The sequence below is a fragment of the Chamaea fasciata genome, unplaced genomic scaffold (genome assembly GCF_029207755.1).
Source record: "Chamaea fasciata isolate MVZ Bird 193981 ecotype frontalis unplaced genomic scaffold, bChaFas1.0.hap1 SCAF_90, whole genome shotgun sequence".
NCBI lineage: Eukaryota > Metazoa > Chordata > Aves > Passeriformes > Sylviidae > Chamaea > Chamaea fasciata.
This window is the reverse complement of record NW_027094175.1, coordinates 11187-79869: the sequence shown is the minus strand read 5'-3', so window position 1 is coordinate 79869 and position 68683 is coordinate 11187. Positions and strand designations below refer to the sequence as shown.

Below are 68683 nucleotides of genomic sequence, written 5' to 3'. Positions count from 1 at the left end.
TGGGGGTGCCCTGGGTGTCCCTGGGGTGCCCTGGCTGTCCCCTAGGTGTCCCCGGGGATGCCCTGGCTATCCCTGGGGGGGCCCTGGCTGTCCCTGGGGTGCCCTAGCTGTCCCCTAGGTGTCCCTGGGGGTGCCCTGGCTGTCCCCTTGGTGTCCCTGGGGTACCCTGGCTGTCCCTTAGATGTCCCTGGGGGTGCCCTGGCTCTCCTTGAGGTGCCCTGGCTGTCCCTTATGTGTCCCTTGGGGTGCCCTGCCTGTCCCCTAGGTGTCCCTGGGGTTGCCTTGGCTGTCCCCTAGGTGTCCCTGGGTGTGCCCTGGTGTCCCTGCGGTGCCCTGGCTGTCCCCTAGGTGTCCCTGGGGGTGCCCTGCCTGTCCCCGAGGTGTCCCTTGGGGTGCCCTGGCTGTCCTTGGGGTGCTCTGGCTGTCCCCTAGGTGTCCCTGGGGTTGCCTTGGCTGTCCCCTAGTTGTCCCTGGGGGAGCCCTGGCTGTCCCTAGGGTGCCCTGCCTGTCCCCTAGGTGTCCCTGGGAGTGCCCTGGCTGTCCCCTAGGTGTCCCTGGGGGTCCCTGGCTGTCCCCTAGTTGTCCCTGGGGGAGCCCTGGCTGTCCCAAGGGTGCCCTGCCTGTCCCCTAGGTGTCCCTGGGAGTGCCCTGGCTGTCCCCTAGGTGTCCCTGGGGGTGCCCTGGCTGTCCCCTAGGTGTCCCTGGGGTCCCCTGGGTGTCCCCGGGGGTGCCCTGGCTGTTCCTGGAGTGCCCTGGCTGTCCCCTAGGTGTCCCTTGGGGTCCACGGGCTGTCCACTAGGTGTCCCTTGGGGGGACCTGACTGTCCCTGGGATGCCCTGGCTGTCCCCTAGGTGTCCCTTGGGGTCCACGGGCTGTCCACTAGGTGTCCCTTGGGGGGACCTGACTGTCCCTGGGGTGCCCTGGCTGTCTTTTAGGTGTCCCTGGGGGTGCCCTGCCTGTCCCCTAGGTGTCCCTGGGAGTGCCCTGGCTGTCCCCTAGGTGTCCCTGGGGGTGCCCTGGCTGTCCCCTAGGTGTCCCTGGGGTCCCCTGGGTGTCCCCGGGGGTGCCCTGGTGTCCCTGGGGTGCCCTGGCTGTCCCCTAGGTGTCCCTGGGGGTGCCCTGCCTGTCCCCGAGGTGTCCCTTGGGGTGCCCTGGCTGTCCTTGGGGTGCTCTGGCTGTCCCCTAGGTGTCCCTGGAGTGCCCTGACTGTCCCCTAGGTGTCCCTGGGGGTTCCCTGGCTGTCCCCTAGTTGTCCCTGGGGGAGCCCTGGCTGTCCCTAGGGTGCCCTGCCTGTCCCCTAGGTGTCCCTGGGAGTGCCCTGGCTGTCCCCTAGGTGTCCCTGGGGGTCCCTGGCTGTCCCCTAGTTGTCCCTGGGGGAGCCCTGGCTGTCCCAAGGGTGCCCTGCCTGTCCCCTAGGTGTCCCTGGGAGTGCCCTGGCTGTCCCCTAGGTGTCCCTGGGGGTGCCCTGGCTGTCCCCTAGGTGTCCCTGGGGTCCCCTGGGTGTCCCCGGGGGTGCCCTGGCTGTTCCTGGGGTGCCCTGGCTGTCCTTTAGGTGTCGCTTGGGGTACCCTGGCTGTCCCCTAGGTGTCCCAGGGCTGCCCTGGCTGTCTCTTAGGTGTCCCTGGGGGTGCCCTGGCTGTCCCCTAGGTGTCCCTGGGAATGCGCTGGCTGTCCTTGGGGGCGCCGTGGCTGTCCCCTTGGTGTCCCTGGGGATTCCCTGGGTGTCCCTGCGGAGGCCCTGACTGTCCCCTAGGTGTCCCTGGTGGTGCCCTGGCTGTCCCTGGGGATCCCTGGCTGTCCCCTAGGCGTGCCTGCGGGTGCCCTGGCTGTCCCCTTGGTGTCCCTGGGGTGCCCTGGCTTTCCCTGGGGTGCCCTGGCTGTCCCCTAGGTGTCCTTGGGGATGCCCTGGTGTCCCTGTGGGTGCCCTGCCTGTCCCCTAGGTGTCCCTGAGGGTGCCCTGGGTGTCCCTGTCAGGGCCCTGGCTGTCCCTTATGTGTCCCTAGGGGTACCTTGTCTATCCCCGGGGGGGGCCCTGGCTGTTCTTGTGGGGGCCCTGGCTGTCCCCTAGGTGTCCCTGGGGTGCCCTGGCTGTCCCTGGGGTACCCAGGCTTTCGTTTAGGTGTCCCTAGGGGTGCCCTGGCTGTCCCGTAGTTGTCCCTGGGGTGCCCTGGCTGTCCCTTAGGTGTCCCTGGAGGTGCCCTTGCTGTCCATTGGGGGGCCCTGGCTATCCCTGTGGGGCCCTGGCTGTCCCCTAGGTGTCCCTGGGGTGCCCTGGCTGTCCCTGGGGTGCCCAGGCTTTCCTTTAGGTGTCCCTGGGGGTGCCCTGGCTGTTCCCTAGGTGTCCCAGGGCTGCCCTGGCTGTCTCATAGGTGTCCCTGGGGGTGCCCTGGCTGTCCGTTAGGTGTCCCTGGGGGTGCCCTGGCTATCTGTGGGGTGCCGTGGCTGCCTCTGGGGTGCCCTTGATGTCCCCTAGGTGTCCCTGGGGTGCCCTGGGTGTCCCTGTGGGTGCCCTGGCTGTCCCCTAGGTGTCCCTGGGGTGCCCTGGCTGTCCCTGGGGTGCCCTGGCTTTCCTTTAGGTGTCCCTGGGGGTGCCCTGGCTGTCCCCTAGGTGTCCCAGGGCCGCCCTGGCTGTCTCATAGGTGTCCCTGGGGTGCCCTGGCTGTTCCTTAGATGTCCCTGGGGGTGCCCTGGCTGTCCCTTAGGTGTCCCTGGGGGTGCCCTGGCTATCTGTGGGGTGCCGTGGCTGCCTCTGGGGTGCCCTTGATGTCCCCTAGGTGTCCCTGGGGTGCCCTGGCTGTCCCTGGGGTGCCCTGGCTGTCCATTAGGTGTCCCCGGGGGTACCCTGGCTGTCCCCTAGGTGTCCCTGCCTCGCTCGTATCCTCGACTCCGCCTCCGGCGCCATGGTGACACCCCTCCCAGTCTGGACCAGTGTGGCCACACCCCCTCCCCTGGGGCCATTAGACCCATCCCAGTACAGAGCAGTAAGGCACCGTGTGCCCACCATGGACCCCCACACGCCTGCCAGTTCGTCCCAGTCCACTCCCCGTCCATCCCAGTTCCCTCTGATCACCCTCCCAGTGCTCCCAGTCCATCCCAGTCCCGCAGGTGCTGGTGCTTGTGGCTTGATCAGCTGGTGCCTGTCCGCAACGTGGAGCGGGTCAAATGAGGCCTCAGGGGGAGGGGGTGGGCGGATTTTGGGGGGTCCTGGGGGTCCCGAGTGTTCCTGGAGGGGTTTGGGGGGTCTGCGGGGAGTCTCAAGGGGCTGCTGTGGGTGTTTTTCGGGGATCTTCGGGAGGTTTGGGCGGCCCATTTGAGGCATCAAAGGAACCTGAGGAGGGTTTTGCGGGCTCCTGGAGGTCGGGGGGGCCCTGGGGGTGGTTTGGGGGGCACTGGGGGGTTCCAGCCCGTGACCCCCCCCCGTTTTTGACCCCCCCCCCCCCCGAGCTGTTTCGGTCTCATCGACGCCCTCCTGAAGCCCAAGGGGGGGTGGGCGCTGGGCCCCCCCCGCTGCCCCCTCCCCCTGCCACCCCTGCGACGCCCTGCAGGTGAGGGACCCCCAAAAACCCCTCCCCGGACCCCAAATTCACCCCTGGGACCCCAAAAAACCCCCAAAACCTCTCCCCGGACCCCAAATTCACCCCTGAGGCCCCAAAAAACCCCCAAACCTTTCCCCATGAACCCCAAATCCACCCCTGGGACCCCCCAAAACCTCCCCAGGACCCCAGATCCACCCCGGGACCCCCAAATCCATCCCTTGGACTCCCAAAAACCCCCAAATCCATCCCTGGGACCCCCCAAAACCTCCCTCCAAACCCCAAATTCACCCCTCGGACCTCCAGAATCCTTCCACAGGACCCCTCAGGGGTCGTTCCCCACGAAAAAGTGCGGGAAACGTGAGGGGAGAAAAAGGGCGGGAAACGTGAGGGGAGAAAAAGGGCGGGATCAAGTGGAGGGGATCAATGGAATTTTGGGGGGGGTCAGCGACGCTGAGGAAGGATCAATGGAATATTGGGGGGGCATCAATGACATTGGGGGGGTCAGTGACACTCGGGTGGGGATCAATGATGCTGTGGGGGGGTCGATATCAGCTCGGGGGGCGGCCATGGGTTTTTGGGGGGCCGCAACGCAGGCAGCCGTCCTGGGTTTGGAGCGGGGGGCCCCTTCAACCTCTGGGGGGGCCCTGGCTGTCCCCTGGCTGTACCTGGGGGTGCCCTGCCTGTCCCCTAGGTGTCCCTGGGGATGCCCTGGAGTCCCTGGGGGTGCCCTGGCTGTCCCTGGGGGTCCCTGGCTGTCCCCTAGGTGTCCCTGGGGTGCCCTGGCTTTCCCTGGGGTGCCCTGGCTGTCCCCTAGGTGTCCTTGGGGTGCCTTGCTGTCCCCAAGGCGTCCATGGGGTGCCCTGGCTGTCCCCTAGGTGTCCCTGGGGGTCCCTGGCTGTCCCATAGGTGTCCCTAGGGGTGCCTTGTCTGTCCCTGGGGGGGCCCTGGGGGGGCCCTGCGTGTACCCTGGTGTCCCTGGGAGGGCCCTGGCTGTCCCCTAAGTGTCCCTGGGGGTGCTCTGGTGTCCCTGGAGATGCCCTGGCTGTCCCCTAGCTGTCCCTGGGGGTGCCCTGGGTGTCCCTGGGGTGCCCTGGCTGTCCCCTAGGTGTCCCTGGGGTGCCGTGGCTGTCCCATAGGTGTCCCTGGGGGTGCCCTGGCTGTCCCATAGGTGTCCCTGGAGGTGCCCTGGCTGTCCTCTTGGTGTCCCTGGGGGTGCCCTGGGTGTCCCTGGGGTGCCCTGGCTGTCCCCTAGGTGTCCCCGGGGATGCCCTGGCTATCCCTGGGGGGGCCCTGGCTGTCCCTGGGGTGCCCTAGCTGTCCCCTAGGTGTCCCTGGGGGTGCCCTGGCTGTCCCCTTGGTGTCCCTGGGGTACCCTGGCTGTCCCTTAGATGTCCCTGGGGGTGCCCTGGCTCTCCTTGAGGTGCCCTGGCTGTCCCTTATGTGTCCCTGGGGGTGCCCAGGGTGTCCCTGGGGTGCCCTAGCTGTCCCCAAGGTGTCCCTGGGGGTGCCCTGCCTGTCCCCTAGGTGTCCCTGGGGTTGCCTTGGCTGTCCCCTAGGTGTCCCTGGGTGTGCCCTGGTGTCCCTGGGGTGCCCTGGCTGTCCCCTAGGTGTCCCTGGGGGTGCCCTGGCTGTCCCCGAGGTGTCCCTGGGGGTGCCCTGGCTGTCCTTGGGGTGCTCTGGCTGTCCCCTAGGTGGCCCTGGAGTGCCCTGACTGTCCCCTAGGTGTCCCTGGGGGTTCCCTGGCTGTCCCCTAGTTGTCCCTGGGGGAGCCCTGGCTGTCCCTAGGGTGCCCTGGCTGTCCCCTAGGTGTCCCTGGGAGTGCCCTGGCTGTCCCCTAGGTGTCCCTGGGGGTCCCTGGCTGTCCCCTAGTTGTCCCTGGGGGAGCCCTGGCTGTCCCAAGGGTGCCCTGCCTGTCCCCTAGGTGTCCCTGGGAGTGCCCTGGCTGTCCCCTAGGTGTCCCTGGGGGTGCCCTGGGTGTCCCTGGGGTGCCCTGTCTGTCCCCTAGGCGTGCCTGCGGGTGACCTGGCTGTCCCCTAGGTGTCCCTGGGGGTGCCCTGGCTGTACCCTTGGTGTCCCTGGGGTGCCCTGGCTTTCCCTGGGGTGCCCTGGCTGTCCCCTAGGTGTCCTTGGGGAAGCCCTGGTGTCCCTGGGGGTGCCCTGCCTGTCCCCTAGGTGTCCCTGGGGGTGCCCTGGGTGTCCCTGTCAGGGCCCTGGCGTTCCCTTATGTGTCCCTAGGGGTACCTTGTCTGTCCCTGGGGGGGCCCTGGCTGTCCCTGTGGGGGCCCTGGCTGTCCCCTAGGTGTCCCTTGGGTGCCCTGGCTGTCCCTGGGGTACCCAGGCTTTCGTTTAGGTGTCCCTAGGGGTGCCCTGGCTGTCCCTTAGTTGTCCCTGGGGTGCCCTGGCTGTCCTTTAGGTGTCCCTGGAGGTGCCCTTGCTGTCCATTGGGGGGCCCTGGCTGTCCCTGTGGGGGCCCTGGCTGTCTTCTAGGTGTCCCTGGGGGGCCCTGGCTGTCCCCTAGGTGTCCCTGGGGTGCCCTGGCTGTCCCTGGGGTGCCCTGGCTGTCCATTAGGTGTCCCTGGGGGTGCCCTGGCTGTCCCCTAGGTGTCCCTGCCTCGCTCGTATCCTCGACTCCGCCACCGGCGCCATGGTGACACCCCTCCCAGTCTGGACCAGTGTGGCCACACCCCCTCCCCTGGGGCCATTAGACCCATCCCAGTACAGACCAGTAAGGCACCGTGTGCCCACCATGGACCCCCACACGCCTGCCAGTTCGTCCCAGTCCACTCCCCGTCCATCCCAGTTCCCTCTGATCACCCTCCCAGTGCTCCCAGTCCATCCCAGTCCCGCAGGTGCTGGTGCTTGTGGCTTGATCAGCTGGTGCCTGTCCGCAACGTGGAGCGGGTCAAATGAGGCCTCAGGGGGAGGGGGGGGCGGATTTTGGGGGGTCCTGGGGGTCCCGAGTTGTCCTGGAGGGGTTTGGGGGGTTTTGGGGGGCCTGGGGGGAGTCCTGGGGGCTGCTTTGGGTGTTTTTGGGGGATCTTCGGGAGGTTTGGGCGGCCCATTTGAGGCATCAAAGGAACCTGAGGAGGGTTTTGCGGGCTCCTGGAGGTCGGGGGGGGCCCTGGGGGTGGTTTGGGGGGCACTGTGGGGTTCCAGCCCGTGCCCCCCCCCCCCGTTTTTGACCCCCCCCCCCGAGCTGTTTCGGTCTCATCGACGCCCTCCTGAAGCCCAAGGGGGGGTGGGCGCTGGGCCCCCCCCTCTGCCCCCTCCCCCTGCCACCCCCGCGACGCCCTGCAGGTGAGGGACCCCCAAAAACCCCTCCCCAGACCCCAAATTCACCCCTGGGCCCCCAAAAAAAACCCCAAAACCTCTCCCCGGACCCCAAATTCACCCCTGAGGCCCCAAAAAACCCCCAAACCCCTCCCCATGAACCACAAATCCACCCCTGGGACCCCCCAAAACCTCCCCAGGACCCCAGATCCACCCCGGGACCCCCAAATCCATCCCTTGGACCCCCAAAAACCCCCAAATCCATCCCTGGGACCCCCCAAAACCTCCCTTCAAACCCCAAATTCACCCCTCGGACCTCCAGAATCCTTCCACAGGACCCCTCAGGGGTGGTTCCCCACGAAAAAGGGCGGGAAACGTGAGGGGAGAAAAAGGGCGGGAAACGTGAGGGGAGAAAAAGGGCGGGATCAAGTGGAGGGGATCAATGGAATTTTGGGGGGGGTCAGCGACGCTGAGGGAAGATCAATGGAATATTGGGGGGGCATCAATGACATGGGGGGGTCAGTGACACTCGGGTGGGGATCAATGATGCTGTGGGGGGGTCGATATCAGAGGTTATCAGAGGAAATCGCCGCCGCCGTCCTCCCGTGCCCAGAGCCCCGGCAGGACTCCAGCGCAGCTCCGGCTGCAGGCGGAGCAGGAGCGGCTCCTGCCGCCCGCAGCGATCCCGGTCCCGATCCCGACGGCAACGCCAGCCCGGTCCTCAGGCCCCGAGACCCACAGCCCGCCCGCCGAGGGGGGCCGCACCGCTCGGGAGCCGCAGCCGACACTGACAGGACCCGAACCAGAACGCCCGCTCTCATTCCCGGCCCCGCCTGGCTCCTCGCAGGGCCGCGAGCAACCTCGGCTCGGCTCGGCTCGGCTCAGCTTCGAGGGGCGGGGCGGGGCCGCGGGCGATGGTCCCGCCCCCATCCCGGGCAGCGCGGGGCGCCGGGGCGGGCTCGGGGCGGAGGCGGGGTGGGCTCGAGGCGGAGCCGGGGCGGAGCCGGGGCGGGCTCGGGGCGGAGCCGGGGCGGGCTCGGGACAGAGCCGGGGCGGGCTTTGGGCGGAGCCGGGGCGGAGCCGGGGCGGGCTTTGGGCGGAGCCGGGGCGGGCTCGGGGCGGAGCCGGGGCGGGCTCGGGGCGGAGCCGGGGCGGGCTCGGGGCGGAGCCGGGGCGGGCTCGGGGCGGAGCAGGGGCGGAGCCGGGGCGGGCTCTGGGCGGAGCCGGGGCGGGCTCGGGGCGGAGCCGGGGCGGGCTCGGTGTGGAGCAGGGGCGGAGCCGGGGCGGGGTCGGGGCGGAGCCGGGGCGGAGCCGGGGCTCTGTGAGGCGGGGCCCGGAGGCAGCCGGGGCCGGGCAGTACCGGGGGCGCGGCTTCAGGGGCGCGGGGCGGGTCCCAAGTGCACGGCGCCGGGACCCCACCGGGGCGTTCCTCACCGAGCCCATAGAGCAGCAGCTACTTCCGCCACCCTTTTGAATCCCCGCGATTGGCGGGCTCGCTGAGGCATCGGCAGTGCTGATTGGACAGCGGGCCCCGGGAATCGCGCCCGCCCCCCGGCCCGCGCTGAGGGCCCGGGGCCTCCGCCCTCAGACCGGCTCCGGCTCCAACCCGGCCCGGGCTCTGCTCCGGTCCCCCCGGCCCGCCCTGAGGGCCCGGGGGCTCTGCGCCGAGACCGGCCTCGCCCCTCCCCGCCTCGCCTCGTAGTAGATTTCTGTTTGGTTTGTGGGAAGAAACAGTTGTGAGAAGTGAGATTTGTGCTGGAGAGGTGCTGCTGGGAAGAAAGGATGGAGTAAATCTGCTCCGAGGATGTGTGATGAAGAATTCAGGGTAAGGGTTGGGCAATATTTATAAACTGTCTCCATATTTCCCTGTATCTCTGGGTGTTTGGATTTAGCCTGGGATTGTCAGCTAAGTTATAAAAAAGCCAACCCGGCTACTGAACTCCCAATAAACGTTTGGAACCCTTGCACAGAAAGACAAGTTAGCAACGATTCCAAAGGAAAAATTGTAAATGGAGGGTAACGATTGCGGGGGGATTTCCTTGGGGATTATGACCCTCACACATACGGAATTTAGGAGGTGGAATCCCAGTTTCAGCCTTGGGCACGTGCAGGAGAAGAGGGGTCGTTATCCCTATCAAGGAAAGCCCGGTGCCCCAGCGCGCCAGGTGCGGACAACGAATTCTCCGGGGATGAGCACGAGTCCCCTCTTCCCCTGCCCCGACACTCGGACTGGCAGCAGCTGCAGGTGAGAGCTGTCACAGGATGGTGAGGAGACAGAGCAGCCCCAGGTGTGACCGTCAGGATGAGGAGGGCAGCAGAGCCGCCACAAGTGTGAGCTGTAAAGGATAATGAGGGGCCGGTTCTAGCCGGGGGCGGTTTAATAGAGGAGCCCGAGTTCACTTTGGCATCGGGCCGTGAGGAGCTCAGCGTGGTTTCTGCGGTGGTGGGAAAGCTTCTTACAGCGCCTGCAGGAGCACGTGGATGTGGGGGGTTTCTTTGTGCCGGACAGCAGTAGCAGGTAAGCCAGCATGGGTTTGTAGGGGAGATTTTTTTTTCTTTGCAGCTTTGTCTTACTAATTTCTCTGTGGTGCTCCCAGGAAATAAAAGGAGTTATGGAGAGAAAAGGAGTTCAAATTCAGTGAAGAAACTCTTCTTCTGTGGTTGTCAGTATTCAAACTGAAGAAAACTTTCCACCTGGATTTTTAATGAGTTGTGGTATTTCTATGTGGTTTTTATTAAGTATTATGCTCTTGGGTGGCGTGTAGTGTTTTGTCTGATTTTTGATGTTATGTGTAATTTGGTTTTTGAGTGAGGATAACTTTGTTGGAGGGGTTGTTTGTATTTGAGGTAGAATTAATTTAAGTAGCTTTTTTTGCTAGACTTCTGATACGTGGTATTGGGGTTTTGTGTGTGATATGTAGGGATTCAAGTTGGGTAGGGTTATTTTTTCTGTTTAGTGGCTTTGAATGATTTATTGTGTAGCTTTATCTTGTTTGTAGATGGTGTATGGTGAGAGATATGGTTTCTTTTTCGTGTTAGGTTTTGTAGTTTACATGTCGGTCAGAGTATTTTTGAACTGAGTTCTGTTGAATTGTTTTTGGTGAGATACAGTGTTTTTTGAGGGTGTGTTTTCTAAGGTTTACAATGGTGTAATTGGCTGTAGTGTGAGATGTAAAGGAGGTTTTTATTTTTTTGGTGGTGGTTTTTATTATGGTGAGTGTGTAGTATTTGTTTTGATGGGTTTGGGGTAGTGTGATGTAGCTAATTTATTAGGGTTTTCTAATATTTATAATTCAATTATTGTTTATTGTATTACAGGGATTTATTTATTTAGCTTGTTTGGTTTTAGTGTGTGTTCTATAATTATGGAAAATTTGGGAGATGCTGTTTATAGTTGAATGGATCTTTTAGTTTTAGGATTGAGGGGGTTGCGGGTATATATTTTGAAGTTTTTTTGAGGGGATTGGACATGGGGGTTATTTTTATTATATTTGGTAGTTGGACTTATAGTAATAAGAGCTGGCTTTTTTTGCTGCATTATTTTTTGTTTTTTCTTTTCTAGTATTCTTGTATTTGTGTGGTCAGGGTAGTGGTGTTTCTGGTGCAGCTGTAAGCCTCCATTATTGTTTGTGTGTTTTAGGTGGTCCACTGGTATTACAGGGAGACCCCCTCACTGACCGGCCAACAGATCTGCTGAGATTGTACATCAGCATTTGGTTTTCTCTATGGTACCTGACTAAGAGACAGCAGTCTGGTGACAGCAAGGAATTCCCAGAGGTGGAGCTGGATCTCAGCAGTCAAGCTGACGTGGGCAAGGTGAGCAGTGACTGGTGGACAGAAGCAGTTGCTATTGTTCAAGTCTCACTTGCTGGTGCAACTCTAAGCATTCACTGTTCTTTTTTTTTTTTTACTTTAGGTTGTCCCCTTGCCAGATGTGCTGGCCCCAGAGGCCAGATGGGTGCAGCATTAAGGTATACTTGTGGCATGCTTCAGTCAGACTGGGGAGGTTGCTGTTTCACAGTAACTCAGCATGATTTTTTGCTTCTTTTGTTTCTTTGCAGGTGCCACTGCTGTCCCAGGCGTGCTAAGGAATAGAGAGAGCCGGTGAGTTGCCCTTTAGGCAGGGTGACCCATAGGTGAGCGATGCGCTCAGCATTTACTTTTTCCTTTTGCTGGGTCCACTCCTGTCAGCCTCTGGAGCGGAGTGAAGATCTGAGGGGGAGCTGGGGCAGCAGTGCAGAGGAGCCCTGGGGATTACTCTTCTGGAGGGGGATAGTCACATTTCCTGTTTTGTGATCCTAGGTAGCGCGAGGAGGTGCGGAGACAAAGTCTGGATACGGCAGCCCCAAAGCGGATGCTGAGAACATGTCTGAGATGCTGAGAACGTTCTGTCGAGGACGGACGTTCCACTCGTGTTCCAAAAGCTAAGTGTTGGGGCTGGTGGTCAGGAGAAGGGAAAAAACCTTTTCAGTCCCGGGAGGTGATTTAAAGTTACCTTAGAAGAGAAGGCCCTAGTGGGGTGGTCCCTTCAAAAGTAAAGGGTGAGGGTTTCTCCTTAGCTTCACCAGAGCCTTTGCTGGGCGGGGCAGTTCTGACCCATCTCCATGTTCTAGGGAGCTTCACATTATTGGCCTTCTTTTAGAGTCCACAGGGTTAGGCTGCAGCAGGGGATTCCTGGCCCAGGAGCGTCCTGATTAGGAGCAATGCTAGTTGCAAGGCGTAGGGTTAGTAGGGTTCAGCAGGGGGAGTTTACAGTGGCACACAGAGGCTGAAGGAGGGCTTGAGAAGTAAAGGACTCGAGGTCTAGAGAACACACAGTGAAAATCGGGGGTATAGCCTAGGATACAAGTCAGAGTACAGGTATCCCGGCCCTCACAGCGCTGCTGCCAACACTGTTTCCCTGAGAGCAGGTGCAGGCAGCAATCTTAATGCTAGACAATGCCAGAAGTCCTGAGAGGTGCAGGCAGTAACCCTAAGCTAGGGCCAGGCAGGAAGTGACAGTGGTGGGGCAGAGTCCACAGGGTTGAGGTTCACCGGGGATGTCCACCCTGCGTTCCTGTCCTGCTCTAACCGGGGATGCTCACAGCCCTAATGGAGGCCACGGTGGGTGGGCTCAGTGCCAGTAATGCCTCTAAGGCTTTGGCGCTGCGAGCGTCGGCCTCCGAGCTCAGCTGAAGCACACACGGGGCCCGAGGACCCGGTCCTGCTTAAGAGACGGTGAGTAGCAGAGCTGCTGGTTTTTGGCTGATGTGCAGCTAAGATTATGCTTTGATGTTTGGTTTTCTTTATTGTAGCTGACTAGGAGACAGCAGCCCAGCGACAGCAGGAATTTCCCTGAGGGAGAGGCGGCCTTCTTTAGCACCCAGCGTGGATTCACCTTCCCAGACGTCTGAGAGATAAGTGGAGGGCTCGGAACTAGGGAGGGGATGAAAGCAGGGTGCCAGGGCAGGGGTCACCGGGAGGGATTTTTTCAGTCGGGTTTGGAGATGGGGATGTCCCAGATGTGACCCCTTAGGCTACATGAAGGGAAAGTCTCATTCTGGATCACAGGGCTGAGGTGTGCAGGGCAGAGCAGTCCCAGGGTGTGTTGTGTCTCTTGTGCACTCTGTGTCTTTTGGGTGTCTTGTCTTTTCCTTTAGTCCTTTCAGGGGCCTGTCAAAACCCCTGGCATCAGTCTTAGCATTTCTGATCTCTGTGCTCCTCAGCCAGGTGCCTTTGTCTCAGCTGCTTGGACACTCATCAGAATCCATCTCTTCACAAGCATCCAGTCCGATGCCTTTTCAGGTCTTGTTCTGAGCTGTACTGACAGCCGTGCACCGCCCTGATCCATTCCGGCGGGTTAGGTCTTGTGAGAATGCAAAGGCAGGTAGAGGATTCTGACCGTAGGATTCTCGGGCATCCATCTCTGCGTTTCTTGGGATAAGTCATCCCGATGGCATCTTGTTCCTGCAGGGTTCTCTGAGCCTGGCCAGCTCACCATCCATCTTACCTAGGTCATCTCATTCTGAGTTCTCTGGACCCTCAGGGTCATTCTTCTTGCCCAGAGTTTTCTGTCCCTGTTGCGTCCCCTCGTTTTTCCTGTGCTGTGTCATGGGTGTTGGTGTGTGTTTGGCTGGGAGCTGCTCTGCCTTGCTGCTCAGTCTGGGTGTAGAAGTAATAGGATGAGTCCCGGGGACTTGCATTTTGTGATGTGGGGATGTGGGGTGTAGTTAGACTGTCGAGGGTATTCCTAGATTGGCACAAGATGTGTGGAGCTGTCAAGGTATCCTGCAGCACTCTGACTTTTGTCCCAACTTTCTTTCAGATGCAGAGAGATGAAATCCGTGGCAGAGCCCCCCATCCTGGGTGAGGGGCTCCCCTGAGAAGGTCAGTCCCTGTTTGTGTTTGCAGGGGAGGTGTAAATGATGGCTGTGTTACAGCTCTGTTCTTTGTCTTTATTTTTAGGTGGTAAAGCCGGATCTCAGCAGTCAAGCTGACGTGGGCGAGGTGAGCAGTGATGGGTGGACAGAAGCAGTTGCTATTGTTCAAGCCTCACTCGCTGGTGCAACTCTAAGCCTCCGTTATTGTGTGTTTTAGGGAGTCCACTCGCAGGAGGCCGAGCTCCCCTCTCACCAACCGGACGACAGACCCGGGTCACCTCACCCGTGAGCCCTCCGGGAGCATTCCAGGAGTCTGTGATGGAGCCTTGATCTTCTCCTTGTGAAGGCCCCATCCAGGTAGGCTTGGATAATGGGCGAGGAGTTGAGGTGAGTCAGGGAGGAGAAGGAGGGATGGTCCCCTCAAGTTCCAGCGCTGCCACGTCACCTTGTCTGCTCTTTACCCAGGCAGACCCTGCGACGCCGGCGTTGGCCTCTGAGCGCAGCTGAAGCACGGGGCCGAGGACACAGGCAAGCTTAGGAGACAGTGAGTAGCAGAATTGCTGGTTTCTGGCTGATGTGCTGCTAAGATTATGCTTTGATGTTTGGTTTTCTTTATTGTAGCTGTGTAGGAGACAACAGCCCAGCAGCAGCAGGAATTTCCCTGAGGGAGAGGCGGCCTTCTTTGCCACCCAGCGTGGATTCACCTCCCTAGACGTCCGAGAGATAAGTGGAGGGCTCGGAGCCAGGGAGGGCTTGAAAGCGGGGTGTGGGATCAGGGGCCACCGGGAGGGATTTTTTGAGTCATTTTTGGTGACAGGGATGTCCAAGATGTGACCCCTTAGGCTACATCAAGGGAAGGTCTCATTCTGGATCACAGTGCCGAGGTGTGCAGGGCAGAGCAGTCCTGGTGTGTGTTGTGTCACTTGTCTGTTGTGCTCTCTGTCCTTTGGGTGTCTTGTGTGTGCTGTCTTTTCACTTAGCCCTTTGAGGGGCCTATCAAAACCCCTGGCATCAGTCTTAGCATTTCTGATCTCTGTGCTCCTCAGCCAGGTGCCTTTGTCTCAGCTGCTCGGACACTCATCAGAATCCATCTCTCTTCACAAGCATCCAGTCCGATGCCTTTTCAGGTCTTGTTCTGAGCTGTATTGACAGCCGTGCACCGCCCTGATCCATTCCGGCGGGTTAGGTCTTGTGAGAATGCAAAGGCAGGTAGAGGATTCTGACTGTAGGATTCTCGGGCATCCATCTCTGCATTTCTTGGGATAAGTCATCCCGATGGCATCTTGTTCCTGCAGGGTTCTCTGAGCCTGGCCAGCTCACCTTCCATCTTACCTAGGTCATCTCATTCCGAGTTCTCTGGACCCTCAGGGTCATTCTTCTTGCCCAGAGTTTTCTGTCCCTGTTGTGTCCCCTCGTTTGTCCTGTGCTGTGTCACGGGTGTTGGTGTGTGTTTGGCCGGGAGCTGCTCTGCCTTGATGCTCAGTCTGGGTGTAGGGGTACGAGGGTAATAGTGCCGGGGGCTTGAAATTTGTGATGTGGGGTGTAGTTAGACTATAGAGGGTATTCCTAGATTGCCACAAGATGTGTGGAGCTGTCAAGGTATCCTGCAGCACTCTGACTTTTGTCCCAACTTTCTTTCAGATGCAGAGGGATGAAATCCGTGGCAGAGCCCCCCATCCTGGGTGAGGGGCTCCCCTGAGAAGATCGATCGCTATTCAAGGTGAGAGTCACATATTTCACATTTTTTGGCACTCCAGTGCAGGCCACCTGCATTTACAGCTTGAAACAAGTGAGTCCCTTGGTAACCCCCCTGGGCAGCAGCTGGAGCCTGCTCCGGGCTGGGCTGAGGGAGCAAACACTTGTGGCTGACACAGCTCCACACTGGGGGTACTTGGGAAAACACCTGCCTTGTCCTGGATTTTTTTTTTTTTGAGCTTTTTACACGGTTTTAATCATCACCTTGGTAAAAATAAATGGTAAGGACTGAAAACATGAGAGGCTGGCAGGTTATGCTCATGAATGAGAACTTTTTTTTTAAATAACTGTGCGGCCTATATCTTAATTTTGAGACTCTCTTTTTTGGCTGACTTTACTGTAAAAAATCTAATTTTAATTTAGCTGCCTCAATAATGTTTTTATTGTACAAATATGTTCTAGCGGCAGGAGCTTAAAGTAGTAACACCAACATGCCACCTCTGGAATAAATCCCTGCGTCTCCTCAGACCTACTGGTTTGCAGTAGAGTTTGTACACCTTTCGCTGCAGCTGTGGTTCTTAATAACTGGAAGTCCATGGATTGCTGGGCGATTCCCATAAGTTCTCCTATTTTGTAGGAGCTGCACGGTGAGGTCAGCATTCTGAGGGAGGCCCTGGCACAGCTGCCAAGGGCAAGGAACGTGGAGCATCCCAGGGCTTCTCCCACCCGAGTTTCTCCCGGAGCGTGCTGCGTGTCGTGCCGGATGTTTAACCCGGGTTTGGGGTGTTCTCCTGCAGTCCCAGCTCTGACTGCTGCCCCCGAGCCCCGGCCTTGCTCGGTCCCAGCACTGAACCTGGCAGGTGGGTGTGCTTTTCCAGCCCTTTAATCCCACGGGCAATCCCAGATTCCCGGAGCTCCCCGAGGCACAGCCTGGCCTCCCTCCCTGGGAGCTGCATTTCAGTCTGCCTGGACCAAGGCCATCCTGTTTGAGACTTTATTCCTGTTGCTTTTCCTCTTGCAGGTAGTTGGCGAAAAGGAGAGAGCCAGTAGGAAGTGAAGCCACTGGAAGGCCTTATCCCAGTCCAAGGTTCCCACTTTTCTTTCTGACTCCTGGATAATTGCCTGGCCATAACTGGACAGAGACTGTCAGTTTGATTTCCTGCCTTTTCCAATAAATCCTTGCTTTCAGCTGGAGTGTATTCCTGGTGTCATCCCCCTCCTTGTCCGTGGATGTGTAAATAAAATTCCTGACTTGCCGAGTCCAATTTTGTTATTGCAGGAAGTGTGGTGCTTTTGTTCCACTGAAACTTCCCAACTCTGCTGAGAGTTTCCGATGTCAAATACAAGTAAGATTCGAGTTTCTTTGCATTGTTACTCCCACAAAACACAGATCATTCTTGGATAGGAGTAGCTGGACCTGTTGAATTTCCACTTCCCTTTAAAATTAGAGCAGAGGAAGCAGATTTAAATTTGTTCCATGAACTTCCACCAACTTGATGACTGTTCCAAAAGTTTGCAGTGTTAGAAATGCCTAAGCTTGTTTTCCAGGCAAGCTGGGATTTAGATGTTATTTCTTCCTTTTATTTGATGTTTTTTCTCTCTCTGATTCTAGTAAGAGAATATATTTTTTTTTTCCAGTTTTCCATCCTAATTGGAGTTTTTGTACATTGTAGGGCACATTTCCAAGGAAATTTACCAAATTCATGTTGGTAAAGCAGGAGCTATTCAGCACCATGCTGCCACTTTTTTCCTTTCAACCCCCTAACAGGTCTCATTCTACCCATACACAGTATTACCAGCAATAACTTGGTGTCGAGTTGTATTTCAGAGGTAGCAATAAAACAAAGTTGACATTTTATTTTGTGCCTCTCTGAACCTCTTTGTTTATTAACAAAGAACTCCAAAACAAAGCAAACAGAAAAACAAAAACCAAAACAAAAGCCCCTACAAACACTGCCCCCCAAGAAAAAACAATGACAGAGAAAACATACCAACATTATTAAATAAAAATTAAATCTTTACCCCTTAGAAAACGAGGCTAATTTAATTTTAATTCATTGTGGTTCTGATGTGTTAGGTAAATGAATTCATATAGTTTAAAAAATAAACAAGTCAACACAAATTAAATAAATACAAAAATAGAAAAATATAAGTAACAAAAATAGAAATATAAAATACAGTTTTAAGGGGTGAGAAAATCTCTAGAAAAGCTAAAGCTTTTACAGTATCCCCTAAATAGGTGGTACTCTCTTAGCTGCTGCAGAGCGTTGAAACAAGCCTAGAGAAGCTTCAGTGTGCACCAAAAGCAGCTGCTGCTATAGGAAACCGGTGTTGTTTTAAGACCTCCCCCTCCCAAGTTCCTTGCACTTTGTGTTCACAGAGAAGTCACACGAGTCCTGATATATTTTTCCTTTCTTCAAGGATGATGACAACAAGAAAAGTCAACTCTTTAATTTTTGCTTATCCCTAGCAAGCAAAGCCCGGTGCCCCAGTGTGTCGGTGCAAACAGTGAAATGTCTGCAGCAAGTTCCCTCTGCCCCGCCCTCACCCTCGGGCTGGCAGCAGCTGCAGGCGTGAGCTGTTAGGATAACGAGGGGACAGAGCAGCCGCAGGCGTGAGCTGTAAAGGATAATGAGGGGCAGGTGGCTCCTGCCCGAGCTGCTTACGCGGGGAGCCTCAGCTCACTCTAGCGTGGAGCTGCCGGAGGGAGCAGCTTCTGCGAGGCTCTCTGGAGTGTCTTACGGGATGATGGCGAGCTCGTCTTACAGAGTTTGGGGGAACCCTCGGATATGGAGTATTGCTTCAGGAGATGCCGAGGGACAAACCTTTGTGCCGGGCAGCAGGAGCAGGTGAGCCGGTGTGGATTTGTAGGGGGGACTTTTCTCCTTTTCCCTTTCAATTTTGTCTTCCCAATCCTTCCCTGGCGTCCCTAGAAAAAAAAAAAAGGGGGTTTTGAGGACAAAAGAGTTTAAATTGAGGAAAGAAACTCCTTTTATTGTCTGTGTTCAAACTGGGGGAATCCCCCTTCACCTGGGATTTTAATAAATAGTGGTACTTCTATGCGGTGCTTTTATTACTTTATTACTTATATGGTGCTTTTATTCAATATTGCATTCTTTGGTGGTACATAGTGTTTTGTTTTATTTTTTGGTATTATTTATTGCCTGTAATTTGGTTTTTGAGCGAAGGTAACTGTATGGATGGGTTTGTTTGTATTTGAGGTAGAATTAATTTAAGTAACTTTTTTTTTTTTTTTAAATAGGCTTCTGATACGTGCGATTGGGGTTTTGTTTTTGTTTATTGTATGTAGGGATTCAGATTACCTAGGGCCAGCCTGGCCGGTGGAGGTTTTGTTAGATGCAATTTTAATATTTTTAAAAGTTTTTTTCTGTTTAGTTGTTTTAAGGTGGTTTTCAATAATTTTTTGTGTAGTTTTATTTTGTTTGTAGATGGTGTATGCTAAGGGATACGGTCTATTTATTTGGTGGTAGGTTTCTTAGTTTACATGTCGATCAGATTGTTTTTGAACTGAGTTTTATTGTTGAAATATTTTTTTTTGGTGAGATATTGTATTTTTAAAGGAAATGTTTTCTAAGGTTTACAATGGTGGAAGTGGCTGTAGGGTGAGGTATAGGGGAGGTTATTTATTTAGCGGTGGCTTTTATCATGGTGAGTATGTAGTGTTTGTTTTGGTGGGTTGAGGTAGTGGAATGTAGGTAATTTTTTGTGTTTCCTAATATTTGTAATTGGATTATTGTTTATTATAGTATAGGGGTTAATTTATTTGGCTTGTTTGATTGCAGTATATGTTTTATACTTATGGATCATTTGAAAGGTATTGTTTATAGTTACATTAATTTTTTTGGTTTTGTGTGTATTTATAAGTGGTATTTTTGTTTTGATGGTTTGAGGTTTATGGGTTTCTTGAGTTAGGAATGATTTGTTTTGGTGTTTTTAATTGAAATTTATTTGTGACTTCTTTGTTGTGTAGTTTGATTTGTTTGTTGCTGTCGGGGTTTAGAGTAAATTTGAGAGGAAACCTTTGAATGGGGTTCTTCTGGAAAGTAAACCTAAACAGTCTCTTTCTTTTAAACTGCTTTTGCAAAGAATTTCTTTGGAGAAAAGTGGGAAAACCTATTTGTTTAACAAACAAAGTGGTCGCAAGCATAAAGAATGAATAATATGAAATAATAAAACTTTTTGTTATTTTGAAGCGAGATGGTAACTTCAGAAAGTCTTTGCTGTGGGCTGTAGCTGAGCTCTTTTGGTCTCTTATCAGCTGTTCTGGTGTTGATAAAATGCTCAGGTGCAGGCCCCGTGGGCTGCAGGTGCCAGCTCTCGGCGCTGCTCTGGGTTTTTCAGTCTGCAGCAGGTTTAAACAGTCCTAAGAAAAAGGAAAACAAATAGCGAGGGAACTTCTCTGCCCTAACTAGCTGAAACCAAGAGCAAAGCACATCTTTGTGCTGCAGTCTGTCTGTGCTTGAGCTGAATATACGAGAGAGGGTATTCAGAGGAGTGAAAGTCGTTTTCTTAAAACAAACTGCAACCATTTTCTTTCCTTGCTTAGCTCTCAAAATCAGTCTTAAAGGTCCAGAACAAGCGACTGGGGATACAAGCGGCATAAACTCACCCTAGGGCATTCTATGTCTTATCCCCATATCATAAACTTATCAAAACAAATTGAATTCTAACTCTAGGAAGACATATATTCCACACACTTATGTCTTTATAGAAGCAACATACAGCTGTATACAGACAATGGTAGCGATAGTTAATAAACAGTGATGCTTACAGATGGTTCTTACTTAACAGTTAGATTTTCTGGACGTTCACATCCGTGTTGTTTCTTTTTTCTGTGCTGTTCACTATGTGCAACTCGGTTGCAGTCATTTGGCAGTCTAAGGGGAGCCAAGGTTGCAGCTACTGACAGCTTGGACCTGGGAGTAAAGTGCAGCAGTGTTCAGAATTCTAAGTGGCAGAAGCCCACTCCCGGGCACAGAGCTCTGTGCAGGAACGGTGGGTCTCTTCTGTGGGAAGCTATACACACCGACTAAGTTCCTGATGTCAGTTTGCAGAAGGTGTTTGGCAGTCTAAGGGCAGCTAGGGTTTCAGCTTCTGACAGCTTGGTTCTGGGAGTAATGTGCACTGTTCAGAATTCTAAGTGGCAGAAGCCCACTCCCGAACACAGAGCTCTGTGCAGGAACTGTGGGTCTTTTCTGTGGGAACCTAAACTAACCCCAGCAGGCTCCTGATGTCAGTTTATGGGATGGATTTGGCACTCCAAGGACAGTTAGGGTTCCAGGATCTGGGAGCTTGGATCTGGCAGATGTCCTGTGCTGAACTTAATTTTATCAGGTAGCAGCCCACTCCAGGGCAGAGAGCTCTGTGTAGGAACAATGGGTCTCTTCTGTGGGAAGCTAAACTCACCCCCTAAGTTCCTAATGTCAGGTCGTAGGAGACATTTGGCACTCCAAGGACAGTTAGGGTTCCAGCCTCTGGGAGCTTGGATATGGGAGAAGTGCAGCAGTGTTCCGAATTGAAAGTGGCAGAAGCCCACTCCGGGGCACAGAGCTCTGTGCAGGAACGGTGGCCGCTTTTCTGGGGAAAGTAAATATACCTCTCTGGTTCAGATTGTCAGTTTTAAGGAGCCATTTGGCAGTCCAAGGGGAGCCAGGCTTCCAGCTTCTGGGAGCTTGGTTCTGGGAGTAATGTGCACTGTTCAGAATTCTAAGTGGCAGAAGCCCACTCCCGAACACAGAGCTCTGTGCAGGAACAGTGGGTCTTTTCTGTGGGAAACGTAACTCCCCCCATAAGTCTCCTGATGTCAGTTTATGGGATGGATTTGGCACTCCAAGGACAGTTAGGGTTCCAGCTTCTGACAGCTTGGATCTGGCAGATGTCCTGTGCTGAACCTAATTTTATCAGTTAGCAGCCCACTCTGGGGCAGAGAGCTCTGTGCACGAACAGTGGCTCTCTTCTGTGGGAAGCTAAACTCACCCCCCGAAGTTCCTAATGTCAGGTTGTAGGAGACATTGGGCACTCCAAGGACAGTTAGGGTTCCAGCTTCTGACAGCTTGGTTCTGGGAGTAATGTGCACTGTTCAGAATTCTAAGTGGCAGAAACCCACTCCCGGGCACAGAGCTCTGTGCAGGAGCTGTGGGTCTCTTCTGTGGGAAGCTAAACTCACCCCCCGAAGTTCCTAATGTCAGGTTGTAGGAGACATTTGGCACTCGCAGGACAGTTAGGGTTCCAGCTTCTGACAGCTTGGATATGGGAGAAGTGCAGCAGTGTTCAGAATTCTAAGTGGCAGAAGCCCACTCCGGGGCACAGTGCTCTGTGCAGGAACGGTGGGTCTTTTCTGTGGAAAGCTAAACTCACCCCTCCAAGTTCCTGATGTCAGCTTGCAGGGGGTGTTTGGCAGTCTAAGGGCAGCTAGGGTTTCAGCTTCATGGCAGCTTGGTTGTGGGAGTACGTACACTGTTCAGAATTCTAAGTGGCAGAAGCCCACTCCCAGGCACAGAGCTCTGTGCAGGAACATTGGCTCTCTTCTGTGGGAAGCTAAACTCACCGACTAAGTTCCTAATGTCAGGTTGTAGGAGACATTTGGCACTCCAAGGACAGTTAGGGTTCCAGCTTCTGGGAGCTTGGATATGGGAGAAGTGCAGCAGTGTTCAGAATTCTAAGTGGCAGAAGCCCACTCCCGGGCACAGAGCTCTGTGTAGGAACGGTGGGTCTTTTCTGTGGGAAACTAAACTCACCCCAGCAGGTTCCTGATGTCAGGCTGTAGGAGACATTTGCCACTCCAAGGACAGTAAGGGTTCCAGCTTCTGGATGCTTGGATCTGGCAGAAGTCCTGTGCTGAACTTATTTTTATCAGTTAGCAGCGCACTCCGTGGCCGATAGTTCTGTGCAGGAACGGGGGGTCTTTTCTGTGGAAAGCTAAACTCACCCCTCCAAGTTCCTGATGTCAGTTTACAGGGGGTGTTTGGCAGTCTAAGGGCAGCTAGGGTTTCAGCTTCATGGCAGCTTGGTTGTGGGAGTGAGTACACTGTTCAGAATTCTCAGTGGCAGAAGCCCACTCCCGGGCACAGAGCTCTGTGCAGGAACAGTGGCTCTCTTCTGTGGGAAGCTATACTCACCGACTAAGTTCCTAATGTCAGGTTTTAGGAGACATTGGGCACTCCAAGGAAAGTTAGGGTTCCAGCTTCTGACAGCTTGGTTCTGGGAGTAATGTGCACTGTTCAGAATTCTAAGTGGCAGAAGCCCACTCTGGGGCACAGGGCTCTGTGCAGGAACTGTGGGTCTTTTCTGTGGGAAACTAAACTCACCCCTCCAAGTTCCTGATGTCAGTTTGCATGGGGTGTTTGGCAGTCTAAGGGCAGCTAGGGTTTCAGCTTCATGGCAGCTTGGTTGTGGGTGTAAGTACACTGTTCAGAATTCTAAGTGGCAGAAGCCCACTCCTGGGAACAGAGGTCTGTGCAGGAACATTGGCTCTCTTCTGTGGGAAGCTATACTCACCGACTAAGTTCCTAAAGTCAGGCTGTAGGAGACATTGGGCACTCCAAGGACAGTAAGGGTTCCAGCTTCTGGATGCTTGGATCTGGCAGAAGTCCTGTGCTGAACTTATTTTTATCAGTTAGCAGCCCACTCCGTGGCCGAGAGTTCTGTGCAGGAACAGTGGGTCTTTTCTGTGGGAAGCTATACTCACCGACTAAGTTCCTAATGTCAGGTTGTAGGAGACATTGGGCACTCCAAGGACAGTTAGGGTTCCAGCTTCTGACAGCTTGGTTCTGGGAGTAAGGTGCACTGTTCAGAATTCTAAGTGGCAGAAGCCCACTCCGGGACACAGAGCTCTGTGCAGGAACTGTGGGTCTTTTCTGTGGGAAACTAAACTCACCCCAGCAGGTTCCTGATGTCAGGCTGTAGGAGACATTTAGCACTCCAAGGACAGTAAGGGTTCCAGCTTTTGGATGCTTGGATCTGGCAGAAGTCCTGTGCTGAACTTATTTTTAGCAGTTCGCAGCCCACTCCGTGGCCGAGAGTTCTATGCAGGAACGGTGGGTCTTTTCTGTGGAAAGCTAAACTCACCCCTCCAAGTTCCTGATGTCAGTTTGCAGGGGGCGTTTGGCAGTCTAAGGGCAGCTAGGGTTTCAGCTTCATGGCAGCTTGGTTGTGGGAGTAAGTACACTGTTCAGAATTCTAAGTGGCAGAAGCCCACTCCCGGGCACAGAGCTCTGTGCAGGAACTGTGGGTCTCTTCTGTGGGAAGCTATGCTCACCCCCCGAAGTTCCTAATGTCAGGTCGTAGGAGACATTGGGCACTCGCAGGACAGTTAGGGTTCCAGCTTCTGGGAGCTTGGCTATGGGAGAAGTGCAGCAGTGTTCAGAATTCTAAGTGGCAGAAGCCCACTTCCGGGCACAGAGCTCTGTGCAGGAACAGCGGCTCTCTTCTGTGGGAAGCTATACTCACCGACTAAGTTCCTGATGTCAGGTTGTAGGAGACATTGGGCACTCCAAGGACAGTTAGGGTTCCAGCTTCTGACAGCTTGGTTCTGGGAGTAATGTGCACTGTTCAGAATTCTAAGTGGCAGAAGCCCACTCTGGGACACAGAGCTCTGTGCAGGAACTGTGGGTCTTTTCTGTGGGAAACTAAACTCACCCCAGCAGGTTCCTGATGTCAGGCTGTAGGAGACATTTGGCACTCCAAGGACAGTAAGGGTTCCAGCTTTTGGATGCTTGGATCTGGCAGAAGTCCTGTGCTGAACTTATTTTTAGCAGTTCGCAGCCCACTCCGTGGCCGAGAGTTCTGTGCAGGAACGGTGGATCTTTTCTGTGGAAAGCTAAACTCACCCCTCCAAGTTCCTGATGTCAGTTTGCAGGGGATGTTTGGCAGTCTAAGGGCAGCTAGGGTTTCAGCTTCATGGCAGCTTGGTTGTGGGAGTAAGTACACTGTTCAGAATTCTAAGTGGCAGAAGCCCACTCCCGGGCACAGAGCTCTGTGCAGGAACTGTGGGTCTCTTCTGTGGGAAGCTAAACTCACCCCTCCAAGTTCGTAATGTCAGGTCGTAGGAGACATTTGGCACTCCAAGGACAGTAAGGGTTCCAGCTTCTGGGAGCTTGGATATGGGAGAAGTGCAGCAGTGTTCAGAATTCTAAGTGGCAGAAGCCCACTCCGGGGCACAGAGCTCGGTGCAGGAACTGTGGGTCTTTTCTGTGGGAAACTAAACTCACCCCAGCAGGTTCCTGATGTCAGGCTGTAGGAGCCATTTGGCACTCCAAGGCCAGTAAGGGTTCCAGCTTCTGGATGCTTGGATCTGGCAGAAGTCCTGTGCTGAACTTATTTTTATCAGTTCGCAGCCCACTCTGTGGCCGAGAGTTCTGTGCAGGAACGGTGGGTCTTTTCTGTGGAAAGCTAAACTCACCCCTCCACGTTCCTGATGTCAGTTTGCAGGGGGTGTTTGGCAGTCTAAGGGCAGCTAGGGTTTCAGCTTCATGGCAGCTTGGTTGTGGGAGTGAGTACACTGTTCAGAATTCTCAGCGGCAGAAGCCCACTCCCGGGCACAGAGCTCTGTGCAGGAACAGTGCCTCTCTTCTGTGGGAAGCTAAACTCACCGACTAAGTTCCTGATGTCAGGTTGTAGGAGACATTGGGACTCCAAGGACAGTTAGGGTTCCAGCTTCTGACAGCTTGGTTGTGGGAGTAATGTGCACTGTTCAGAATTCTAAGTGGCAGAAGCCCACTCCGGGGCACAGAGCTCGGTGCAGGAACTGTGGGTCTTTTCTGTGGGAAACTAAACTCACCCCAGCAGGTTCCTGATGTCAGGCTGTAGGAGCCATTTGGCACTCCAAGGCCAGTAAGGGTTCCAGCTTCTGGATGCTTGGATCTGGCAGAAGTCCTGTGCTGAACTTATTTTTATCAGTTCGCAGCCCACTCTGTGGCCGAGAGATCTGTGCAGGAACGGTGGGTCTTTTCTGTGGAAAGCTAAACTCACCCCTCCACGTTCCTGATGTCAGTTTGCAGGGGGTGTTTGGCAGGCTAAGGGCAGCTAGGGTTTCAGCTTCATGGCAGCTTGGTTGTGGGAGTAAGTACACTGTTCAGAATTCTAAGTGGCAGAAGCCCACTCCTGGGCACGGAGGTCTGTGCAGGAACAGTGGCTCTCTTCTGTGAGAAGCTATACTCACCGACTGAGTTCCTAATGTCAGGCTGTAGGAGACATTGGGCACTCCAAGGGCAGTAAGGGTTCCAGCTTCTGGATGCTTGGATCTGGCAGAAGTCCTGTGCTGAACTTATTTTTATCAGTTAGCAGCCCACTCCGTGGCCGAGAGTTCTGTGCAGGAACGGTGGGTCTTTTCTGTGGGAAGCTATACTCACCGACTAAGTTCCTAATGTCAGGTTGTAGGAGACATTGGGCACTCCAAGGACAGTTAGGGTTCCAGCTTCTGACAGCTTGGTTCTGGGAGTAATGTGCACTGTTCAGAATTCTAAGTGGCAGAAGCCCACTCTGGGACACAGAGCTCTGTGCAGGAACTGTGGGTCTTTTCTGTGGGAAACTAAACTCCCCCCAGCAGGTTCCTGATGTCAGGCTGTAGGAGACATTTGGCGCTCCAAGGCCAGTAGGGGTTCCAGCTTCTGAATGCTTGGATCTGGCAGAAGTCCTGTGCTGAACTTATTTTTATCAGTTAGCAGCCCACTCCGTGGCCGAGAGTTCTGTGCAGGAACGGTGGGTCTTTTCTGTGGAAAGCTAAACTCACCCCTCCAAGTTCCTGATGTCAGTTTGCAGGGGGTGTTTGGCAGTCTAAGGGCAGCTAGGGTTTCAGCTTCATGGCAGCTTGGTTGTGGGAGTAAGTACACTGTTCAGAATTCTAAGTGGCAGAAGCCCACTCCCGGGCACAGAGCTCTGTGCAGGAGCTGTGGGTCTCTTCTGTGGGAAGCTAAACTCACCCCCCGAAGTTCCTAATGTCAGGTTGTAGGAGACATTGGGCACTCGCAGGACAGTTAGGGTTCCAGCTTCTGACAGCTTGGTTCTGGGAGTAATGTGCACTGTTCAGAATTCTAAGTGGCAGAAGCCCACTCCAGGGCACAGAGCTCTGTGCAGGAACTGTGGGTCTCTTTAGTGGGAAACTAAACTCCCCCCAGCAGGTTCCTGATGTCAGGCTGTAGGAGACATTTGGCGCTCCAAGGCCAGTTAGGGTTCCAGCTTCTGGATGCTTGGATCTGGCAGAAGTCCTGTGCTGAACTTATTTTTATCAGTTAGCAGCCCACTCCGTGGCCGAGAGTTCTGTGCAGGAACGGTGGGTCTTTTCTGTGGGAAGCTATACTCACCGACTAAGTTCCTAATGTCAGGTTGTAGGAGACATTGGGCACTCCAAGGACAGTTAGGGTTCCAGCTTCTGACAGCTTGGTTGTGGGAGTAATGTGCACTGTTCAGAATTCTAAGTGGCGGAAGCCCACTCCCGGGCACAGAGCTCTGTGCAGGAACTGTGGGTCTTTTCTGTGGGAAACTAAACTCACCCCAGCAGGTTCCTGATGTCAGGCTGTAGGAGACATTTGGCGCTCCAAGGCCAGTTAGGGTTCCAGCTTCTGGATGCTTGGATCTGGCAGAAGTCCTGTGCTGAACTTATTTTTATCAGTTAGCAGCCCACTCCATGGCCGAGAGTTCTGTGCAGGAACGGTGGGTCTCTTCTGTGGGAAGCTAAACTCACCCCCTGAAGTTCCTAATGTCAGGTTGTAGGAGACATTGGGCACTCGCAGGACAGTTAGGGTTCCAGCTTCTGGGAGCTTGGCTATGGGAGAAGTGCAGCAGTGTTCAGAATTCTAAGTGGCAGAAGCCCACTTCCGGGCACAGAACTCTGTGCAGGAACAGTGGCTCTCTTCTGTGGGAAGCTATACTCACCCCCTAAGTTCCTAATGGCAGGTTTTAGGAGACATTGGGCACTCCAAGGACAGTTAGCGTTCCAGCTTCTGACAGCTTGGTTCTGGGAGTAATGTGCACTGTTCAGAATTCTAAGTGGCAGAAGCCCACTCCGGGGCACAGAGCTCTGTGTAGGAATGGTGGGTCTTTTCTGTGGGAAACTAAACTCACCCCAGCAGGTTCCTGATGTCAGGCTGTAGGAGCCATTTGGCACTCCAAGGCCAGTAAGGGTTCCAGCTTCTGGATGCTTGGATCTGGCAGAAGTCCTGTGCTGAACTTATTTTTATCAGTTAGCAGCGCACTCCGTGGCCGAGAGTTCTGTGCAGGAACATTGGCTCTCTTCTGTGGGAAGCTAAACTCACCCCTCCAAGTTCCTGATGTCAGTTTGCAGGGGGTGTTTGGCAGTCTAAGGGCAGCTAGGGTTTCAGCTTCATGGCAGCTTGGTTGTGGGAGTAAGTACACTGTTCAGAATTCTAAGTGGCAGAAGCCCACTCCCGGGCACAGAGCTCTGTGCAGGAGCTGTGGGTCTCTTCTGTGGGAAGCTAAACTCACCCCCCGAAGTTCCTAATGTCAGGTTGTAGGAGACATTGGGCACTCGCAGGACAGATAGGGTTCCAGCTTCTGGGAGCTTGGCTATGGGAGAAGTGCAGCAGTGTTCAGAATTCTAAGTGGCAGAAGCCCACTCCCGGGCACAGAGCTCTGTGCAGGAACAGTGGCTCTCTTCTGTGGGAAGCTATACTCACCGACTAAGTTCCTAATGTCAGGTTGTAGGAGACATTGGGCACTCCAAGGACAGTTAGGGTTCCAGCTTCTGAGAGCTTGGTTCTGGGAGTAATGTGCAGTGTTCAGAATTCTAAGTGGCAGAAGCCCACTCTGGGGCACAGGGCTCTGTGCAGGAACTGTGGGTCTTTTCTGTGGGAAACTAAACTCACCCCAGCAGGTTCCTGATGTCAGGCTGTAGGAGCCATTTGGCACTCCAAGGCCAGTAAGGGTTCCAGCTTCTGGGAGATTGGTTATGGGAGAAGCGCAGCAGTGTTCTAAATTGCAAGTGGCAGAAGCCCACTCCCGGGCACAGAGCTCTGTGCAGGAACGGTGGATCTCTTCTGTGGGAAGTTAAAGTCACTCTTCCAAGTTCCTGATGTCGGTTTGCAGGGGGTGTTTGACAGTCTAAGGGCAGCTAGGGTTTCAGCTTCATGGCAGCTTGGTTGTGACAGTGAGTACACTGTTCAGAATTCTAAGTGGCAGAAGCCCAGTTCCGGGCACAGAGCTCTGTGCAGGAACAGTGGCTCTCTTCTGTGGGAAGCTATACTCACCGACTAAGTTCCTAATGTCAGGTTGTAGGAGACACTGGGCACTCCAAGGACAGTTAGGGTTCCAGCTTCTGACAGCTTGGTTCTGGGAGTAATGTGCACTGTTCAGAATTCTAAGTGGCAGAAGCCCACTCCAGGGCACAGAGCTCTGTGTAGGAACGGTGGGTGTCTTCTGTGGGAAACTAAACTCCCCCCAGCAGGTTCCTGATGTCAGGCTGTAGGAGACATTTAGCGCTCCAAGGCCAGTAAGGATTCCAGCTTCGGGATGCTTGGATCTGGCAGAAGTCCTGTGCTGAACTTATTTTTATCAGTTAGCAGCCCACTCCATGGCCGAGAGTTCTCTGCAGGAACGGTGGGTCTTTTATGTGGGAAGCTATACTCACCGACTAAGTTCCTAATGTCAGGTAGGAGACATTGGGCACTCCAAGGACAGTTAGGGTTCCAGCTTCTGACAGCTTGGTTCTGGGAGTAATGTGCACTATTCAGAATTCTAAGTGGCAGAAGCCCACTCCCGGGCACAGAGCTCTGTGCAGGAACTGTGTGTCTTTTCTGTGGGAAACTGAACTCACCCCAGAAGGTTCCTGATGTCAGGCTGTAGGAGACATTTGGCACTCCAAGGCCAGTTAGGGTTCCAGCTTCTGGATGCTTGGATCTGGCAGAAGTCCTGTGCTGAACTTATTTTTATCAGTTAGCAGCCCACTCCGTGGCTGAGAGTTCTGTGCAGGAACTGTGGGTCTCTTCTGTGGGAAGCTAAACTCACCCCCTGAAGTTCGTAATGTCAGGTTGTAGGAGACATTGGGCACTCGCAGGACAGTTAGGGTTCCAGCTTCTGGGAGCCTGGCTATGGGAGAAGTGCAGCAGTGTTCAGAATTCTAAGTGGCAGAAGCCCACTTCCGGGCACAGAACTCTGTGCAGGAACAGTGGCTCTCTTCTGTGGGAAGCTATACTCACCCCCTAAGTTCCTAATGGCAGGTTTTAGGAGACATTGGGCACTCCAAGGACAGTTAGGGTTCCAGCTTCTGACAGCTTGGTTCTGGGAGTAATGTGCACTGTTCAGAATTCTAAGTGGCAGAAGCCCACTCCGGGGCACAGAGCTCTGTGTAGGAATGGTGGGTCTTTTCTGTGGGAAACTAAACTCACCCCAGCAGGTTCCTGATGTCAGGCTGTAGGAGCCATTTGGCACTCCAAGGCCAGTAAGGGTTCCAGCTTCTGGATGCTTGGATCTGGCAGAAGTCCTGTGCTGAACTTATTTTTATCAGTTAGCAGCGCACTCCGTGGCCGAGAGTTCTGTGCAGGAACATTGGCTCTCTTCTGTGGGAAGCTAAACTCACCCCTCCAAGTTCCTGATGTCAGTTTGCAGGGGGTGTTTGGCAGTCTAAGGGCAGCTAGGGTTTCAGCTTCATGGCAGCTTGGTTCTGGGAGTAAGTACACTGTTCAGAATTCTAAGTGGCAGAAGCCCACTCCGGGGCACAGAGCTCTGTGCAGGAACGGTGCCTCTCTTCTGTGGGAAGTTAAAGTCACTCCTCCAAGTTCCTGATGTCGGTTTGCAGGAGGTGTTTGGCAGTCTAAGGGCAGCTAGGGTTTCAGCTTCATGGCAGCTTGGTTGTGGCAGTAAGTACACTGTTCAGAATTCTAAGTGGCAGAAGCCCAGTCCCGGGCACAGAGCTCTGTGCAGGTACAGTGGCTCTCTTCTGTGGGAAGCTATACTCACCGACTAAGTTCCTAATGTCAGGCTGTAGGAGACATTGGGCACTCCAAGGACAGTAAGGGTTCCAGCTTCTGGATGCTTGGATCTGGCAGAAGTCCTGTGCTGAACTTATTTTTATCAGTTAGCAGCCCACTGCGTGGCCGAGAGTTCTGTGCAGGAACGGTGGGTCTTTTCTGTGGAAAGCTAAACTCACCCCTCCAAGTTCCTGATGTCAGTTTGCAGGGGGTGTTTGGCAGTCTAAGGGCAGCTAGGGTTTCAGCTTCATGGCAGCTTGGTTGTGGGAGTAAGTACACTGTTCAGAATCCTAAGTGGCAGAAGCCCACTCCCGGGCACAGAGCCCTGTGCAGGAACGGTGGGTCTTTTCTGTGGGAAGCTATACTCACCGACTACGTTCCTAATGTCAGGTTGTAGGAGACATTGGGCACTCCAAGGACAGTTAGGGTTCCACCTTCTGACAGCTTGGTTGTGGGAGTAATGTGCACTCTTCAGAATTCTAAGTGGCAGAAGCCCACTCCCGGGCACAGAGCTCTGTGCAGGAACTGTGGGTCTCTTCTGTGGGAAACTAAACTCCCCCCAGCAGGTTCCTGATGTCAGGCTGTGGGAGACATTTGGCACTCCAAGGCCAGTAAGGGTTCCAGCTTCTGGATGCTTGGATCTGGCAGAAGTCCTGTGCTGAACTTATTTTTATCAGTTAGCAGCCCACTCCGTGGCCGAGAGTTCTGTGCAGGAACTGTGGGTCTTTTCTGTGGGAAGCAAAACTCACCCCTCCAAGTTCATGATGTCAGTTTGCAGGGGGTGTTTGGCAGTCTAAGGGCAGCTAGGGTTTCAGCTTCATGGCAACTTGGTTGTGGGAGTAAGTACACTGTTCAGAATTCTAAGTGGCAGAAGCCCACTCCCGGGCACAGAGCTCTGTGCAGGAACAGTGGCTCTCTTCTGTGGGAAGCTATACTCACCGACTAAGTTCGTGATGTCAGGCTGTAGGAGACATTTGGCGCTCCAAGGTCAGTTAGGGTTCCAGCTTCTGGATGCTTGGATCTGGCAGAAGTCCTGTGCTGAACTTATTTTTATCAGTTAGCAGCCCACTCCGTGGCCGAGAGTTCTGTGCAGGAACGGTGGGTCTTTTCTGTGGAAAGCTAAACTCACCCCTCCAAATTCCTGATGTCAGTTTGCAGGGGGTGTTTGGCAGTCTAAGGGCAGCTTGGGTTTCAGCTTCATGGCAGCTTGGTTGTGGGAGTAAGTACACTGTTCAGAATTGTAAGTGGCAGAAGCCCACTCCCGGGCACAGAGCTCTGTGCAGGAGCGGTGGGTCTTTTCTGTGGGAAGCTATACTCACCGACTACGTTCCTAATGTCAGGTTGTAGGAGACATTGGGCACTCCAAGGACAGTTAGGGTTCCAGCTTCTGACAGCTTGGTTCTGGGCGTAATGTGCACTGCTCAGAATTCTAAGTCGCAGATGCCCACTCCGGGACACAGAGCTCTGTGCAGGAACTGTGGGTCTTTTCTGTGGGAAACTAAACTCACCCCAGCAGGTTCCTGATGTCAGGCTGTAGGAGCCATTTGGCACTCTAAGGCCAGTAAGGGTTCCAGCTTCTGGATGCTTGGATCTGGCAGAAGTCCTGTGCTGAACTTATTTTTATCAGTTAGCAGCGCACTCTGTGGCCGAGAGTTCTGTGCAGGAACGGTGGGTCTTTTCTGTGGAAAGCTAAACTCACCCCTCCAAGTTCCTGATGTCAGTTTGCAGGGGGTGTTTGGCAGTCTAAGGGCAGCTAGGGTTTCAGCTTCATGGCAGCTTGGTTGTGGGAGTAAGTACACTGTTCAGAATTCTAAGTGGCAGAAGCCCACTCCGGGACACAGAGCTCTGTGCAGGGAGTGTGGGTCTCTTCTGTGGGAAGCTAAACTCACCCCCTGAAGTTCCTAATGTCAGGTTGTAGGAGACATTGGGCACTCGCAGGACAGTTAGGGTTCCAGCTTCTGGGAGCCTGGCTATGGGAGAAGTGCAGCAGTGTTCAGAATTCTAAGTGGCAGAAGCCCACTTCCGGGCACAGAACTCTGTGCAGGAACAGTGGCTCTCTTCTGTGGGAAGCTATAGTCACCCCCTAAGTTCCTAATGGCAGGTTTTAGGAGACATTGGGCACTCCAAGGACAGTTAGCGTTCCAACTTCTTACAGCTTGCTTCTGGGCGTAATGTGCATTGTTCAGAATTCTTAGTGGCAGAAGCCCACTCCCGGGCACACAGCTCTGTGCAGGAACTGTGGGTCTTTTCTGTGGGAAACAAAACTCACCCCAGCAGGTTCCTGATGTCAGGCTGTAGGAGACATTTGGCACTCCAAGGCCAGTAAGGGTTCCAGCTTCTGGATGCTTGGATCTGGCAGAAGTCCTGTGCTGAACTTATTTTTATCAGTTAGCAGCGCACTCCGTGGCCGAGAGTTCTGTGCAGGAACGGTGGGTCTTTTCTGTGGGAAGCTATACTCACCGACTAAGTTCCTAATGTCAGGTTGTAGGAGACATTGGGCACTCCAAGGACAGTTAGGGTTCCAGCTTCTGAGAGCTTGGTTGTGGGAGTAATGTGCACTGTTCAGAATTCTAAGTGGCAGAAGCCCACTCCGGGGCACAGAGCTCTGTGTAGGAAAGGTGGGTCTTTTCTGTGGGAAACTAAACTCACCCCAGCAGGTTCCTGATGTCAGGCTGTAGGAGCCATTTGGCACTCCAAGGCCAGTAAGGGTTCCAGCTTCTGGATGCTTGGATCTGGCAGAAGTCCTGTGCTGAACTTATTTTTATCAGTTAGCAGCGCACTCCGTGGCCGAGAGTTCTGTGCAGGAACGGTGGGTCTTTTCTGTGGAAAGCTAAACTCACCCCTCCAAGTTCCTGATGTCAGTTTGCATGGGGTGTTTGGCAGTCTAAGGGCAGCTAGGGTTTCAGCTTCATGGCAGCTTGGTTGTGGGAGTAAGTACACTGTTCAGAATTCTAAGTGGCAGAAGCCCACTCCGGGGCACAGAGCTCTGTGCAGGAACAGTGGCTCTCTTCTGTGGGAAGCTATACTCACCGACTAAGTTCCTAATGTCAGGTTGTAGGAGACATTGGGCACTCGCAGGACAGTTAGGGTTCCAGCTTTTGGATGCTTGGATCTGGCAGAAGTCCTGTGCAGAACTTATTTTTTTCAGTTCACAGCCCACTCCGTGGCCGAGAGTTCTGTGCAGGAACGGTGGGTCTTTTCTGTGGAAAGCTAAACTCACCCCTCCAAATTCCTGATGTCAGTTTGCAGGGGGTGTTTGGCAGTCTAAGGGCAGCTAGGGTTTCAGCTTCATGGCTGCTTGGTTGTGGGAGTAAGTACACTGTTCAGAATTGTAAGTGGCAGAAGCCCACTCCCGGGCACAGAGCTCTGTGCAGGAACGGTGGGTCTTTTCTGTGGGAAGCTATACTCACCGACTACGTTCCTAATGTCAGGTTGTAGGAGACATTGGGCACTCCAAGGACAGTTAGGGTTCCAGCTTCTGACAGCTTTGTTGTGGGAGTAATGTGCACTGTTCAGAATTCTAAGTGGCAGAAGCCCACTCTGGGGCACAGAGCTCTGTGTAGGAATTGTGGGTCTTTTCTGTGGGAAACTAAACTCACCCCAGCAGGTTCCTGATGTCAGGCTGTAGGAGCCATTTGGCACTCCAAGGCCAGTAAGGGTTCCAGCTTCTGGATGCTTGGATCTGGCAGAAGTCCTGTGCTGAACTTATTTTTATCAGTTAGCAGCCCACTCCGTGGCCGAGAGTTCTGTGCAGGAACGGTGGGTCTTTTCTGTGGGAAGCAAAACTCACCCCTCCAAGTTCCTGATGTCAGTTTGCAGGGGGTGTTTGGCAGTCTAAGGGCAGCTAGGGTTTCAGCTTCATGGCAGCTTGGTTGTGGGAGTAAGTACACTGTTCAGAATTCTAAGTGGCAGAAGCCCACTCCCGGGCACAGAGCTCTGTGCAGGAACAGTGGCTCTCTTCTGTGGGAAGCTATACTCACCGACTAAGTTCCTAATGTCAGGTTGTAGGAGACATTGGGCACTCGCAGGACAGTTAGGGTTCCAGCTTTTGGATGCTTGGATCTGGCAGAAGTCCTGTGCAGAACTTATTTTTTTCAGTTCACAGCCCACTCCGTGGCCGAGAGTTCTGTGCAGGAACGGTGGGTCTTTTCTGTGGAAAGCTAAACTCACCCCTCCAAATTCCTGATGTCAGTTTGCAGGGGGTGTTTGGCAGTCTAAGGGCAGCTTGGGTTTCAGCTTCATGGCTGCTTGGTTGTGGGAGTAAGTACACTGTTCAGAATTGTAAGTGGCAGAAGCCCACTCCCGGGCACAGAGCTCTGTGCAGGAACGGTGGGTCTTTTCTGTGGGAAGCTATACTCACCGACTACGTTCCTAATGTCAGGTTGTAGGAGACATTGGGCACTCCAAGGACAGTTAGGGTTCCAGCTTCTGACAGCTTTGTTGTGGGAGTAATGTGCACTGTTCAGAATTCTAAGTGGCAGAAGCCCACTCTGGGGCACAGAGCTCTGTGTAGGAATGGTGGGTCTTTTCTGTGGGAAACTAAACTCACCCCAGCAGGTTCCTGATGTCAGGCTGTAGGAGCCATTTGGCACTCCAAGGCCAGTAAGGGTTCCAGCTTCTGGATGCTTGGATCTGGCAGAAGTCCTGTGCTGAACTTATTTTTATCAGTTAGCAGCCCACTCCGTGGCCGAGAGTTCTGTGCAGGAACGGTGGGTCTTTTCTGTGGGAAGCAAAACTCACCCCTCCAAGTTCATGATGTCAGTTTGCAGGGGGTGTTTGGCAGTCTAAGGGCAGCTAGGGTTTCAGCTTCATGGCAGCTTGGTTGTGGGAGTAAGTACACTGTTCAGAATTCTAAGTGGCAGAAGCCCACTCCGGGACACAGAGCTCTGTGCAGGGAGTGTGGGTCTCTTCTGTGGGAAGCTAAACTCACCCCCTGAAGTTCCTAATGTCAGGTTGTAGGAGACATTGGGCACTCGCAGGACAGTTAGGGTTCCAGCTTCTGGGAGCTTGACTATGGGAGAAGTGCAGCAGTGTTCAGAATTCTAAGTGGCAGAAGCCCAATTCCGGGCACAGAACTCTGTGCAGGAACAGTGGCTCTCTTCTGTGGTAAGCTATACTCACCCCCTAAGTTCCTAATGGCAGGTTTTAGGAGACATTGGGCACTCCAAGGACAGTTAGCGTTCCAACTTCTTACAGCTTGGTTCTGGGCGTAATGTGCACTGTTCAGAATTGTAAGTGGCAGAAGCCCACTCCCGGGCACACAGCTCTGTGCAGGAACTGTGGGTCTTTTCTGTGGGAAACAAAACTCACCCCAGCAGGTTCTTGATGTCAGGCTGTAGGAGACATTTGGCACTCCAAGGCCAGTAAGGGTTCCAGCTTCTGGATGCTTGGATCTGGCACAAGTCCTGTGCTGAACTTATTTTTATCAGTTAGCAGCGCACTCCGTGGCCGAGAGTTCTGTGCAGGAACGGTGGGTCTTTTCTGTGGGAAGCTATACTCACCGACTAAGTTCCTAATGTCAGGTTGTAGGAGACAGTGGGCACTCCAAGGACAGTTAGGGTTCCAGCTTCTGACAGCTTTGTTGTGGGAGTAATGTGCACTGTTCAGAATTCTAAGTGGCAGAAGCCCACTCCGGGGCACAGAGCTCTGTGTAGGAACTGTGGGTCTTTTCTGTGGGAAACTAAACTCACCCCAGCAGGTTCCTGATGTCAGGCTGTAGGAGCCATTTGGCACTCCAAGGCCAGTAAGGGTTCCAGCTTCTGGATGCTTGGATCTGGCAGAAGTCCTGTGCTGAACTTATTTTTATCAGTTAGCAGCGCACTCCGTGGCTGAGAGTTCTGTGCAGGAACGGTGGGTCTTTTCTGTGGAAAGCTAAACTCACCCCTCCAAGTTCCTGATGTCAGTTTGCAGGGGGTGTTTGGCAGTCTAAGGGCAGCTAGGGTTTCAGCTTCATGGCAGCTTGGTTGTGGGAGTGAGTACACTGTTCAGAATTCTAAGTGGCAGAAGCCCACTCCGGGGCACAGAGCTCTGTGCAGGAACTGTGGCTCTCTTCTGTGGGAAGCTATACTCACCGACTAAGTTCCTAATGTCAGGTTGTAGGAGACATTGGGCACTCGCAGGACAGTTAGGGTTCCAGCTTTTGGATGCTTGGATCTGGCAGAAGTCCTGTGCAGAACTTATTTTTTTCAGTTCGCAGCCCACTCCGTGGCCGAGAGTTCTGTGCAGGAACGGTGGGTCTTTTCTGTGGAAAGCTAAACTCACCCCTCCAAATTCCTGATGTCAGTTTGCAGGGGGTGTTTGGCAGTCTAAGGGCAGCTTGGGTTTCAGCTTCATGGCTGCTTGGTTGTGGGAGTAAGTACACTGTTCAGAATTCTAAGTGGCAGAAGCCCACTCCCGGGCACAGAGCTCTGTGCAGGAGCGGTGGGTCTTTTCTGTGGGAAGCTATACTCACCGACTACGTTCCTAATGTCAGGTTGTAGGAGACATTGGGCACTCCAAGGACAGTTAGGGTTCCAGCTTCTGACAGCTTGGTTCTGGGCGTAATGTGCACTGCTCAGAATTCTAAGTCGCAGATGCCCACTCCGGGACACAGAGCTCTGTGCAGGAACTGTGGGTCTTTTCTGTGGGAAACTAAACTCACCCCAGCAGGTTCCTGATGTCAGGCTGTAGGAGCCATTTGGCACTCCAAGGCCAGTAAGGGTTCCAGCTTCTGGATGCTTGGATCTGGCAGAAGTCCTGTGCTGAACTTATTTTTATCAGTTAGCAGCGCACTCTGTGGCCGAGAGTTCTGTGCAGGAACGGTGGGTCTTTTCTGTGGAAAGCTAAACTCACCCCTCCAAGTTCCTGATGTCAGTTTGCAGGGGGTGTTTGGCAGTCTAAGGGCAGCTAGGGTTTCAGCTTCATGGCAGCTTGGTTGTGGGAGTAAGTACACTGTTCAGAATTCTAAGTGGCAGAAGCCCACTCCGGGACACAGAGCTCTGTGCAGGGAGTGTGGGTCTCTTCTGTGGGAAGCTAAACTCACCCCCTGAATTTCCTAATGTCAGGTTGTAGGAGTCATTGGGCACTCGCAGGACAGTTAGGGTTCCAGCTTTTGGATGCTTGGATCTGGCAGAAGTCCTGTGCAGAACTTATTTTTTTCAGTTCACAGCCCACTCCGTGGCCGAGAGTTCTGTGCAGGAACGGTGGGTCTTTTCTGTGGAAAGCTAAACTCACCCCTCCAAATTCCTGATGTCAGTTTGCAGGGGGTGTTTGGCAGTCTAAGGGCAGCTTGGGTTTCAGCTTCATGGCTGCTTGGTTGTGGGAGTAAGTACACTGTTCAGAATTGTAAGTGGCAGAAGCCCACTTCCGGGCACAGAACTCTGTGCAGGAACGGTGGGTCTTTTCTGTGGGAAGCTATACTCACCGACTACGTTCCTAATGTCAGGTTGTAGGAGACATTGGGCACTCCAAGGACAGTTAGGGTTCCAGCTTCTGACAGCTTTGTTGTGGGAGTAATGTGCACTGTTCAGAATTCTAAGTGGCAGAAGCCCACTCCGGGGCACAGAGCTCTGTGTAGGAATGGTGGGTCTTTTCTGTGGGAAACTAAACTCACCCCAGCAGGTTCCTGATGTCAGGCTGTAGGAGCCATTTGGCACTCCAAGGCCAGTAAGGGTTCCAGCTTCTGGATGCTTGGATCTGGCAGAAGTCCTGTGCTGAACTTATTTTTATCAGTTAGCAGCCCACTCCGTGGCCGAGAGTTCTGTGCAGGAACGGTGGGTCTTTTCTGTGGGAAGCAAAACTCACCCCTCCAAGTTCATGATGTCAGTTTGCAGGGGGTGTTTGGCAGTCTAAGGGCAGCTTGGGTTTCAGCTTCATGGCTGCTTGGTTGTGGGAGTAAGTACACTGTTCAGAATTGTAAGTGGCAGAAGCCCACTCCCGGGCACAGAGCTCTGTGCAGGAACGGTGGGTCTTTTCTGTGGGAAGCTATACTCACCGACTACGTTCCTAATGTCAGGTTGTAGGAGACATTGGGCACTCCAAGGACAGTTAGGGTTCCAGCTTCTGACAGCTTTGTTGTGGGAGTAATGTGCACTCTTCAGAATTCTAAGTGGCAGAAGCCCACTCTGGGGCACAGAGCTCTGTGTAGGAATGGTGGGTCTTTTCTGTGGGAAACTAAACTCACCCCAGCAGGTTCCTGATGTCAGGCTGTAGGAGCCATTTGGCACTCCAAGGCCAGTAAGGGTTCCAGCTTCTGGATGCTTGGATCTGGCAGAAGTCCTGTGCTGAACTTATTTTTATCAGTTAGCACCCCACTCCGTGGCCGAGAGTTCTGTGCAGGAACGGTGGGTCTTTTCTGTGGGAAGCAAAACTCACCCCTCCAAGTTCCTGATGTCAGTTTGCAGGGGGTGTTTGGCAGTCTAAGGGCAGCTAGGGTTTCAGCTTCATGGCAGCTTGGTTGTGGGAGTAAGTACACTGTTCAGAATTCTAAGTGGCAGAAGCCCACTCCCGGGCACAGAGCTCTGTGCAGGAACAGTGGCTCTCTTCTGTGGGAAGCTATACTCACCGACTAAGTTCGTGATGTCAGGCTGTAGGAGACATTTGGCGCTCCAAGGCCAGTTAGGGTTCCAGCTTCTGGGAGCCTGGCTATGGGAGAAGTGCAGCAGTGTTCAGAATTCTTAGTGGCAGAAGCCCACTTCCGGGCACAGAACTCTGTGCAGGAACAGTGGCTCTCTTCTGTGGGAAGCTATACTCACCCCCTAAGTTCCTAATGGCAGGTTTTAGGAGACATTGGGCACTCCAAGGACAGTTAGCGTTCCAACTTCTTACAGCTTGGTTCTGGGCGTAATGTGCACTGTTCAGAATTCTAAGTGGCAGAAGCCCACTCCCGGGCACACAGCTCTGTGCAGGAACTGTGGGTCTTTTCTGTGGGAAACTAAACTCACCCCAGCAGGTTCCTGATGTCAGGCTGTAGGAGACATTTGGCACTCCAAGGCCAGTAAGGGTTCCAGCTTCTGGATGCTTGGATCTGGCAGAAGTCCTGTGCTGAACTTATTTTTATCAGTTAGCAGCGCACTCCGTGGCCGAGAGTTCTGTGCAGGAACGGTGGGTCTTTTCTGTGGGAAGCTATACTCACCGACTACGTTCCTAATGTCAGGTTGTAGGAGACATTGGGCACTCCAAGGACAGTTAGGGTTCCAGCTTCTGACAGCTTGGTTGTGGGAGTAATGTGCACTGTTCAGAATTCTAAGTGGCAGAAGCCCACTCCGGGGCACAGAGCTCTGTGTAGGAATGGTGGGTCTTTTCTGTGGGAAACTAAACTCACCCCAGCAGGTTCCTGATGTCAGGCTGTAGGAGCCATTTGGCACTCCAAGGCCAGTAAGGGTTCCAGCTTCTGGATGCTTGGATCTGGCAGAAGTCCTGTGCTGAACTTATTTTTATCAGTTAGCAGCCCACTCCGTGGCCGAGAGTTCTGTGCAGGAACGGTGGGTCTTTTCTGTGGGAAGCAAAACTCACCCCTCCAAGTTCATGATGTCAGTTTGCAGGGGGTGTTTGGCAGTCTAAGGGCAGCTAGGGTTTCAGCTTCATGGCAGCTTGGTTGTGGGAGTAAGTACACTGTTCAGAATTCTAAGTGGCAGAAGCCCACTCCCGGGCACAGAGCTCTGTGCAGGAACAGTGGCTCTCTTCTGTGGGAAGCTATACTCACCGACTACGTTCCTAATGTCAGGCTGTAGGAGCCATTTGGCACTCCAAGGCCAGTAAGGGTTCCAGCTTCTGGATGCTTGGATCTGGCAGAAGTCCTGTGCTGAACTTATTTTTTTCAGTTCGCAGCCCACTCCGTGGCCGAGAGTTCTGTGCAGGAACGGTGGGTCTTTTCTGTGGAAAGCTCAACTCACCCCTCCAAGTTCCTGATGTCAGTTTGCAGGGGGTGTTTGGCAGTCTAAGGGCAGCTAGGGTTTCAGCTTCATGGCAGCTTTGTTGTGGGAGTAAGTACATTGTTCAGAATTCTAAGTGGCAGAAGCCCACTCCGGGACACAGAGCTCTGTGCAGGGACTGTGGGTCTCTTCTGTGGGAAGCTAAACTCACCCCCTGAAGTTCCTAATGTCAGGTTGTAGGAGACATTGGGCACTCGCAGGACAGTTAGGGTTCCAGCTTCTGGGAGCCTGGCTATGGGAGAAGTGCAGCAGTGTTCAGAATTCTAAGTGGCAGAAGCCCACTTCCGGGCACAGAACTCTGTGCAGGAACAGTGGCTCTCTTCTGTGGGAAGCTATACTCACCCCCTAAGTTCCTAATGGCAGGTTTTAGGAGACATTGGGCACTCCAAGGACAGTTAGCGTTCCAACTTCTGACAGCTTGCTTCTGGGAGTAATGTGCACTGTTCAGAATTCTAAGTGGCAGAAGCCCAGTCCGGGACACAGAGCTCTGTGCAGGAACTGTGGGTCTTTTCTGTGGGAAACAAAACTCACCCCAGCAGGTTCCTGATGTCAGGCTGTAGGAGACATTTGGCACTCCAAGGCCAGTAAGGGTTCCAGCTTCTGGATGCTTGGATCTGGCAGAAGTCCTGTGCTGAACTTATTTTTATCAGTTAGCAGCGCACTCCGTGGCCGAGAGTTCTGTGCAGGAACGGTGGGTCTTTTCTGTGGGAAGCTATACTCACCGACTAAGTTCCTAATGTCAGGTTGTAGGAGACAGTGGGCACTCCAAGGACAGTTAGGGTTCCAGCTTCTGACAGCTTTGTTGTGGGAGTAATGTGCACTGTTCAGAATTCTAAGTGGCAGAAGCCCACTCTGGGGCACAGAGCTCTGTGTAGGAACTGTGGGTCTTTTCTGTGGGAAACTAAACTCACCCCAGCAGGTTCCTGATGTCAGGCTGTAGGAGCCATTTGGCACTCCAAGGCCAGTAAGGGTTCCAGCTTCTGGATGCTTGGATCTGGCAGAAGTCCTGTGCTGAACTTATTTTTATCAGTTAGCAGCGCACTCCGTGGCTGAGAGTTCTGTGCAGGAACGGTGGGTCTTTTCTGTGGAAAGCTAAACTCACCCCTCCAAGTTCCTGATGTCAGTTTGCAGGGGGTGTTTGGCAGTCTAAGGGCAGCTAGGGTTTCAGCTTCATGGCAGCTTGGTTGTGGGAGTAAGTACACTGTTCAGAATTCTAAGTGGCAGAAGCCCACTCCGGGGCACAGAGCTCTGTGCAGGAACTGTGGCTCTCTTCTGTGGGAAGCTATACTCACCGACTAAGTTCCTAATGTCAGGTTGTAGGAGACATTGGGCACTCGCAGGACAGTTAGGGTTCCAGCTTTTGGATGCTTGGATCTGGCAGAAGTCCTGTGCAGAACTTATTTTTTTCAGTTCGCAGCCCACTCCGTGGCCGAGAGTTCTGTGCAGGAACGGTGGGTCTTTTCTGTGGAAAGCTAAACTCACCCCTCCAAATTCCTGATGTCAGTTTGCAGGGGGTGTTTGGCAGTCTAAGGGCAGCTTGGGTTTCAGCTTCATGGCAGCTTGGTTGTGGGAGTAAGTACACTGTTCAGAATTCTAAGTGGCAGAAGCCCACTCCCGGGCACAGAGCTCTGTGCAGGAGCGGTGGGTCTTTTCTGTGGGAAGCTATACTCACCGACTACGTTCCTAATGTCAGGTTGTAGGAGACATTGGGCACTCCAAGGACAGTTAGGGTTCCAGCTTCTGACAGCTTGGTTCTGGGCGTAATGTGCACTGCTCAGAATTCTAAGTCGCAGATGCCCACTCCGGGACACAGAGCTCTGTGCAGGAACTGTGGGTCTTTTCTGTGGGAAACTAAACTCACCCCAGCAGGTTCCTGATGTCAGGCTGTAGGAGCCATTTGGCACTCCAAGGCCAGTAAGGGTTCCAGCTTCTGGATGCTTGGATCTGGCAGAAGTCCTGTGCTGAACTTATTTTTATCAGTTAGCAGCGCACTCCGTGGCCGAGAGTTCTGTGCAGGAACGGTGGGTCTTTTCTGTGGAAAGCTAAACTCACCCCTCCAAGTTCCTGATGTCAGTTTGCAGGGGGTGTTTGGCAGTCTAAGGGCAGCTAGGGTTTCAGCTTCATGGCAGCTTGGTTGTGGGAGTAAGTACACTGTTCAGAATTCTGAGTGGCAGAAGCCCACTCCGGGACACAGAGCTCTGTGCAGGGAGTGTGGGTCTCTTCTGTGGGAAGCTAAACTCACCCCCTGAAGTTCCTAATGTCAGGTTGTAGGAGACATTGGGCACTCGCAGGACAGTTAGGGTTCCAGCTTCTGGGAGCCTGGCTATGGGAGAAGTGCAGCAGTGTTCAGAATTCTAAGTGGCAGAAGCCCACTTCCGGGCACAGAACTCTGTGCAGGAACAGTGGCTCTCTTCTGTGGGAAGCTATACTCACCCCCTAAGTTCCTAATGGCAGGTTTTAGGAGACATTGGGCACTCCAAGGACAGTTAGCGTTCCAACTTCTTACAGCTTGGTTCTGGGCGTAATGTGCACTGTTCAGAATTCTTAGTGGCAGAAGCCCACTCCCGGGCACACAGCTCTGTGCAGGAACTGTGGGTCTTTTCTGTGGGAAACAAAACTCACCCCAGCAGGTTCCTGATGTCAGGCTGTAGGAGACATTTGGCACTCCAAGGCCAGTAAGGGTTCCAGCTTCTGGATGCTTGGATCTGGCAGAAGTCCTGTGCTGAACTTATTTTTATCAGTTAGCAGCGCACTCCGTGGCCGAGAGTTCTGTGCAGGAACGGTGGGTCTTTTCTGTGGGAAGCTATACTCACCGACTAAGTTCCTAATGTCAGGTTGTAGGAGACATTGGGCACTCCAAGGACAGTTAGGGTTCCAGCTTCTGAGAGCTTGGTTGTGGGAGTAATGTGCACTGTTCAGAATTCTAAGTGGCAGAAGCCCACTCTGGGGCACAGAGCTCTGTGTAGGAAAGGTGGGTCTTTTCTGTGGGAAACTAAACTCACCCCAGCAGGTTCCTGATGTCAGGCTGTAGGAGCCATTTGGCACTCCAAGGCCAGTAAGGGTTCCAGCTTCTGGATGCTTGGATCTGGCAGAAGTCCTGTGCTGAACTTATTTTTATCAGTTAGCAGCGCACTCCGTGGCCGAGAGTTCTGTGCAGGAACGGTGGGTCTTTTCTGTGGAAAGCTAAACTCACCCCTCCAAGTTCCTGATGTCAGTTTGCACGGGGTGTTTGGCAGTCTAAGGGCAGCTAGGGTTTCAGCTTCATGGCAGCTTGGTTGTGGGAGTAAGTACACTGTTCAGAATTCTAAGTGGCCGAAGCCCACTCCGGGGCACAGAGCTCTGTGCAGGAACAGTGGCTCTCTTCTGTGGGAAGCTATACTCACCGACTAAGTTCCTAATGTCAGGTTGTAGGAGACATTGGGCACTCGCAGGACAGTTAGGGTTCCAGCTTTTGGATGCTTGGATCTGGCAGAAGTCCTGTGCAGAACTTATTTTTTTCAGTTCACAGCCCACTCCGTGGCCGAGAGTTCTGTGCAGGAACGGTGGGTCTTTTCTGTGGAAAGCTAAACTCACCCCTCCAAATTCCTGATGTCAGTTTGCAGGGGGTGTTTGGCAGTCTAAGGGCAGCTTGGGTTTCAGCTTCATGGCAGCTTGGTTGTGGGAGTAAGTACACTGTTCAGAATTGTAAGTGGCAGAAGCCCACTTCCAGGCACAGAACTCTGTGCAGGAACGGTGGGTCTTTTCTGTGGGAAGCTATACTCACCGACTACGTTCCTAATGTCAGGTTGTAGGAGACATTGGGCACTCCAAGGACAGTTAGGGTTCCAGCTTCTGACAGCTTTGTTGTGGGAGTAATGTGCACTGTTCAGAATTCTAAGTGGCAGAAGCCCACTCCGGGGCACAGAGCTCTGTGTAGGAATGGTGGGTCTTTTCTGTGGGAAACTAAACTCACCCCAGCAGGTTCCTGATGTCAGGCTGTAGGAGCCATTTGGCACTCCAAGGCCAGTAAGGGTTCCAGCTTCTGGATGCTTGGATCTGGCAGAAGTCCTGTGCTGAACTTATTTTTATCAGTTAGCAGCCCACTCCGTGGCCGAGAGTTCTGTGCAGGAACGGTGGGTCTTTTCTGTGGGAAGCAAAACTCACCCCTCCAAGTTCATGATGTCAGTTTGCAGGGGGTGTTTGGCTGTCTAAGGGCAGCTAGGGTTTCAGCTTCATGGCAGCTTGGTTGTGGGAGTAAGTACACTGTTCAGAATTCTAAGTGGCAGAAGCCCACTCCCGGGCACAGAGCTCTGTGCAGGAACAGTGGCTCTCTTCTGTGGGAAGCTATACTCACCGACTAAGTTCGTGATGTCAGGCTGTAGGAGACATTTGGCGCTCCAAGGCCAGTTAGGGTTCCAGCTTCTGGGAGCCTGGCTATGGGAGAAGTGCAGCAGTGTTCAGAATTCTAAGTGGCAGAAGCCCACTTCCGGGCACAGAACTCTGTGCAGGAACAGTGGCTCTCTTCTGTGGGAAGCTATACTCACCCCCTAAGTTCCTAATGGCAGGTTTTAGGAGACATTGGGCACTCCAAGGACTGTTAGCGTTCCAACTTCTTACAGCTTGGTTCTGGGCGTAATGTGCACTGTTCAGAATTCTAAGTGGCAGAAGCCCACTCCCGGGCACACAGCTCTGTGCAGGAACTGTGGGTCTTTTCTGTGGGAAACTAAACTCACCCCAGCAGGTTCCTGATGTCAGGCTGTAGGAGACATTTGGCACTCCAAGGCCAGTAAGGGTTCCAGCTTCTGGATGCTTGGATCTGGCAGAAGTCCTGTGCTGAACTTATTTTTATCAGTTAGCAGCGCACTCCGTGGCCGAGAGTTCTGTGCAGGAACGGTGGGTCTTTTCTGTGGGAAGCTATACTCACCGACTAAGTTCCTAATGTCAGGTTGTAGGAGACATTGGGCACTCCAAGGACAGTTAGGGTTCCAGCTTCTGACAGCTTGGTTGTGGGAGTAATGTGCACTGTTCAGAATTCTAAGTGGCAGAAGCACACTCCGGGGCACAGAGCTCTGTGTAGGAAAGGTGGGTCTTTTCTGTGGGAAACTAAACTCACCCCAGCAGGTTCCTGATGTCAGGCTGTAGGAGCCATTTGGCACTCCAAGGCCAGTAAGGGTTCCAGCTTCTGGATGCTTGGATCTGGCAGAAGTCCTGTGCTGAACTTATTTTTATCAGTTAGCAGCGCACTCCGTGGCCAAAAGTTCTGTGCAGGAACGGTGGGTCTTTTCTGTGGAAAGCTAAACTCACCCCTCCAAGTTCCTGATGTCAGTTTGCACGGGGTGTTTGGCAGTCTAAGGGCAGCTAGAGTTTCAGCTTCATGGCAGCTTGGTTGTGGGAGTAAGTACACTGTTCAGAATTCTAAGTGGCAGAAGCCCACTCCGGGGCACAGAGCTCTGTGCAGGAACAGTGGCTCTCTTCTGTGGGAAGCTATACTCACCGACTAAGTTCCTAATGTCAGGTTGTAGGAGACATTGGGCACTCGCAGGACAGTTAGGGTTCCAGCTTTTGGATGCTTGGATCTGGCAGAAGTCCTGTGCAGAACTTATTTTTTTCAGTTCACAGCCCACTCCGTGGCCGAGAGTTCTGTGCAGGAACGGTGGGTCTTTTCTGTGGAAAGCTAAACTCACCCCTCCAAATTCCTGATGTCAGTTTGCAGGGGGTGTTTGGCAGTCTAAGGGCAGCTAGGGTTTCAGCTTCATGGCAGCTTGGTTGTGGGAGTAAGTACACTGTTCAGAATTGTAAGTGGCAGAAGCCCACTCCCGGGCACAGAGCTCTGTGCAGGAACGGTGGGTCTTTTCTGTGGGAAGCTATACTCACCGACTACGTTCCTAATGTCAGGTTGTAGGAGACATTGGGCACTCCAAGGACAGTTAGGGTTCCAGCTTCTGACAGCTTTGTTGTGGGAGTAATGTGCACTGTTCAGAATTCTAAGTGGCAGAAGCCCACTCCGGGGCACAGAGCTCTGTGTAGGAATGGTGGGTCTTTTCTGTGGGAAACTAAACTCACCCCAGCAGGTTCCTGATGTCAGGCTGTAGGAGCCATTTGGCACTCCAAGGCCAGTAAGGGTTCCAGCTTCTGGATGCTTGGATCTGGCAGATGTCCTGTGCTGAACTTATTTTTATCAGTTAGCAGCCCACTCCGTGGCCGAGAGTTCTGTGCAGGAACGGTGGGTCTTTTCTGTGGGAAGCAAAATTCACCCCTCCAAGTTCATGATGTCAGTTTGCAGGGGCTGTTTGGCAGTCTAAGGGCAGCTAGGGTTTCAGCTTCATGGCAGCTTGGTTGTGGGAGTAAGTACACTGTTCAGAATTCTAAGTGGCAGAAGCCCACTCCCGGGCACAGAGCTCTGTGCAGGAACAGTGGCTCTCTTCTGTGGGAAGCTATACTCACCGACTACGTTCCTAATGTCAGGTTGTAGGAGGCATTGTGCACTCAAGGCCAGTTAGGGTTCCAGCTTTTGGATGCTTGGATCTGGTAGAAGTCCTGTGCAGAACTTATTTTTTTCAGTTCGCAGCCCACTCCGTGGCCGAGAGTTCTGTGCAGGAACGGTGGGTCTTTTCTGTGGAACGCTAAACTCACCCCTCCAAGTTCCTGATGTCAGTTTGCAGGGGATGTTTGGCAGTCTAAGGGCAGCTAGGGTTTCAGCTTCATGGCAGCTTGGTTTTAGGAGTAAGTACACTGTTCAGAATTCTAAGTGGTAGAAGCCCACTCCGGGACACAGAGCTCTGTGCAGGGACTGTGGGTCTCTTCTGTGGGAAGCTAAACTCACCCCCTGAAGTTCCTAATGTCAGGTCGTAGGAGACATTGGGCACTCGCAGGACAGTTAGGGTTCCAGCTTCTGGGAGCTTGGCTATGGGAGAAGTGCAGCAGTGTTCAGAATTCTAAGTGGCAGAAGCCCACTTCCGGGCACAGAACTCTGTGCAGGAACAGTGGCTCTCTTCTGTGGGAAGCTATACTCACCCCCTAAGTTCCTAATGGCAGGTTTTAGGAGACATTGGGCACTCCAAGGACAGTTAGCGTTCCAACTTCTTACAGCTTGGTTCTGGGAGTAATGTGCACTGTTCAGAATTCTAAGTGGCAGAAGCCCACTCCCGGGTACAGAGCTCTGTGCAGGAACTGTGGGTCTTTTCTGTGGGAAAGAAAACTCACCCCAGCAGGTTCCTGATGTCAGGCTGTAGGAGACATTTGGCGCTCCAAGGCCAGTAAGGGTTCCAGGTTCTGGATGCTTGGATCTGGCAGAAGTCCTGTGCTGAACTTATTTTTATCAGTTAGCAGCGCACTCCGTGGCCGAGAGTTCTGTGCAGGAACTGTGGGTCTTTTCTGTGGGAAGCAAAACTCACTCCTCCAAGTTCATGATGTCAGTTTGCAGGGGGTGTTTGGCAGTCTAAGGGCAGCTAGGGTTTCAGCTTCATGGCAGCTTGGTTGTGGGAGTAAGTACTCTGTTCAGAATTCTAAGTGGCAGAAGCCCACTCCGGGGCACAGAGCTCTGTGCAGGAACAGTGGTTCTCTTCTGTGGGAAGCTATACTCACTGACTAAGTTCCTAATGTCAGGCTGTAGGAGACATTGGGCACTCCAAGGACAGTTAGGGTTCCAGGTTCTGACAGCTTAGTTCTGGGAGTAATGTGCACTGTTCAGAATTCTAAGTGGCAGAAGCCCACTCCCGGGCACACAGCTCTGTGCAGGAACAGTGGCTCTCTTCTGTGGGACGCTATACTCTCCCCCTAAGTTTCTAATGTCAGGTTGTAGGAGACATTGGACACTCCAAGGACTGTAAGGGTTCCAGCTTCTCTAAGGTTGGATCTGGCAGAAGTTTTGTACTGAACTTATTTTTATCAGTTAGCAGCCCACTCTGTGGCAGAGAGTTCTGTGCAGGAAGAGTGGCTCTCTTCTCTGGGAATCTAAACTCACCCCTCCAAGTTCATGATGTCAGTTTGCAGGGGGTGTTTGGCAGTCTAAGGGCAGCTAGGGTTTCAGCTTCATGGCAGCTTGGTTGTGGGAGTAAGTACACTGTTCAGAATTCTAAGTGGCAGAAGCCCACTCCCGGGCACAGAGCTCTGTGCAGGAACAGTGGCTCTCTTCTGTGGGAAGCTATACTCACCGACTACGTTCCTAATGTCAGGCTGTAGGAGCCATTTGGCACTCCAAGGCCAGTAAGGGTTCCAGCTTCTGGATGCTTGGATCTGGCAGAAGTCCTGTGCTGAACTTATTTTTTTCAGTTCGCAGCCCACTCCGTGGCCGAGAGTTCTGTGCAGGAACGGTGGGTCTTTTCTGTGGAAAGCTCAACTCACCCCTCCAAGTTCCTGATGTCAGTTTGCAGGGGGTGTTTGGCAGTCTAAGGGCAGCTAGGGTTTCAGCTTCATGGCAGCTTTGTTGTGGGAGTAAGTACACTGTTCAGAATTCTAAGTGGCAGAAGCCCACTCCGGGACACAGAGCTCTGTGCAGGGACTGTGGGTCTCTTCTGTGGGAAGCTAAACTCACCCCCTGAAGTTCCTAATGTCAGGTTGTAGGAGACATTGGGCACTCGCAGGACAGTTAGGGTTCCAGCTTCTGGGAGCCTGGCTATGGGAGAAGTGCAGCAGTGTTCAGAATTCTAAGTGGCAGAAGCCCACTTCCGGGCACAGAACTCTGTGCAGGAACAGTGGCTCTCTTCTGTGGGAAGCTATACTCACCCCCTAAGTTCCTAATGGCAGGTTTTAGGAGACATTGGGCACTCCAAGGACAGTTAGCGTTCCAACTTCTGACAGCTTGCTTCTGGGAGTAATGTGCACTGTTCAGAATTCTAAGTGGCAGAAGCCCAGTCCGGGACACAGAGCTCTGTGCAGGAACTGTGGGTCTTTTCTGTGGGAAACAAAACTCACCCCAGCAGGTTCCTGATGTCAGGCTGTAGGAGACATTTGGCACTCCAAGGCCAGTAAGGGTTCCAGCTTCTGGATGCTTGGATCTGGCAGAAGTCCTGTGCTGAACTTATTTTTATCAGTTAGCAGCGCACTCCGTGGCCGAGAGTTCTGTGCAGGAACGGTGGGTCTTTTCTGTGGGAAGCTATACTCACCGACTAAGTTCCTAATGTCAGGTTGTAGGAGACAGTGGGCACTCCAAGGACAGTTAGGGTTCCAGCTTCTGACAGCTTTGTTGTGGGAGTAATGTGCACTGTTCAGAATTCTAAGTGGCAGAAGCCCACTCCGGGGCACAGAGCTCTGTGTAGGAACTGTGGGTCTTTTCTGTGGGAAACTAAACTCACCCCAGCAGGTTCCTGATGTCAGGCTGTAGGAGCCATTTGGCACTCCAAGGCCAGTAAGGGTTCCAGCTTCTGGATGCTTGGATCTGGCAGAAGTCCTGTGCTGAACTTATTTTTATCAGTTAGCAGCGCACTCCGTGGCTGAGAGTTCTGTGCAGGAACGGTGGGTCTTTTCTGTGGAAAGCTAAACTCACCCCTCCAAGTTCCTGATGTCAGTTTGCAGGGGGTGTTTGGCAGTCTAAGGGCAGCTAGGGTTTCAGCTTCATGGCAGCTTGGTTGTGGGAGTAAGTACACTGTTCAGAATTCTAAGTGGCAGAAGCCCACTCCGGGGCACAGAGCTCTGTGCAGGAACAGTGGCTCTCTTCTGTGGGAAGCTATACTCACCGACTAAGTTCCTAATGTCAGGTTGTAGGAGACATTGGGCACTCGCAGGACAGTTAGGGTTCCAGCTTTTGGATGCTTGGATCTGGCAGAAGTCCTGTGCAGAACTTATTTTTTTCAGTTCACAGCCCACTCCGTGGCCGAGAGTTCTGTGCAGGAACGGTGGGTCTTTTCTGTGGAAAGCTAAACTCACCCCTCCAAATTCCTGATGTCAGTTTGCAGGGGGTGTTTGGCAGTCTAAGGGCAGCTTGGGTTTCAGCTTCATGGCAGCTTGGTTGTGGGAGTAAGTACACTGTTCAGAATTGTAAGTGGCAGAAGCCCACTCCCGGGCACAGAGCTCTGTGCAGGAGCGGTGGGTCTTTTCTGTGGGAAGCTATACTCACCGACTACGTTCCTAATGTCAGGTTGTAGGAGACATTGGGCACTCCAAGGACAGTTAGGGTTCCAGCTTCTGACAGCTTGGTTCTGGGCGTAATGTGCACTGCTCAGAATTCTAAGTCGCAGATGCCCACTCCGGGACACAGAGCTCTGTGCAGGAACTGTGGGTCTTTTCTGTGGGAAACTAAACTCACCCCAGCAGGTTCCTGATGTCAGGCTGTAGGAGCCATTTGGCACTCCAAGGCCAGTAAGGGTTCCAGCTTCTGGATGCTTGGATCTGGCAGAAGTCCTGTGCTGAACTTATTTTTATCAGTTAGCAACGCACTCCGTGGCCGAGAGTTCTGTGCAGGAACGGTGGGTCTTTTCTGTGGAAAGCTAAACTCACCCCTCCAAGTTCCTGATGTCAGTTTGCAGGGGGTGTTTGGCAGTCTAAGGGCAGCTAGGGTTTCAGCTTCATGGCAGCTTGGTTGTGGGAGTAAGTACACTGTTCAGAATTCTGAGTGGCAGAAGCCCACTCCGGGACACAGAGCTCTGTGCAGGGAGTGTGGGTCTCTTCTGTGGGAAGCTAAACTCACCCCCTGAAGTTCCTAATGTCAGGTTGTAGGAGACATTGGGCACTCGCAGGACAGTTAGGGTTCCAGCTTCTGGGAGCCTGGCTATGGGAGAAGTGCAGCAGTGTTCAGAATTCTAAGTGGCAGAAGCCCACTTCCGGGCACAGAACTCTGTGCAGGAACAGTGGCTCTCTTCTGTGGGAAGCTATACTCACCCCCTAAGTTCCTAATGGCAGGTTTTAGGAGACATTGGGCACTCCAAGGACAGTTAGCGTTCCAACTTCTTACAGCTTGGTTCTGGGCGTAATGTGCACTGTTCAGAATTCTTAGTGGCAGAAGCCCACTCCCGGGCACACAGCTCTGTGCAGGAACTGTGGGTCTTTTCTGTGGGAAACAAAACTCACCCCAGCAGGTTCCTGATGTCAGGCTGTAGGAGACATTTGGCACTCCAAGGCCAGTAAGGGTTCCAGCTTCTGGATGCTTGGATCTGGCAGAAGTCCTGTGCTGAACTTATTTTTATCAGTTAGCAGCGCACTCCGTGGCCGAGAGTTCTGTGCAGGAACGGTGGGTCTTTTCTGTGGGAAGCTATACTCACCGACTAAGTTCCTAATGTCAGGTTGTAGGAGACATTGGGCACTCGCAGGACAGTTAGGGTTCCAGCTTCTGAGAGCTTGGTTGTGGGAGTAATGTGCACTGTTCAGAATTCTAAGTGGCAGAAGCCCACTCTGGGGCACAGAGCTCTGTGTAGGAAAGGTGGGTCTTTTCTGTGGGAAACTAAACTCACCCCAGCAGGTTCCTGATGTCAGGCTGTAGGAGCCATTTGGCACTCCAAGGCCAGTAAGGGTTCCAGCTTCTGGATGCTTGGATCTGGCAGAAGTCCTGTGCTGAACTTATTTTTATCAGTTAGCAGCGCACTCCGTGGCCGAGAGTTCTGTGCAGGAAGGGTGGGTCTTTTCTGTGGAAAGCTAAACTCACCCCTCCAAGTTCCTGATGTCAGTTTGCACGGGGTGTTTGGCAGTCTAAGGGCAGCTAGGGTTTCAGCTTCATGGCAGCTTGGTTGTGGGAGTAAGTACACTGTTCAGAATTCTAAGTGGCCGAAGCCCACTCCGGGGCACAGAGCTCTGTGCAGGAACAGTGGCTCTCTTCTGTGGGAAGCTATACTCACCGACTAAGTTCCTAATGTCAGGTTGTAGGAGACATTGGGCACTCGCAGGACAGTTAGGGTTCCAGCTTTTGGATGCTTGGATCTGGCAGAAGTCCTGTGCTGGACTTATTTTTATCAGTTAGCAGCCCACTCCGTGGCTGAGAGTTCTGTGCAGGAACGGTGGGTCTTTTCTGTGGGAAGCAAAACTCACCCCTCCAAGTTCCTGATGTCAGTTTGCAGGGGGTGTTTGGCAGTCTAAGGGCAGCTAGGGTTTCAGCTTCATGGCAGCTTGGTTGTGGGAGTAAGTACACTGTTCAGAATTCTAAGTGGCAGAAGCCCACTCCCGGGCACAGAGCTCTGTGCAGGAACAGTGGCTCTCTTCTGTGGGAAGCTATACTCACCGACTAAGTTCGTGATGTCAGGCTGTAGGAGACATTTGGCGCTCCAAGGCCAGTTAGGGTTCCAGCTTCTGGGAGCCTGGCTATGGGAGAAGTGCAGCAGTGTTCAGAATTCTAAGTGGCAGAAGCCCACTTCCGGGCACAGAACTCTGTGCAGGAACAGTGGCTCTCTTCTGTGGGAAGCTATACTCACCCCCTAAGTTCCTAATGGCAGGTTTTAGGAGACATTGGGCACTCCAAGGACTGTTAGCGTTCCAACTTCTTACAGCTTGGTTCTGGGCGTAATGTGCACTGTTCAGAATTCTAAGTGGCAGAAGCCCACTCCCGGGCACACAGCTCTGTGCAGGAACTGTGGGTCTTTTCTGTGGGAAACTAAACTCACCCCAGCAGGTTCCTGACGTCAGGCTGTAGGAGACATTTGGCACTCCAAGGCCAGTAAGGGTTCCAGCTTCTGGATGCTTGGATCTGGCAGAAGTCCTGTGCTGAACTTATTTTTATCAGTTAGCAGCGCACTCCGTGGCCGAGAGTTCTGTGCAGGAACGGTGGGTCTTTTCTGTGGGAAGCTATACTCACCGACTAAGTTCCTAATGTCAGGTTGTAGGAGACATTGGGCACTCCAAGGACAGTTAGGGTTCCAGCTTCTGACAGCTTGGTTGTGGGAGTAATGTGCACTGTTCAGAATTCTAAGTGGCAGAAGCACACTCCGGGGCACAGAGCTCTGTGTAGGAAAGGTGGGTCTTTTCTGTGGGAAACTAAACTCACCCCAGCAGGTTCCTGATGTCAGGCTGTAGGAGCCATTTGGCACTCCAAGGCCAGTAAGGGTTCCAGCTTCTGGATGCTTGGATCTGGCAGAAGTCCTGTGCTGAACTTATTTTTATCAGTTAGCAGCGCACTCCGTGGCCAAAAGTTCTGTGCAGGAACGGTGGGTCTTTTCTGTGGAAAGCTAAACTCACCCCTCCAAGTTCCTGATGTCAGTTTGCACGGGGTGTTTGGCAGTCTAAGGGCAGCTAGAGTTTCAGCTTCATGGCAGCTTGGTTGTGGGAGTAAGTACACTGTTCAGAATTCTAAGTGGCAGAAGCCCACTCCGGGGCACAGAGCTCTGTGCAGGAACAGTGGCTCTCTTCTGTGGGAAGCTATACTCACCGACTAAGTTCCTAATGTCAGGTTGTAGGAGACATTGGGCACTCGCAGGACAGTTAGGGTTCCAGCTTTTGGATGCTTGGATCTGGCAGAAGTCCTGTGCAGAACTTATTTTTTTCAGTTCACAGCCCACTCCGTGGCCGAGAGTTCTGTGCAGGAACGGTGGGTCTTTTCTGTGGAAAGCTAAACTCACCCCTCCAAATTCCTGATGTCAGTTTGCAGGGGGTGTTTGGCAGTCTAAGGGCAGCTAGGGTTTCAGCTTCATGGCAGCTTGGTTGTGGGAGTAAGTACACTGTTCAGAATTGTAAGTGGCAGAAGCCCACTCCCGGGCACAGAGCTCTGTGCAGGAACGGTGGGTCTTTTCTGTGGGAAGCTATACTCACCGACTACGTTCCTAATGTCAGGTTGTAGGAGACATTGGGCACTCCAAGGACAGTTAGGGTTCCAGCTTCTGACAGCTTTGTTGTGGGAGTAATGTGCACTGTTCAGAATTCTAAGTGGCAGAAGCCCACTCCGGGGCACAGAGCTCTGTGTAGGAATGGTGGGTCTTTTCTGTGGGAAACTAAACTCACCCCAGCAGGTTCCTGATGTCAGGCTGTAGGAGCCATTTGGCACTCCAAGGCCAGTAAGGGTTCCAGCTTCTGGATGCTTGGATCTGGCAGATGTCCTGTGCTGAACTTATTTTTATCAGTTAGCAGCCCACTCCGTGGCCGAGAGTTCTGTGCAGGAACGGTGGGTCTTTTCTGTGGGAAGCAAAATTCACCCCTCCAAGTTCATGATGTCAGTTTGCAGGGGCTGTTTGGCAGTCTAAGGGCAGCTAGGGTTTCAGCTTCATGGCAGCTTGGTTGTGGGAGTAAGTACACTGTTCAGAATTCTAAGTGGCAGAAGCCCACTCCCGGGCACAGAGCTCTGTGCAGGAACAGTGGCTCTCTTCTGTGGGAAGCTATACTCACCGACTACGTTCCTAATGTCAGGTTGTAGGAGGCATTGGGCACTCAAGGCCAGTTAGGGTTCCAGCTTTTGGATGCTTGGATCTGGTAGAAGTCCTGTGCAGAACTTATTTTTTTCAGTTCGCAGCCCACTCCGTGGCCGAGAGTTCTGTGCAGGAACGGTGGGTCTTTTCTGTGGAACGCTAAACTCACCCCTCCAAGTTCCTGATGTCAGTTTGCAGGGGATGTTTGGCAGTCTAAGGGCGGCTAGGGTTTCAGCTTCATGGCAGCTTGGTTTTAGGAGTAAGTACACTGTTCAGAATTCTAAGTGGTAGAAGCCCACTCCGGGACACAGAGCTCTGTGCAGGGACTGTGGGTCTCTTCTGTGGGAAGCTAAACTCACCCCCTGAAGTTCCTAATGTCAGGTCGTAGGAGACATTGGGCACTCGCAGGACAGTTAGGGTTCCAGCTTCTGGGAGCTTGGCTATGGGAGAAGTGCAGCAGTGTTCAGAATTCTAAGTGGCAGAAGCCCACTTCCGGGCACAGAACTCTGTGCAGGAACAGTGGCTCTCTTCTGTGGGAAGCTATACTCACCCCCTAAGTTCCTAATGGCAGGTTTTAGGAGACATTGGGCACTCCAAGGACAGTTAGCGTTCCAACTTCTTACAGCTTGGTTCTGGGAGTAATGTGCACTGTTCAGAATTCTAAGTGGCAGAAGCCCACTCCCGGGTACAGAGCTCTGTGCAGGAACTGTGGGTCTTTTCTGTGGGAAAGAAAACTCACCCCAGCAGGTTCCTGATGTCAGGCTGTAGGAGACATTTGGCGCTCCAAGGCCAGTAAGGGTTCCAGGTTCTGGATGCTTGGATCTGGCAGATGTCCTGTGCTGAACTTATTTTTATCAGTTAGCAGCGCACTCCGTGGCCGAGAGTTCTGTGCAGGAACTGTGGGTCTTTTCTGTGGGAAGCAAAACTCACTCCTCCAAGTTCATGATGTCAGTTTGCAGGGGGTGTTTGGCAGTCTAAGGGCAGCTAGGGTTTCAGCTTCATGGCAGCTTGGTTGTGGGAGTAAGTACTCTGTTCAGAATTCTAAGTGGCAGAAGCCCACTCCGGGGCACAGAGCTCTGTGCAGGAACAGTGGTTCTCTTCTGTGGGAAGCTATACTCACTGACTAAGTTCCTAATGTCAGGCTGTAGGAGACATTGGGCACTCCAAGGACAGTTAGGGTTCCAGGTTCTGACAGCTTAGTTCTGGGAGTAATGTGCACTGTTCAGAATTCTAAGTGGCAGAAGCCCACTCCCGGGCACACAGCTCTGTGCAGGAACAGTGGCTCTCTTCTGTGGGACGCTATACTCTCCCCCTAAGTTTCTAATGTCAGGTTGTAGGAGACATTGGACACTCCAAGGACTGTAAGGGTTCCAGCTTCTCTAAGGTTGGATCTGGCAGAAGTTTTGTACTGAACTTATTTTTATCAGTTAGCAGCCCACTCTGTGGCAGAGAGTTCTGTGCAGGAAGAGTGGCTCTCTTCTCTGGGAATCTAAACTCACCCCTCCAAGTTCCTGATGTCAGGTTGTAGTAGATATTGGGCACTCCAAGGACAGTTAGAGTTCCAGCCTCTGGGAGCTTGGATTTGGCTGATATCCTGTGTGGATTTATTTTTAGGAGGCAGTAGTCCTCTCTGGGTCAGAGGGCTCTGTGCAGGAAGTGTTGCCCGTTTTCTGTGGGAATCTGGACTCACCCCATCAGGTTCCTGATTTCAATTTATAGGATAGATTTGGCACTCCAAGGACAGTAAGGGTTCCAGCGTCTGGGAGCTTGGATCTGGTAGCAGTCCTGTGCTGAACTTAATTTTATGAGTTAGCAGCCCAGTCTGGGGCAGAGAGTTCTGTGCAGGAATGGTGGCTCTTTTCTGTGGGAAGCTAAACTCACCTCTCCACGTTCCTAATGTCAGGTTGTAGGAGACATTTGGCACTCCAAGGATAGTTAGATTTCCAACTTCTGAAAGCTTTGATCTGGCAGGTATCCTGTGGTGACTTTATGTTTCGCAGGCAGAACCCCAATTTGGCTCCAGAGAGTTCTGTGCAGCAACGGTGGCTCTCTTCTGTGGGAAGCTAAACTCACTCCTCCAAGTCCTTCATTTCAGGTTGTAGGAGACATTTTGTCCTCCAAGGACAGTTAGGGTTCCAGCATCTGGCAGCTTGGGTCTGGCAGATATCCTGTGCTTAACTTATTTTTAGGAGGCAGAAGCCCCCTCCGGGGCAGGGAGTTCTGTGCAGCCGTGGTGGCTCTGTTCGGTGGGAAGCTAAACTGCCCGCACCAGGTTCCTCATATCAGGTGGTAGGAGACATTTGCCACTCGAAGGACAGTTAGGGCTCCAGATTCTGGCAGCTTGGCCATGGGAGAAGTGCAGCAGTCTTCAGAATTGTAAGTGGCAGAAGCTCACTCCTGGGCTCAGAGCTCTGTGCAGGAATGGTGTCCCTTTTTCTGGGGAAACTAAACAAACCCCCTGGTTCAGATTGTTCGTTTTAAGGAGCCATTTGGCAGTCTCAGGGGAGCCAGGCTTCCAGGTACTGACAGCGTGGATCTGGGAGTAAGTGTGTTGTTCAGAATTCTAAGAGGCAGAAGCCCAGTCTGGGGCACAGAGCTCACTGAAGGAAAGGTGGCTCTTTTGTGGGAACCTAAACTCTCCCCATCAGGTTCCTGATGTCAGTTCATAGGATAGATTTGGCACTCCAAGGACAGTAAGGGTTCCAGCTTCTGGCAGTTTGGATCTGGCAGATGTCCTGTGCTGAAGTTAATTTTATCATTTGGCAGCCCACTCCGTGGCCGATAGTTCTGTGCAGGAACGGTGGTTCTCTTCTGATGGAACAGAAACTCACTCCTAGAAGTTCGTAATGTTCGGTTGTAGGAGACATTTGGCACTCGAAGGACAGTTAGGGTTCCAGCTTCTGGCACCTTGGCTCTGGGAGAAGTGTAGCTATGTTTAGATTTGTAGATGGCATAAGTCCACTCCTGGGCATAGCGCTCTGTTCAACATCAGTGGCCCTTTTGTGTGGCAAGCTGGACTCACCCTATCACATTCCTGATTTCAGTTTTTAGGAGGTGTTTGGCACTCCACGGCCAGTCTGGCATTCTGCTTCTAGTAGCATGGGTCTTGGTGCAATGCTGATGCATTCAGAATTCTATTTTCTAGAAGTCTAGTTCCATGTAGAAGGCCTTAGACCTGACTGGACGTTCCTTTTGTGGGAAAGTTAAGTCACCCCCTTAGGGTCCTGATGTCTGTTTTTATAGTCCACTGGTAGTATGTACCCTCCCTGAATCCTAGTTTTGGTTTATTGGGTTTGGGTGAAATATTCTTCTATCGGTAATTTTTGCAGGGAGACTTCTCCTCTGACCCTAAAAATCCTGCCTGCCCTAGATTGAAAAAAGTAACTCCCCTAATTTTAAAGCAGTTACATGTCGTTTTTATAAGATGTCCGTCAATCTGCTTGCAACATTGCTACAACCCTCATCTCTCTCCATCTAGATTCAGAAACATTACTCTGCCTGGATTTCATATAGGTGTTCACCAGGTTTCAAAGTATTAAACATGTACGTTTCAAAGTCTCCATTGCAAAATACGGGATGGGTTCTGGAATACCAGAATCACCCAGTTTCAACGTGCCAAAACCATTCTATTTCATAATGTTAGAATATTAAGTTATAACATCTCTAAGACAATTTCTAAATATCAAGTTGCAAAGTATCATTTCTTTGATGTCTTCTATGGATGGGATTCCTAATCCCCAAAACTGCCATACTGTCAAAATGGGATCTGTGTGAAATATTTTGCCCTCTGAAAAGTTTTTACCTAATGACCATTCATCTATTTTCATCATACAGCTAGATGTAGTAAAAAACAAGCAAATACTTTTAGTAGTTTTCTGCCTAGATGGATCTGAGAACTGGCATTTCCCAAACTAAGGATGGAGCAGATCTCTTCCCTGGATCATCCTGGAAAATTTGTTTAGTAGGCAAAGGGAATTTTTATAAATTACATTAATATGTTACTGTAATTTAGGGTGGACCAGCCACCGGCAGCAGGACTCCGGTTTGCTCCGGGCCGGTCAGGATTAGACATAAGTCACCTGGCAACCCCCCTGGCTCCTTAAGGGACACGTAGAAGACCTCAACAGAAACACAATTCAGTAAGGATTCCTAAGTAAATATTTCTGGTAATTGCTTACAGTCTGGGAAAAATTTCCTAAATAATTACAAACTTAGGACATAGGGAATTCTGGGGATAGAACTTCCATCTCGGCCACCGGCCACAAGAAGAACAGTTCTCTTCCACAGAACGGAAGCCTAGCACCCCAGCGTTTCACAGGCAGACGAAGGGTCACGCAGGGGAACGAACAATCTGCGGGACCTTTCTCGACCTCATCCCACAATGCCCCCTGTCTCCAGAGGGTTTCCTGGGCACACCCCTGTGGGGAGGTGCTAGTTCAGAGGGGCCTAGCTGTCTCTGCTTTTTAAGGGCTTGAATTTTAGGGAACACTCCCCTTTTTTCTCCTCCCTGGAGAGATTTAAACTGAAGGAAACTCCTCTTTTCCAAAAATTTTAGGAGATTAAGTTAAGGGGCACAAGCCATTTATTTTCCATGTCACAGTTTAAGCAGAGGTAACTGCCCATATGCTAATTTTAAATTGAAGGAACCCGTGCCTTTTTCAGCATTTTAAGGATTTAAAATTGGACTTCTGTTGCACTCGAACGGGTACCCCGGTAACACCTATCTCAGACGGGAGCAATCCAGGCGTATATATAAGCTTAACACCACCTGGGAGTTTATTCTTTTTCTCCTTTGTAATTAATACATTGATATCCTTACTTAGAGGTGCTAATGAGCCTTACACCATTCATAATCTTACTGTTCTTTGTCATCCTACTTAGTCACTTGTGGAATACTAATTGCAGTCACCCAGGAATAATTACCCCCGTCAACAGCAAATTACCCAAATTACTATCTTGCTATGTTACTAAAACACTAAGTTTTATTTTTGCCCTCTAGCCTGAAGTCATTACAGCCAAAACAGAAAAATAGCATTATTACCCCAAGGAGTTTTTTTCTCTATCGAGCCCTGTACTTACCTTGCATTTGAGTCAGAGGAGCCAAACAGCTGCAGCTCCTTCGAGAGCTTTTATACCCCGTGGGAGTTGCCTCCTCCCTTTTCCCGGGCATTCTGGGAACGAGGGGCGGGCCCAATCAGGGGTATATTAACCCCAGCTTTTGCCAAGGGGCTTCATTCCCTCCTGGGAATCAGCTAGGGTAAGAGCTCTCCTCTCATTTCAGCGAAGAGGCTCTATTAGCTTATTTTTGTTAGGTGTTTTTGGGCACCTACAAATAACAGGAGCTTTGAGGACACTACAAAGAAGATGCTATCAAATACAGGGAGTATTTAAGTTCAGGGGTTTTGTTTGCACATTCGGGGGAGGAAAGGCGCTTTTGTAATTTCTGGGTTTGTTCTCATTTTCTTTTAGGAGGAGCACTACTCCTGAAGTTATAGGTCACATCCAGCACGATCTTCCAGATTCTTTCAGAAGATTTGTCACCTCAAAAGGGCTACTGTACACGTCAGAGGCAACGACCGAGATCCAGGCTTCCGATCGGTAAGGCGAGGACCACGTTCAGGGTACCCGGTTGAGAGTTAGCAGGTTTTGAAGGCAGCAAAATGAGGAACGACCTGCATTTGAGGGCCTCCCCCAAGGCTTTTTTGCAAGTAATAGCAGCTGCATTTATGCGTCTTATAGCACAGAAGAGCACCTAAGATACGTAAATGTGAGCACCTAAGTTTTGCTCACAGACCTGCCCTACAGTTTTGCCCCCTGCTAACTCAGGTACCGGACATTGTAACAGCCCTAGGCTTAGATGCGGGACGAAGCCACAGACTCGAGGACCCGGGCACGCTTAGGCGAGGGCGAGCGGCCGCCCCCTCGGGATTCGGCGCACGTGCCGCTAAATTCGTGCATCGATTTTAATTTTTCTTTTTCTTAGCTAAGAGGCTAATCGGCGATCGGAGGGCCTTCTGAGACAGACTTATTTCCAGTCCAACGTCGATTCACCTTACCGGTCATCTCAAAGATAAGTCAGGGGCCACGGCCTCGAGATAGGACGACAGGGGTGTCAGAAATTTATGGGTCCGGTTTAACAGCTACCAGAGGGGACAGGGGTGTCCCTTAAGGGGCCACTTAGGACAGCCGAAGGGAACGGCTATACTTCAATAGTAACTACGGGGCACGCAAGGCAGAACGGTCCCCGTCTGCATCGTGCGGTCCGGCGCGCAGCGTCGTCCAGCCCCACTCAGCGATCCTGTTAGCTGTCAAGGGGAAGCATTAATTTTGATCCCAATGCTGTGGTGCAGGGCAGTCCAGTCCCGGTGCATGTCCTGTCAGTTGTCTGTTGTGCACTCTGTGTCTTTTGAGTGTCTTGTATTTCATGTCATTTTCTGTGGCTTTTCAAGGGGCCATCAAAATCCCGGCATCATTTTTAGCATCTCCGGTCCCTCAGTTCCTCGGCCAGGCGCCGATACCATCAAACCATCGACTCGGGAGCTCAGGCCAGCATGGGAATCGCATTTATTTTCAGAAGCATCCAGTTTACTGTCTTTTCAGGTCTTGTTCTGAGCTGTACTGACAGCCAAGCACCACCACGATCCATTCCGGTGGATTAGGACTTGTAAGGATGCAAAGCTAGGGAGAGGATTCTGACCGGAGCATTCTCGAGCGTCCATCTTTGCAGTTCTTGGGATAAGTCATCCCCTTAGCGTCTTTTTTCCTGCAGGTTTCTCTGAGCCCGGTCAGCTCTCCATCCGTCTTACCTCGATCATCTCCTCCCGAGTTCTCTCGGTCCTCAGGGTCATTCCTCTCTTCGAGATTTTTTCTTTCCCTGTCGCGTCTCCTCGTTTGTTGCGTCTTGTGTCACGGGTGTGGGTGTGTATTTGGCCCAGCGCTGCTCTGCCCTGCCCTGTAGCACAGCTGGGTGTAGGGGTAATAGGACAAATTTGAAGTGCAGGGTCTATTGGCTTCTAGGTTCTATCTGTAGATTGACACAAGATGTGTGGAGCTGTCAAGTTATCCTGCAGCCCTTTGACTTTTGTCCTCACTTTCTTTCAGATGCAGACTGATTAAACCTGTGGCAGAGCAGCCCCTATCGGTGGAGTCGGTTCTCCCGAGAAGGTCAGTCTGAGTCGGTCTTTGCAGGGGAGGTGTAAATGGTGCCTCTGTTACAGCCCTGACCTTTGTCTTTGTTTTTAGGAGCTAATGCAGGATATTGGCAGTCCAGAAGAAGCGGGCAAGGTGAGCATGGACCGGTGAACAGAAGCAGTTGTTATTTCTCCGGTGTCAATTTCTTGTGCAACTGTAACCATTCACTGTTGGGTTTTTTTTTTTTTTCAGGTGGTCTGGTTTTGAGATGTCCTGTTTGTGGATTCCAGCGGCCAGGTAGGTGTCAGCTTACGTCAGTTGCAGTTTGTCTTTGCAGGGGCAGTGTAATTGGTGCCCTTGTTACTGCCTGTTTCTTTGTCTCTATTTTTAGGAGGTAAAGCAGGATGTTGGCGGTGAAGGTGAAGCGTGCAAGGTGAGCATTGATCTGCGGACAGAACTGGTTGCTGTTGCTCAGGTCTCAGTTTCTGGTGAAAATCTAATATCTGCTGTTTGTTTTCTTATTTTTAGGTGGCCCGCTTGTGAAATGTCCCGGTCGTGGATACCAGCAGCCAAGAGGGTATGTGCTTAAGTCAGTCCCAGTTTGCCTTTGCTGGGGCAGTGTAAATGATGACTGTGTTACAGCGTTGTTTTTTGTCTTTTTTTTAGGAGGTAAAGAGGGATATTGGCAGTCCAGGTGAAGCGGCCCAGGTGAGCATTGTCCGGTGGATGGAAGCAGCTGTTATCACTCAGGTCTCAATATCTGGTGCAACTCTAAGGTTGTATTTTTGTCTGTTTTAGGCAGTCTGCTGTCATTATGCTGAAGTCCCTTCTCCAATGAGGTGATGGACCGGGTCCCTCTCTTTGGAGCCCTTCAGAAGCATTACAGGACTGTGTGATCAAGCCTCGATTTCTCCGTTTGAAGCTGCTTTCCAGGTAGTCTTTGATAACGGCCGAGGAGTCGGGGAGGCAGGGAGGAGAGGAGGAGCGAGCGTCCTCTCAAGTATCAGCAATGTCAAATCCCTTGTCTGCTCTTAATCCAGACCTACCCCCTGACGATGCCATCACCCTCCAAGCACGGCCGAGGCAGCGGGCCCGAGCACCCGGGCGTTCTCAAGAGGCGGTGGGTAGCAGAATTGTTCGGTTTTGGGCGATGCGGTGCTAAGACCACACAGTGATGTTTGCTTTTCTTTATTGCAGCTGACTAAGAGAGAGCAACCTGGTGTTAGCAGGAATTTCCCTGAGGGAGAGGCGGCCTTCCTTTTCACCTGCCAGGATTCTGCATCTCCAGATGTCTGAGAGATAAGTGGAGGGCTCCGAGCCACGGAGGGGATGAAAGCGGGGGGCCGGGTCGGCTTTCCACCGGGCGGGGGTTTGGAGACGGGGCCATCCAAGAAGCGGCCCCTTAGGCTTCCTACAGGGAAAGTCTCCCTTTTGATCTCTCCACTGAGGTGTGCAGGGCAGAGCAGTCCCGGTGCTTGTCGTGTCCCTCGTTTGTTGCGCACTCTTTGTTTCATGTCTTTTGCCTTAGCCCTTCAAGGGGCCTACCAAAAACCCTGGCATCCCTCTTAGCCTCTCTGGACTCTCAGTTCCTCGGCCAGGTGCCGATGCCCTCGGACCATCGACTCGGGAGCTCGGGCAGGCATGGGCATCGTATCTCTCTTCAGAAGCATCCAGTCCAATGTCTTTCCAGGTCTTGTTCTGAGCTGTACTGACAGCCGAGCACCACCAGCATCCATTCCGGTGGATTAGGACTTGTAAGAATGCATAGCTAGGTAGCAGAGTGTGACCGGAGCATTCTCGAGTGTTCATCTTTGCGGTTCTTGGGATAAGTCATCCCCTTAGCATCTTTTTTCCTGCAGGTTTCTCTGAGCCCGGTCAGCTCTCCTTTCAGCTTACCTCGGTCATCTGCTCCCGAGTTCTCTCGGTCCTCAGGGTCATTCCTCTCATCGAGAGTTTTCTTTCCCTGTCGCGTCCCTTTGTTTGTTGCGTCTTGTGTCACGGGTGTGGGTGTGTATTTGGCCCGGAGCTGCTCTGCCCTGCAGCACAGCTGGGTGTAGGGGTAATAGGACAAATTTGAAATGCAGGGTGCATTGGCTTCTAGGTGGGATCTGTAGATTGACCCAAGATGTGTGGAGCTGTCAAGTTATCCTGCAGCCCTTTGACTCTTGTCCTAACTTCCTTTCAGATGCAGATGGAATAACCCTGTGGCAGAGCAGCCCCTGTGGGATTCATCGGTTCCCCCGAGAAGGTCAGTCCCTGTTGGTCTTTGCAGGGGAGGTGTAAATGGTGGCTCTGATACAGCCCTGACCTTTGTCTTTGTTTTTAGGAGCTTATGCAGGATATTGGCAGTCCAGGTGAAGTGCGCCAGGTGAGCATCGACCGGTGGACAGAAGCAGTTGTTATTGCTCCCGTCTGAATTTCTGCCTCAAGTCTAACCATCCACTGTTGATTTTTGTTTTATTTCAGGTGGTCTGCTTGTGAGGTTGTCGTGGCTCAGGCTGGCAGCGGCCAGGTGGGTGTGAGTTTAAGTCAGTCCCGGTTTGGTTTTGCTGGGGAGGTGTACATTGTGAGTATGTTACAGCCTTGTTTTTTGTTTTTATTTTTAGGAGGTAAAGCGGGATCTTGGCAGTCCAGGACCAGCTGCCTAGGTGAGCATTGACTGGTGGATGGAAGTGGCTGTAATCGCTCAGGTCTCAATTTCTGGTGCACCTCTAAGCTTCTATTATTGTGTTTTAGGTGGTCCACTCTTCTTCTGCTGAAGTACCCTCTGCCATGAGATCATGAACTTGGGCACCTTTTTTTGGGAGCCCTTCAGAAGCATTACAGGACTGTGTGATCAAGCCTCAATTTCTCTGTTTGAAGCTGCTTTCCAGGTAGGCTTTGATAACAGCTGAGGAGTTGGGGAGGCAGGGAGGAGAGAGGGTCCTGTCAAGTTTCAGCACTGTCAAATCCCCTGTGTGTTCTTAATCCAGGCCTACCCCAGGACGATGGCATGACTCTCCAAGCACGGCCGAGGCAGCGGGCTTGAGGGCCTGGGCGTTCTCAAGAGATGGTGAGTAGCAGAATTGTTGGGGTTTGGGTGCTGTGCTGCTAAGATCACACAGTGATGTTTGCTTTTCTTTATTGCAGCTGATTAAGAGTGAGCAGCCTGGTGTTAGCAGGAATTTCCCTGAGGGAGAGCCAGCCTTCCTTTTCACCTGCCTGGACTCTGCATCTCCAGATGTCTGAGAGATAAGTGGAGGGCTCCGAGCCACGGAGGGAACGAAAGTGGGGGGCCGGGTCGGCTTTCAACCGGGAGTGGTTTTTGAGTTGGGTTTGGAGCTGGGGTTGTCCAGGAAGCGGCCCCTTAGGCTTCCTACAGGGAAAGTCTCCCTTTTGATCTCTCCACTGAGGTGTGCAGGGCAGAGCAGTCCCGGTGCTTGTCGTGTCCCTCGTTTGTTGCGCACTCTTTGTTTCATGTCTTTTGCCTTAGCCCTTCAAGGGGCCTACCAAAAACCCTGGCATCCCTCTTAGCCTCTCTGGACTCTCAGTTCCTCGGCCAGGTGCCGATGCCCTCGGACCATCGACTCGGGAGCTCGGGCAGGCATGGGCATCGTATCTCTCTTCAGAAGCATCCAGTCCAATGTCTTTCCAGGTCTTGTTCTGAGCTGTACTGACAGCCGAGCACCACCAGCATCCATTCCGGTGGATTAGGACTTGTAAGAATGCATAGCTAGGTAGCAGAGTGTGACCGGAGCATTCTCGAGTGTTCATCTTTGCGGTTCTTGGGATAAGTCATCCCCTTAGCATCTTTTTTCCTGCAGGTTTCTCTGAGCCCGGTCAGCTCTCCTTTCAGCTTACCTCGGTCATCTGCTCCCGAGTTCTCTCGGTCCTCAGGGTCATTCCTCTCATCGAGAGTTTTCTTTCCCTGTCGCGTCCCTTTGTTTGTTGCGTCTTGTGTCACGGGTGTGGGTGTGTATTTGGCCCGGAGCTGCTCTGCCCTGCAGCACAGCTGGGTGTAGGGGTAATAGGACAAATTTGAAATGCAGGGTGCATTGGCTTCTAGGTGGGATCTGTAGATTGACCCAAGATGTGTGGAGCTGTCAAGTTATCCTGCAGCCCTTTGACTCTTGTCCTAACTTCCTTTCAGATGCAGATGGAATAACCCTGTGGCAGAGCAGCCCCTATGGGTGGCGTCGGTTCCCCCGAGAAGGTCAGTCCCTGTTGGTCTTTGCAGGGGAGGTGTAAATGGTGGCTCTGATACAGCCCTGACCTTTGTCTTTGTTTTTAGGAGCTTATGCAGGATATTGGCAGTCCAGGAGAAGCGGGCCAGGTGAGCATTCACTGGTGGACAGCAGCTGTTGTTGTTGCTCCGCTCTCCATTTCTGCCTCAAGTCTAACCATCCACTGTTGATTTTTGTTTTATTTCAGGTGGTCTGCTTGTGAGGTTGTCGTGGCTCAGGCTGGCAGCGGCCAGGTGGGTGTGAGTTTAAGTCAGTCCCAGTTTGGTTTTGCCAGGGGGATGTACATTGTGACTCTGCTACAGCCTTGTTTTTTGTTTTTATTTTTAGGAGGTAAAGCGGGAGCTTGGCAGTCCAGGATCAGCTGCCTAGGTGAGCATTGACTGGTGGATGGAAGCTGCTGTCATTGCTCAGGTCTCAATTTCTGGTGTAACTCTAACATCCACTGTTTAATTTACTTTCATTTTAGGTGGTCCACTTGCAAGATTTCCTGGTCCTGGATGCCAGTGGCTTGGTGGGTATCAGCTTGAGCTTTATGTATTACTGAGTTCTGTTAGATTGTGGTGGTTGTGTTTTCTCAGTGACTCAGCCTGCTGTTTTCTTTGTGTCTTTGCAGGTGCTGCTACTGTCCTACACATGGCAAGGATTAGGGGCAAGCGGGTAAGTTGGCTTTTAGGCATTAGGGGTGATCCATAGGCATGGGGTGTGTAGCAGCATGCTAAATGTGTACCTTTTCCTTTTGCAGGTACCCTCTGGGTAAACTGTGGAGCCAAATCAGTATCTGAGGTGAGTTGGGGCAGAGGTGCTTGGAAAGCCTGGGGATTAGTTTCCTGTCACACAATTTTCACAGTTTGTACTTTGTTGTCTTAGGTATTGAAAGGAGGTGCGGAGCCTAAGTTTGGATACGGCAGTGCTGAAGTCCTCGGAGGATGGATTTTGTCCGCTCGTCTTCCGAAAGATAAGTGTTGGGGCTTGTGTTTGGGTGCAGGGGAAAGAACTTTGGAAGTGGGAGGCAATTTCACATTAGCTTAGAAGAGAGGGCCCTAGTGGGATGGGTCCCTCTGAAGTAATGGGAGAGGGTTTCCCCTTGGTCTCGCCGGAGCATTTGCCGGGCAGGGCAGTTCAGCATTCTAGCGTGTTTTGCGTCGTCAGCAGTCTTTGAGTCTCGGCGGCCTAGCGGACGTTTTCACCCGACGAGGTTGCCTTTCGTCCGGAGGCATCGCCACGGTCACCCGGCAGTCATCGCTTTCTTCACTCGGCTTCCCGAGCTTCTGGAGCGTCCTCTTAACAGCTTAGGCACTTAGTCTAGTGAGCAGTTTTGTTTGTATTGACTTGGAACTGACTATGTTTGTTTTGTATTGCAAGTGACTATGTTTGTTTTGTATTGCAAGTGACTATGTTTGTTTTGTATTGCAAGTGACTATGTTTGTTTTGTATTGCCAGTGACTCTGTATTGTATTGCATTGCCAGTGACTCTGTATTGTATTGCATTGCCAGTGACTCTGTATTGTATTGCCTGTGACTCTGTTTGTATTGTATTGCCTGTGACTCTGTTTGTATTGTATTGCCTGTGACTCTGTTTGTATTGTATTGCCTGTGACTCTGTTTGTATTGCACTGCCTGTGACTCTGTTTGTATTGCACTGCCTGTGACTCTGTTTGTATTGCACTGCCTGTGACTCTGTTTGTATTGCAAGTGACTCTGTTTGTATTGTATTGCAAGTGACTCTGTTTGTATTGTATTGCAAGTGACTCTGTTTGTATTGTATTGCAAGTGACTCTGTTTGTATTGTATTGCAAGTGACTCTGTTTGTATTGTATTGCAAGTGACTCTGTTTGTATTGCATTGCCAGTGACTCTGTATTGTATTGCATTGCCAGTGACTCTGTATTGTATTGCAAGTGACTGTGTTTGTATTGTATTGCCAGTGACTCTGTATTGTATTGCAAGTGACTGTGTTTGTATTGTATTGCAAGTGACTCTGTATTGTATTGCAAGTGACTCTGTATTGTATTGTATTGCAAGTGACTCTGTATTGTATTGTATTGCAAGTGACTCTGTATTGTATTGTATTGCAAGTGACTCTGTTTGTATTGCACTGCCAGTGACTCTGTTTGTATTGTAAGTGACTCTGTTTGCATTGCACTGCCAGTGACTCTGCGTTGCAAGTGACTGTTTGTATTGCACTCAAAGTCACTGTGCTTGTATTGCACTGAAAGTCACTGTGCTTGTATTGCACTCAAAGTCACTGTGCTTGTATTGTATTGAAAGTGACTGTGTTTGTATTGCACTCTAAGTCATGATGTTGCTGTATCCTACTGTATGACTTATGCTTGAGCTGCCCTGCCCTGGCACAGTCACAGTTAGGTAGAAGAGTTGTAGGGCTTTGCAGTTCATCTTTTTTCTGTGGAGTTTTGGGTAGAGAAGGTATGGGCCCTGAGGGGGGATGATGCCTAGCTGTCAGGTAACCACTTGTTGACCACCTGTCATTGTCTTGCAGGTCTCCGGGCAGGATTAGTCTCTCTGTGGTTGCTGATGCTACGGAGTCTCTTGGAATCTACTGGGTAAGCTGAAGAGTGACTGTGTATGTCTGAGACTTGTCTGTCTGCTTGGGTTTGCCTGTGCGAGTGTGTGTGCTGACTGGTTCTAACCTTGTGTGTGTGACTTTTGCCTTCCAGGTTTTTCAACACATTTTAAATTTAGAATAAAAAATCCCCAGCCGGGGGGGTTTTTTTTTTTTTCCCCCCGGCTGGGTTTTTTTTTCCTCGGTCCCGGCCGGTCTGCGAGGCGACGTTCATCGCCAAAGTTTGGGCGCCGACGGCCTAGGGACCGGGGTTTTCGTCAGGCAGGCTGATTTTTTCAGGGCTCCCGGGAACCACGTTCCCGAGGAGCGGTGCGAGTGTGTGCTGATGGTAGGGGATTGAGAGGTGAGAGAGGGTGGGTTTGTGTGCATGTTGACTGGTTCTAACCTTGTGTGTGTGACTTTTGCCTTCCAGGTTTTTCAACACATTTTAAACTTAGAATAAAAAATCCCCAGCCGGGGGGGTTTTTTTTTTTTTCCCCCCGGCTGGGTTTTTTTTTCCTCGGTCCCGGCCGGTCTGCGAGGCGACGTTCATCGCCAAAGTTTGGGTGCCGACGGCCTAGGGACCGGGGTTTTCGTCAGGCAGGCTGATTTTTTCAGGGCTCCCGGGAACCACGTTCCCGAGGAGCGTTGCGAGTGTGTGCTGACTGTAGGGGATTGAGAGGCGAGAGAGGGTGCACGGTGCGCATGCTGAAGGAGGTGTGTGCGGTGGACGATTGTTATGTTTTATGTGTGCTGCTTTTGTTTTGGGTTTCCTGTAACAATAAAACAAGATATAATGAGTGTTTCAGATTTTGAAAAATGG

General features: G+C 52.4%; 1 long non-coding RNA gene across 2 annotated transcripts; it reads left to right on the top strand.

The window, feature by feature from the left end:
• Positions 1 to 17558: 17558 nt before the first annotated feature.
• LOC136304434 (uncharacterized) lies at positions 17559 to 64313 on the top strand. Of its 2 annotated transcripts, none has more exons than XR_010724569.1 (17): positions 17559 to 17709; positions 59417 to 59545; positions 59931 to 61111; positions 61190 to 61231; positions 61331 to 61375; positions 61470 to 61511; positions 61607 to 61655; positions 61745 to 61786; positions 61877 to 62011; positions 62119 to 62198; positions 62276 to 63326; positions 63405 to 63446; positions 63545 to 63590; positions 63685 to 63726; positions 63815 to 63951; positions 64051 to 64130; positions 64208 to 64313. It is a non-coding gene; the product is annotated as an uncharacterized lncRNA (long non-coding RNA). The 2 variants fall into 2 exon arrangements; XR_010724568.1 differs by lacking the exon at positions 17559 to 17709 and adding an exon at positions 59190 to 59204.
• Positions 64314 to 68683: the final 4370 nt, after the last annotated feature.